We start from the raw sequence: 72,089 nt of genomic DNA on the forward strand, positions 1-72,089 counted from the left end.
ATAAAGAACAAAATGAAGGTGAAAGGTCAAATATTTGCATCAGAAAGAAATTGAAGGAAAAATTGAAGGAAAATGAATAAATTATAGGCCTCAATGATAAAAAGGCTTCTAATGACCTGTGCATGTCTTTTGTTAGTGTTATATTTTGTCGGTTATATGGTGGATCTCTCTCATTCTATTCTATATTTCTCATACTCTTGCACACTTATAGTTTTCTTGCTTGGAGGATTTTGGCATACTTTGGATTTGGAGAAAGAAGGCAAAGGAAAAGTAGGAAAGGGAAAGAAGACAATGAGATAATCAGCTATAACAGGTTTTCTTTGCATGAATCAAGTCACATGTATGATTTCCTTACTATTTTTGGCATGCATGGTACATGCATGTGGTTTCATGGTTATGAGTTGTCATTGGCATGGAGGAATTCCTTGATTGACAATGGTTTTTCCTAGCCTTTCCATTTCCTAGATGGTCATGGTGTTGTGGGTTTTCCCATTTGTTTTTCTCATTGGTTCTCATGTTCCTTATGGATGTGAGTAGACTTATTAGTTCCGGTAGCCTTGGTTGGATAAACACTTTGGAAGCCCTGGAACAACTTGGGTTGAGTTACTAATTCTGGAAGCCTTGGTTGGAAAAGCACTCTAGAGCCCTTGGTGGGTTGAGTTACTAGTTTTGGAGCCTTGGTTGGACAAATTCTCTGGATCCTTGTGGTAGCTATGGGTTGAGTTACTATTTTTGGAGTCGGGTTGGAACGAAAACTTTGGAGCCCTAGACAGATTGGGTAGAGATCGATCTAGTGATGGTTAGTGATGTTTGACCATGAGGCGAAATCACTAGTTGAGGTTTGAGGCGTTTTGGCCTCTAGAAGCCCCGTTTTTTTTTGTTTGTTTTGGTTATTCCATGAGATCCTACATTCATGCTTGGAATATGGCACAGGGGTTAGTGGCAGAAAGAAAGATTTGGTTCAACCCAACCTATGGTCAAGTGGTACATGGAAGTCCCTGACTTGGTTGGCATTTTCATATGTTAATAAGAGGTATTTTCTATTGAGATCTATGAGAATATGTATTGATTACGATGGTGATATTATGGCTGAGTTTTCATGGTTTATATGTTGATTATCATTGGTTTATATGTTGGTTATTGCTGGTTTATATGTTGGTTATATGTCGATTATATGATGTATATTATCTATGGCTCTTGACATGTTTGATGAATATATGAATGGTTGATGAATGCATGGACTAACAAATGTTATTACACCTATTATGAGATGGCATTAGACCTTCTTGGTAAACCTCAAATAAGTTTCAGATCTCTATGATCAGATATGCATTCATGACTTGTAGATCTCATGTTCACAATGTGTTTGACTAAATGATTTTAATGGTTAAGCTTGGTTAGGTCAAGTCCTTATCTAATTTTTGTGTGAAAGGCTTTGTCCATGTGTCATTTTTTGTTTTGGAGAGTTTCATTAAGTTCTGGGCAGTGGTCTAGAGACTAACCCTGAAAAAGTGCCTCAGATCTTACGGTCATGGGCATAGAACTAGGTGAAAAACACTGCAGTCACCCCCTTGTAGGCTTATGCATGTGATTGGAAGGTTACAATCAAATTTTTTCAATATTGTTCCAGCGTTTGGAAGTCCATGACATTGAAAAAGAGGCTTAACTCAAGTTTTGGGAACCTAGAAGGGTGGTTTAGCCCTTGGGGGTCTTGTAGCTCCTGAGGGAAGTCAGTAAGGTTTCGGTTTTGTTGATTCCACTTTCTTAAGGTGATCTAGGAGTTTGATTCATGTCACAGTATCTTTTCCTCTCATGTTTATCCTGGCATGACGATGAACTTGGGTAGATATGGGAGGGGAAGTTACAATAACGTTTGCATACGAACTCTATTTGAGGTTGTTCTTGTGCCATTGGAAAGGTGTTTGAGTGTATAATAGTGTCAAAGGGCCATGTAAGTGAGATTTGTTTTACCCCAAAGACTTCATTATGGTCCTCAAAATTCCTCCAAAATGTTTTAAACTCCAATTCACCAAACTAGTACCCGCTAGTAAAAATGGTCCTCTAAGAAGATTCCTCCCATTTTTCCACTCTAAAATCATTGATATGATTGAAAAATAATATAATGATCCAATTTGGATCACTCAACAACCAATTTTTACTTTTGATTTTATGTTTTTTAATTTCTAGAATAGTATTTTTTTTCTTTGGAATAGTTATCATGCCTAGAACATAATGTTGCTGATTAAATACAATTATGCCTTATCTCCTATAGATTAATTACAGTTTTGTGAGGTTTCCTAGGTTTTTTTCTTGTTATCAGAATCTCATCCCATCATTATTTATAATTATTTTCTTGTCATACATCATGTTTTATTAGTTTTAGGAAGGATAGCAAACTATGTAAAAAAATATTAGTAACTTTCGTATAGTATTGTAGGTTTTCTTGTATGACCATTATATTTCCTATAGATTAAAACAAATTCATAGTTTTAATGCATTTTCACTCAACATTGATGCCATTAAGGTGTCATAATTATGGTATTAGATTTTGGTACTTCATAAGAGGATAGAATCTTAGTTAGGATCCTTATTTCATTTCGTTAGTTAGCTTAGATTTCAATTCATTAAGTACTTTATTTTTCATACAAAAGCTCAATTACTCTATTATATTTATGTAATAGTCTAAATATCATATGCTTTTTCCTTCATCCCTTTTAATTAGTTTGATTTCTTGTAATCAATTGGTGTACATCATCTAATATGTAGTTCAATTCTCATCCTTTTTAGCTTGCATTCTTAACATTTGATATTTAGTTTAATCTTTATCCATTTTATTTTCAATCATATATTGCTTCCATTACTTAATGATTTCCCCCTAATTAAAGAATTCAACGCTTTTGAGGTGTAGTACTCATTTCAAGTAATCAAATTTGACCAGAGTTTAGCCAATTGATGTTATCATAGGACAGAAGATCTAGGAATGGACCTCAACAAGTCTAGTTGAGAATAAACAATTAGCAACAAAGATCAATGGTCAAGTTAGAAGAGAAATTACCTCAATCAAAGTTGACGGGAAATTGAGCAATTGAAGGAAGTTGATAATCAACTTTAGCATTCGAAGGGACTGAAATTAGGCATATGTGCATATTCAACTAGATTAATGGTTGAAAGGGAATTAACTATAGTTGGAACCAGCCAACAAACTATTATGAATCTCGAGATTCTTAGGATATTAGCTAATGATATTCAACCACATGTATTGATTCAAGATGCTTCAAATTATGTTTTCCTATGACTATAAATAGGGCATGATGTAAGGATGATAAAATACAATGAGATGATGTATAATGAATGCATTAGTCTTAGGTGTGGACCAAGGTTGACATTCATGGTAGACTAGTCGTAATATTCAGTTGAGAATGTAACAACGATGGACCTCAAAATTAGTTGGTTTTCTTAGTTAAGGGTTTCTATGGTACAAGATTTGTGTGTGGTGTATTTTTTTATGTTGTGTCATTGTTTATTTTCTAATATTTAGGCTCTCTCATGATATTTAATTATTTATATTAATTAAGCTTCTATTATGGGTTAGATGTTTAGTGGATTTTTATTTGGACTTTATATAGCTATATTGTAAATTAGGTTCCTTAATCCCAAAAAAAAATAATACTTAGGATATCACAAGCCCCAAGTAGTAGATAGGTTCATAAAGCATTAGAGAGGTGTATGAGAAAGTAGATAGGTTTTCTCTACATATATAGTGCATAGAACCTTAAAACTTTGTACAAAACCTAGATTGGTAATTAAAGCAGAAATTTGAGGGAGGGTAGCATTCCTATTACTATTCCAAAGCCCATCACCCGCCATAGAGCATATAGCACTATAATTTCACGTAAAGTTGGTGGAAAATATAATTTTTTAGAAGAAGTCATTTACTAATAAACAAGGGTATTATGAGCTCTAGTGATTTGGGTTGCAAAGACAACTTCTAGTCAAGGAAGAATGGTATTGTAAGGAGAAGGTAGAGGAAACATATCCTCAAGTTGTTGGGGACCAAAATCCTCCATAAATGGGGAAAAATTTGGAGGAATTTGCTTACAATTCCAATATTAGTGGGAGGTCCTAATTTGGAAATTTGGGGTTCGGAACCTTCTAGGGCCATTTTCAAGCATCAAACTACATTTTTTTGGTTCAAAAATTTGTGACCATAATTTCCAACTCTAGCATTATTCTACACACAAATACCTTTTCAACAAGGTAAAAGTCACTTCAATTTAAGCTCATATGTGAAATTTATGCCCCCTATAAATTGACCTACCTTGTTAACCACCATGGTATGAGTGGATTCCACCTCATCCCCAATGAATCACACATGTGGGGCTAGCAATGTGTGTAGTTTCAAGAAGATTATAGAAGGTCAAAATTTTATCACTAAATGAGGGTTGATGATGCAAAAAGCCAATCCTAGATGGCTAGTGGGTTATGTTAAATACGAGGATACTAGGAAGAGAAGGGGTTCCAACTTTTAGTATTACACTTGTTGACACCTAATCATAGGGATTGGGCGAACAACTGTAATTAATGTAAATAAATAATAGAGAAGATAAAGAGTCATTGGGAGATGAACTAAACAGTCACTCCCTCTTGTATATAATAATGAACAACCTGAATGAATAATATAGAGTTCTGATTTGAGGAGTTACCTCCTGGTCTGACATGGTATCAGAGCAGGCACCATTTTTTTGCTTCCCTTTTAATTTGTAACTCCTATTCTATTTTTCCTTTGTTTTGCATCTTTTGTAGGCTGACATCTCTGTCAAAACCCTGCGAAATCTCATTCATTGTTGTTGCATCGAATGGTGCATTGAAGCCGAAGGTGTTGTAGTGACTTGGATTTCCTCCCTTGGGCCGGATCTCAAATGCTATAAACCCGCATATATAAATATTGTTGGGTCTGCTTTTAATCACATATCGCAAGTCTCCTTGCCCCGATCAATACCGCTGCATGTTTGCGATGCGATCATACCCTTCATTAAACTTTTCACATCAGGACTTTTTCACCATATATCTTTTTCATATTCACATGGTGATGTCGTAACCCGCTCGGACACAGTTCCCGAGGTTTAACTTTATCAGGTTCGCTCTCCACCATTGATTTCCATCCCAGGATCCGATGGCTGACATTGATTTCGGGTGGCCTACATGCACGAGAGTTACCCGCCCGAAATGAGCAGTTTTTCTCTCTCCTCTAGTTTCTATGTGTCATCCATTCAATGGAATCGGGTGCTCTCCTCTAAATACCACTTACCATTTTTCATCCGCCCGAAATCTCGCTTATCGCTTTAAAACTACCCTTAGTCTTGGTTAATGCCCCGACTTGATTCGCTTCCGATGACCGTTGATCTTCTACCATCGATGGCTCCACGACTCGGCTTCCGATGACCATTGATTCCTTTCTGCTTGAACGAAAGCTCATCTCCGCCGTTCATCTCTTAACACCATTCATCTCTCCACCATTCATCTCTTAAACATCAAACTCTAGTATACGGGTGAAAGAAGGTGATACCAGGTTGAACGTTGTTGGTATAATGATATGCATTCAATCATATCTATTGTGGGAATAGTTCTCACTGGCAAGGAGAACTATCCTGAGTGGTCCCGGAAGATAAAACACACTCTCATTTTTAATGAGCTATGGAAAGGAGTGTGTGTTGGAGAAGGAGATGAAGTGCCAGAACAACCTACCTCAGACAAGGAGTTCACAATTTAGGAAAATAATAATAGCAAGGCCTATGCATTGATTGCAGCGTCCATAAGCAAAGAGGTGAGTCAACATATTTTGGCATTTTCAAATGATTTCGAAGCCTTACAAAAGCTAAAGGAACTCTATGACTCACACTCTGCACTTGAAGTTGTTCAACTCATGATTAAACTCTTCACCCTTGAATTACAAAATAATGATCCTCTTGCTCTTGCATCCGAAGTAAAATCTATAATGCATGATATCAAAGTCACTAAGGCTGAATTGGATATTCCTCTGATCGTTTTTCTCAAGGCACTTTATCCTACTTACTCCCATTATCTTGAGTCATAGCAAACAAATGGAAATCTCAAAGATATTACCTTTGACTCCCTTGTGAAAAAAATTACTGAAAGAGAGAAAGATTTTTGGAAGAAGACAACCCTTTAATCTTCTGAAGAGGCTATGTGCCTTGCTCATAAAGAAAAGAATCTTGCCCAAGATTCATCCAGAGGAAGAGGTGGTCGAAGAGGAAGAGGAAGATATTTCAGAGGCAGGGGGGCAGACACTCTCAAGGAGAAAAGTCAGATTTGCACTACATACGCTGCAAAAGAGATGGATCACATGATGCTTACAAATGCAAGTTACCTTGGGACAAAATTGAGCAGCAAAGAAACCAACCAAAAGGTAAAATTAATGACAAAGACAAAGGTAAAGCACCTAAATCTGCTCACTATGTTGTGGCACAATGTAATATTGGAGTAAATGAAGACTTATTTAATGCTTCACTTGCTTCTTTGAAAAATGATTGGTTGTTTGATTCAGGAGCAACTTGCCACATGAATTTTAGAAGAGATCTTTTTGAAGAATTTACTGACAATGTTGATGGAGCAGTATACTTTGCAGACCAATAAAAACTCAAGCCATCAGGGCTTGGCACAATTCGGCTTAAATTGCCTGGTCTTCCATAGTTGAGAAGATCATGTAGGAGTGCAATTTAGAGAATAATAGAGGAGGAAGTATATTTTGTAGCAACCATTCAAGCCACAATGTCATAGACAACTCCATAATGAGTTCCCCTTTCTTTGTATTAGCATTTTCAAAACCAAAGAAAAGAGAGTAGAGCATAGACCTCACATTCTAATTAGTTTTTCTCCCATATTGAGTTTCATAGGATACATCTATTATTTTGTGTGGATAAAATGTTCATTTGCTTGTTCTATCATTTTGATTGCCATTATTTCAGAAAATTCAAGAACTTAGCTAGTAATAACTACTCTACGATCTAAGGAAAATAATTTTACATTATCTAATATTTTTAAATATTATAAGATCTGTTGTGACAAAATGTTCAAGTGGAATATCCATAGTATTTTATAGATCAGGTCTGCATACTCATAATATTTAGAATCTGTTATCTCCATCAACTAAGTATAATCATCGAGATTGATCATCATGAGAACTAGAAAAATTAAGCTTAAATTCACATAAAGAACATGGAAGTATGGAAGGAATTGACATATATGTTGATATTTTTAAACAAATTGAGTAGTTATGGATAATTATGAGAATATTGTGGCATAATATAAATTTGATAAAAGGTATCTCTCAAGAATTTTTTCCCATTGAAAACACTTAATCACGAAAATAACTTCTATGTGGAAAATCAACCCTTATTTAATAACATCATTTAATTATTGAATGGACCATATGGAAACAAAGGTAAAGTTGGCTTAAGATGACATGTGGGAGATGATGTGGATGAAAAGTGATTTTCCTCATGACCCATTTCAATGAGGAACTTAGGCTATGTTTCTTTGACACCTCATAGAGAGGCATCATCCCCTTTTACCTTCACTCTTCCTTATAAATAAGCCAAAGGAATATGACCGATACAATCATACCTTACTACACATCAATTCAATTATTAATCACCCTTACCTATAAGTTTTATTAATTACACTCCTTATAAATCACAAAGTTAAATCTCTCCTACCTTACAACTTATCAATCCAATTATTAATCATTAATCATCGTTCCAATCCAATTATTAATCACCTTTTATTATAAACCAACTTACAAATTCCTTATAAATCAACCAAGCCTTCACAAAGTCGTGTAATAACCTAGAGCCTTCTACCTTAATTCACATCAATCTAACTTTTAATTTCCCTTCCCTATGATTCAGAGAATGTAAGTATCATATTACATGTGGGATAGGTGTGGCTAGCAATAAGAAGTTTACTACATAAGGTCTTTTATGATCTTCATTAAGTTCCACCAAATCACAAAATTAATGTCCACCTTATAAATTAAAAAATGTATCCCCAAAAAAAATTCACTCTATATGAAGGTTTTAACCTTGTATGGAAATTACCTGCAAATGAATTCTTAAAAAACATAAAATATACAATGGAAATAACATAAAATATACACAGGGATTTTTTTCTTGGAACCCAAAACTAGGAAAACATGATTGGTTTTTCATTATATTCCTTTCAACATTACAATAAATTATATGCATGTCGAAGCATTCATAAACCCCAATCCATTAACCCTGGATTAGAACATAATTGTAGTTCCCTTAACTAGATCTACAAAATACCATGGGAAAAACTATCATGCCCAAAACCATGCATAAAAACCATGGCTAGGTCCACCCACCATTCTTGGGCCTACCCCCCATCCTTGAGTCCACCCCATGATCCTTGGGTTTGCAAAAAAGAAAATCAGGGTGCTACCCCAAACCTTGTGCAGGGGAGCTACTACCCCCTTGAAAAACCCCAGCAAGGGAGGCTATTGCCTCCATTGTGCCCGAAGAAACATAACAACATATGGTGCCAGTCATACAAAAAATATGACACATACCCAACATTATAAAATAAATATAAATCTCTTATATACACATGGAACACGTGAATAAAAACATACCTTAATACCCATCAATCTAATTATTAATTACTTTTCTTATAAGTCCCAAAAAGTGTTATAAAATTATTATCCATTTTATAAATTGGAACATATATGAATGGAAACATACCTTAGCTTAATATTCATTAATCTAATTATCAATTATCTTCCTTATAACATCCAAAAAAATATCACCACTTTATAAATTGGAACATATGTAAATGAAACATACTTACCTTAATAGTTATCAATCTAATTATTAATTATCTTCCTTATAAAATTCAAAAAGTATCACAAAATTATTGTCCACTTTATAAATTGGAAGATATGTAAATGGAAACATACCTTACATTAAAACTCATCAATATAGTTACTACTTACCATTATTATCAATATAATTACTACTTACCATTACTGGTAAATCCTAAAATATAAATCTCATATTACTTGTAGGATACTACTACACACCATTCCTTGTAAATCATAAAATGTAAATCTCATTTTACAAGTGGGATAGGTGTGACTAGTAACGAGAAGTTTGTTCTGCAAATCCTTTATGGTCCACATTAATGTTTAATAAATCACAAAAATATCATTCACCTTATAAATCACAAAAATTATCAGTAAAGTAATGCCCACCTTACAAATCACAAAAGGTATCACTAAAGTAATGCCCATATTACAAATCACCAAAAAAAAATGATCATCCACCTTATAAATCACAAAAGGTATCACTAAAGTAATGCCCAAGGTAAGTCGCTTATACATGTGGGACACATGTGAATGGAAACATACCTTAACACTCATAATCTAATTATGAATCACAATTCCTTCCAATTCATAAAATGTAAGTTTTGTATTACATGTGCATTACATGTAGGATAAATGTGACTAGCAATAAAATGTTCGTTATACGGTAACATTGATAATCTAATTATTAATCACAATTCCTTCCAATTCACAAAATGTAAGTTTTGTATTACATGTAGGATAAGTGTGACTAGCAATAAAAAGTATGTTGTACAAAGTCTCTAAGGCCTATATTATTATTGTCCACCAAATCACAAAAGTAATGTCCACCTGTACATATGAAAGATACATAATAGTAATTTCCACTTTATCAATCATGGAAGGTAAGTATCCTATTCATGTGGGTGATATGTAAATGGCAATAGGAAGAGGGATAAAGTAATGTTTACCTTGGAAATTACAAAGTATTACAAAATATATTTTTCCTATTTTATTATAATTTATGAAAATTTTCATAAAATTATTTATGAATAAATTTTAAAATAATGTTAAATGGAAAAAAATATATTTAGAAATCAAGTAATTATTGATTGTAAGTATATTTAATGTATTTTTTATTAATAAAGAATTTACTTTGAAAAAGTTTAAACATTATATAATGGTATTAAATTTTAACCATCACTATTTAAATTAAATGATTTATTATAATTAAACATTAAATATTATACGGTATCTCAAATTTGAATAAATTGATACATCTCAATTTTTTAATTAATTTTTTTAATTTTAATTAATTTGTTAATCATTATTAATATTAATCATTAACATTTTATAAATCAATTAACATCAACATGATATGAAAAGACATTTTATATATTGAAGATAATTTTAAAATCAATATAGAGTTTAAATATACATCATAAATATGTCAAGTATAGCATCTCAAATTTAAATGAGTGGCACAACTCAAATTTAACTTAAAAATAGAGAAATCATTAAAATGTAAAATATATTTTATAAATTGAACAACATTAACATCATATAAAACGACATAATCTATATGAACAAAAATATCAAAATCAATACACACATACATCTCAACTCAAATATAAAGGTAAAATATAAATTGCAGTAATCAAATTTATGCATGTCAACCACTCTAGCTAAGTCAACCATCAGAGTTGAAGGCATCAATATCTTTACCACTAAAGTCAAATGCATTAATTCCTCTATCAAATAATAAACCAACATCAACATGATATGAAAAGACATAATATGCTTGAATGAAATTTCAAAAACAATACACATACCCACACATCTCAAATATTTCAAATATGGTATATCAAACTTAAATAAGTGACACATATCAAAGTTAATTTCGAAAGACAAAAATCATTAATAATATAAATCATTAATATAATACATTTTATAATTAAAAAAAAAAAACCATTAACATCCGTAAGATATGAAAAAGCATAATATATATGAATGATAGTATAAAAATTAATATGTAGGTCAAATATACATATCAACTCAAATATAAATGTCAAATATACATTACAACAATAAAAAATATGCATGTCAATTATTGCTAGCTAAGTTGACCATGAGAACTAGAGGCATCAATACCTTTACCACTCCACTAAAGCCAGAGGTGTCAATACCTTTGCTAGATAATAATGCAAAATCTAGCATTTGATATATCTCTCCACCAGAAATTGTATCACCCAATTTAAACATAGCAACTACAACATAAATAATGAGTACAATAGGTGTAACAATTGGTGGTCATTCTTACATAGGAGGAGATCGTGGTTGATCCATTGGGTGACGACAAATGTTCAGTTTGTTGGAGGATGAGATAGTGATTGGTCATTTCAAGGAGGAGATAATAGTTGATTTTCTATAAGTGCTGATGGTTAATCTATTGGATGAGGAGATGGTAGAGGTAGAGGAGGAGCACCATCTTGTAAACACCTCACTTGCCTCAGTGAAGTGTCCATTAAATTAACTAATTTCCCTTGTACGATTATAGAAATGAGATTATTTTTTATTTTATTTTTGTCAAGTTTCCTCTAATTGGACTTACACAAAATCTTGTATGGTCCTCCATTCAGAGTCGTGGGGTACAAATCTGTTCATCTCTATCTATTTTAATTATAGCTTCTAATAAGGAACCATTTCTGTCATCGACACTGCACGTATGGATTATACACACAGGACCATTCATAGTCGTGGGTTACAGATTTATCTATGTTTATCTATTTTAATTATAACTACTAATAAGGAAATATTTCTGTCATCAACACTGCTCGTGTATATTATATTATATATATATATATAGATATAGATATATAGATATAGATATATAGATATATATTTATATTTATATTTATATTTATCTTGTAATGCTAACGGGTTGGTCATATACATATATAGGGGCATATGTGTCTTCCACAATATTTATATATATTTATGTTTGTCATATCTCGCCTATTCGTAAAGTCCCGCTCCCCTTGCTCCACTCATTGATGTCCTTCAACACGAGTCGCTTTTCTCTTTTAATTTCGACTGTGATTGTGATGAGTGTGTATATATATTAACTACATGCCAATGAAACATGGAACCTCGGTCGACTGGGCCATCACGCCAACAAGACATAGGGCCTTGGTTGACTGGCCATGCAGGTTTGCTACAACTCTTAGCCTTGTGAGTAGTTAGGCTTCCATACACCTAGCAAACTATATATATATATATATATATTTAACTAGCTATAAAATTCAATCACCATGGTGTTAGCTGTAATGACTGCCCCTTGTGGATTAAGTCAACCATGTAGGCATTTTTCAACAAGGCATATATACATAAACGATAGAGGTGTGAACACCTGTTGAAACCCATTTTACAAGGAATACCTCGTTCCACGAATGGCCTTGTACTAACAATCGTGATGTCGTCGTATGCTCATAGTTGTAACAGCATGTGACAGATGTCGATAAATATATGCGTGTATACAATTTGGTGGTTAGTTACCATGGCATTTTGACCTCCGGTTTTCACCATTCCCACAAATCATATTTAACAACTACAATTGAAAGAGGGAGGTTGATGATTCACGGGAGCTTAATTCCTCCCTCCGTAAATTGGTACGTCGACTCCTGGTGGTCGATGTCTGGATGAAGGTAGCCTCCACCCCACATTGTTCCAACTTCCCACTATAGCTTCCTTGCGTATAATTTTATATTTTTTTTTGTGCTTTACCAACTACCAATTTCATTACCTTATACCTGAATTGTTGGACTCACACTTGGGTTCAACATTCTTTGTCGGTCCCATGCCAGTTGTCATTCAAACAAGGCCCTTGGGTGATTAGTTCTACACTATGTGCCACATTGGGTATGTAAGTGTATATTTCATACACCATATGTTACGCCCCTACACCTGCGGTAGTCTTCCAACTGCTTATAGCGAGGTGCGGCACCACCGAACGCTTTCTTTTCACCAATACTCATCTTCATGGACTACGCCTAATTCACTTGTCCTTACTTAGTTTTTTTTTCGCAACCAAGTAAAATGCAATTATCCTTTATACTTAATGAAGCCCATACTCATTCATTATCATCATGCAATTAACCAAGAACAACAACAATTTCAAACAAGTATAAAGGGGAGGGGCAACTCCCGAACAAGTCTGCCCAACAATATATTATAACCAGTATTTCTTCAATAATACAATCATCAAGTATACTTGGAAAAACTCCAAGTCTATACTTAGAATATCTTACAACCAACGCATAGAACAGCCTTTACAATACTTGTGCCAACCTTACACGGTAGGAGAGTGCTCACCCGAGACACCTAGAACTCCACCTTAAGTTCTGCACAAAACCGCATACTCATCGACCAACACACGACACACTCTTCCAACCATCAACCAAGACTTACACCTGCGCAATCTCCAAGTCAATGCGCATGAGTTATGCGCATGTCTCAACCCAACTGCGCACTTTTCTCTTGCGTAGATGCTAAGAGCGAATGCCAAGTCGAATGGATGATGAACGAATGAGCTTGAAGCTCCTCTTACTTATACCCTTCCATGCGTTGATTTACAAGGGGTGTGCAGCCCCTTGGCCGACCCCCAAAAGTCTTCAACGTACGCCCACAAGCTCTCTTATCAAGTCGGCTTGCACACATTCTAATCGTCACATATATATATGCTCACGCTCACACTTAGTCGCATTAAGTGTTGTCGCATATATCGTCGCATTGTCCACGCTTCGTCGCACTTTTGTCACATTTCCACCGTAGCTCCGTCGCATCGCGCACCCGCGCGCCTGCTTGCCTACCCGCGTGCCCTCGTGCACGACCTCACTCGGCGCCCGTCGCACCCGCAACTCGAAGGCCTTACATCCTCCTCCACCTGAAATCTGTTAGGGTCCCACCCTAACCCCCTTATTTATGTCATGGGATCACGTCATAATCAAGAGTCAATAAAGCCCATCTTAATATTTGTAAGTGGTTAACCCGCAATTAATGACGGGACCACAATTAGTTGCAAATGGGCCGTAGTATTAGATAGATGGTATTAATAAAACCCACGGTATTGGCCCGTGGTATTGCATGTATGAGTCATATATAAAGGATAGAGACTCCCTGCGAGGAGCATCATGTCTTATTTTGTAGTCGAGCTCTGCTCTATTGGAGGTTGCCCCCTCGAAGAGGCAAGTGAACATTACTCTCTGAATAATAAAATCATTGCTATTCTGTGTTCTGGGTATCTTTTCTTCGCATATTCTGTATTTAGTATCATTTTGCAGGTTAAGAGCATAACAAGTGGTATCAGAGCACTTTCCAGGGCCGGTGGGATCTCCAATTCTTAGCAAAAAAAATTTCGGCTAGAGACGTGTTTCGGCGTCTTTAAACCACGGGATCTGTCGTTGAGCGCATAAACCTGCGGATTTGGGGAGGCATTCACGCAGGAAATATAAGAGGTGGTCACGTCTGTTGGACTCCCTTGTAACCCCTGTGGGTACCCCTTCGAGTAGTAGCGCATTAGACAGAACCGCGCACGGACTGTCTTCCACGTACCCTCTAGGTATATCGGAAGCCCCCTAGGCTCCCTTGAAACCTCGCCATAGATAAACCGTCGGCCGTCTTATGGCTACAGTACACCGAGAACAGCACTTTGAGAGATTACTCGCTCGTACGATAAGGTAGTCAGGTTGTACGGATAAGGGTACGGTAGATCCTCCTTAGCTAGAGCCCTGAAACATTGGGCCGAGTACTACTGCCAGACCTTATGTATATTGCGATCTGTAGCACCTGACACTCCTCAAGACCATAGTTCCCTTTTCTATCGGGGGATCGCACATCATCTATATCAGATCCGCTTGTGCAAAGGAGTGCAGTAGCAGCAACAGACATCAGTCCCGCAGTCTCGAGTTCGCAAATCAGTCATTCCGATCTATTAGATCCAGCCGATCCGCAGCAGCAGTCTGTTCCGCTGCCCAGAGCTATCCGATCCGCCATTCAGATCTCTCAGATCCACCAGATCAGAGTTGTTGTGAAGGGTTCCTATACCGGGGTATAATTTTCGCAGGACTTTTGGCTACATTGACATTTTGAGGATTTGGCGACTGCAGTATTGATCAAGAAGGAGTAAAACTCCATTAGGAGTTTTCAGAAAAAAAAAAAAAAGAATCAGGACGATGAGCTGAGCACGGTGGTACCATTCAATTATTAGTGAAAATTTTTAGGCGGTCCCAATTGTTCATCAAGTTGGTGTATGGTAGAAACTAGAGCCCAAGCGATGGCCAATGAAAGGATGGACAAACTTGAAGAATCCATGCAATCCCTCACCAATCAGCTTAACGGACTATGTCTCCAGGTCCAGCAATTAATCCCGAAGGGCAAGGAGCAAGCCCACAAGGAGGCGTATAATGGCAATGAATACAATGAGGGTGAGTCTAGCCACTCTCCTCACATCTGGCACACCCACCAACAACCTAGCCAGCGACCTCCCAAGTTGGATATGCATAAATTTGATGGTTCTCACCCATCGGCATGGATAGCACAAATGGAGCAGTGTTTCAAACTGAATCGCATCTTAGATAATGCGACTCAGCTTATGTTGGGGAGCATGTACTTGGACAATGAAAGGTGGCAATGGTGGGAATGGCATCAACGTTGCAATGGACCTTTTAGGAAAGGTGGCAATGGTGGGAATGGCATCAACGTTGCAATGGACCTTTTAGGACTTGGACCCAATTTACAAAAGCCCTTTAAGACCGCTTTGAACAGGAAACCTCTTTTTTGGGTCGTCTTACTAAGCTCCGACAGACGGGTACAGTGGATGAATATATTACAGCTTTTGAAGCCTTAGCCTTCCGCACTTGGGGTCTCTCAGATGTGTTCTACACGGAATGTTTTATCAGCGGTCTTAAAGAAGCCATCAAAGCTCAAGTCTTACTGCACCACCCTCCCACATGGACAGAGGCTTGCAAGGTAGCCCGTAATGTGGAACGTGCATTAGCAACCCAATACAGTTGCCCAAATTTCTCCACTAAAGGTCGCCCCCACAAGCTCACAACACGACTCAAACACTTAAGGTCCAAAAGGTGTCACCTGCGGAAATGGCCGAAAGAAGAAAGCAAGGACTATGTTACTACTGTGATGAAAAATACTCCCCAGGTCATAAATGCAAGGAGCCCAAATTTTTTCAAATAGATGCCACTGACTATAGCTCAACAGAGGAAGATCCACCACTTGAGGAACATGAGGCACTAGAAGAAGACAACCAACAGGACAATGTCTCTGACGAACTAGTTATTTCATTGCATGCATTGGCAAGGATTTCTTCCCCTCAAACTCTCAAAATCAGAGGTTTTCTTAAACATCGCCCAGTAGTAGTCTTGATTGATAGTGGAAGTACACATAATTTCATCCATCAAAAAGTCGCAGAAGCAGTGCATTATTTTGTACAAGCAGTTTCTAACTTCCAAGTCCAAATTGCGGATGGGGGCACAATGAAATGTGAAAGCCGCTGTGAAAATGTCAAACTTCAAATGGGGGATTATCAGTTGAAAACCCACATGTTTGCCATACACATGGGGGGTTGCGATATTGTCCTCGGTGCTGAATGGCTCCGCACTCTTGGGCCAATCACAATGGATTTCCAGGAGTTATATATGAGTTTTAAGCAGAACAACTCCACACATACCCTCCGTGGACTCCAGGCAGGAGCCCCCTCTATCATCAGCTCGCATAGGATGGAAAAATTGTTAAAAAAGGGCCATCATGGAGTGGTAGCTCAATTTAATGCCATCCAGGTAGTCGAAACCAAGTCTCTGCCAATTCATCACGAGATGCAAAAGATTTTAAATAACCATCTGCCGGTCTTTGACAAGCCTCATGAGCTTCCACCCTCGCGAGGGGAACATGATCATAGCATCACCTTGGTTCCAGGGGCCCAACCCCCAAATGTGCGGCCATACAGATATCCGTTCACCCAAAAGAATGAAATAGAAAAAATAATCAAGGAACTTTTGGAAGCAGGTGTCATTCGTCCCAGCATTAGTCCTTATTCATCCCCAGTGGTCATGGTGCTCAAGAAAGATGGGGAGTGGCAGATGTGTCGCGACTTCAGGGCCCTCAATAAGTTGACAGTCAAAGATAAATTTCCCATCCCGGTGGTTGACGATTTGCTGGACGAACTCAATGGGGCTCAATTCTTCACTAAGTTGGATCTTCGCTCAGGCTACCACCAAATTCGCATGAAGGAAGTCGACATTCCCAAGACTGCTTTTAGAACTCATGAAGGCCATTATGAGTTCCTGGTCATGCCATTTGGTCTTTGTAATGCCCCCTCTACTTTTCAGAGCCTTATGAATCACATTCTCAAACCATATCTCAGGAAATTTGTCCTTGTCTTCTTCGATGACATCCTAATCTATAGTGGCACTTGGGCTGCACATCTTCAGCATGTAGATCTACTCTTGCAACTGCTCCGCAAGCATAAATTATTTGTCAAGATGTCCAAGTGTTCGTTTGGCATGGAAGAAGTTGAGTATTTGGGCCACATTGTGGGGCATGAAGGTGTCAAGGTGGACCCCAAAAAGATCTAGGCAATGCAAGAATGGCCTCAACCTAAGACCTTGAAGAGCTTGAGAGGATTTTTGGGTCTCACAGGCTATTATCGTAAATTTTTCCGCAACTATGGCCGCATAGCGAAGCCCCTCACTCAACTCCTAAAGAAAAATTCCTTCTTCTAGAACCAGGAAGCACAACAGGCATTTACCGCTCTCAAAAACGCCATGTGTTCCACTCTAGTCTTAGCACTACCTGACTTCACCAAATCCTTTTTCATTGAATGTGATGCTTCGGGGACAGGTATTGGGGCGGTCTTAATGCAGGAAGGGCGACCTTTGGCCTTCACAAGCCAACAACTAAGTGGGAGGAATCTGAGCCAATCTACCTATGAAAAAGAAATGATGGCCATCTTACATGCAGTCGAGACCTGGCGACCTTACTTATTGGGGCGACGTTTTCAAATCCGCACAGATCATCACAGTCTTAAATATTTTTTGGAGCAACGCCTATCCTCCCCACAACAAAATAAATGGCTCGCCAAAATGCTGGGATATGATTATGAGATCATTTACAAGAAAGGGAAAGACAATAGTGTAGTAGATGCATTATCTCGCCAATTTGAGGAAGAAAGTACTCTGCTAGCAATTTCCTTCTCCATTCCAGAGTGGATTGAAGAGGCTCGCAAGGAATGGTTTTCACACCCCGGGCTATCCCAACTCATTTCTCAATTGCAGGTAGATCCAAATTCCACCAAGGGCTACTCGTGGCAGGATGATATTCTTCGCTACAGGGACAGAGTCGTAATAGCACCAACATTTACCCTCAAAAGTCGCATTTTGGCAGAATTGCACTCATCTCCCATTGCAGGACATTCGGGCTTTCAGAAGACGTATGCTCGCACCAGAAGATCATTTTTTTGGACAGGCATGAAAAAGGACATCCTTACTTTCGTAGCAGAATGCAATGTCTGTCAACACCACAAAGGGGAAACCGTCAACACACCAGGCACATTACAACCATTGCCCATTCCGACATCAATTTGGACGGAGGTTTCTATGGATTTCATTACAGGTCTTCCAAAGTCCGGGAACAAGTCAGTCATCATGGTGGTTGTGGACCGACTGTCGAAGTATGCTCATTTCTGCGCCCTACCCCATTCGTTGACACCAACTTTGGTCGCTCAATCTTTCATGGATCAAATTTTCAAATTGCATGGCATGCCCACTTCTATTGTGTCCGATCGTGACCCGATCTTCACCAGTAATTTTTGGCAGGAACTTTTCAGGATACAAGGCACTCAACTAAAACTCGGTACTTCCTATCATTCGCAAACTGATGGTCAAACTGAAGCCGTCAACAAATGTCTAGAAACCTACCTTAGGTGTTTCACTTCAGAAAAGCAACACCTTTGGGTACAGTGGTTACCTCTGGCTAAATGGTGGTATAACACCAACTATCATGCCACCACCAAAATGACTCCCTATGAAGCAGTATATGGTCAACTTCCACCTTCCCCTACTTCTTATCTCAAGGGGTGCTCCAAAGTACAAGCAGTGGATCAACTCCTACAACACCGCACAACCATGCTCGCCCATCTTAGAGAGAATCTTCATCAAGCTCAGAACCGCATGAAGCAACAGGTCGACCAACATCGCTCAGAGCGCCAATTTCAAGAAGGGGATCAGGTCTTTTTGAGGCTGCAACCATATAAGCAAACATCACTCAAAGACAAGGGTTGTCAAAAGCTCTCTCCAAAATTCTACGGACCATACCAAGTACTTCAGCGCATTGGAGAAGTGGCTTACAAGTTGGCTTTGCCACCTACTGCAAAAATCCATCCAGTTTTCCATGTATCGTGCCTCAAGAAAGTGATTGGGAACAATTGCCGAGTTCAAACCAGTCTACCTGAATTGGACGAAGAAGGGTCAATCTGGCTTCAACCCGAACAGGTTCTAGACACACGAGACAAGCACCTGCGCGACCGCATGATTAAGGAAGTCCTCGTCAAATGGAAAGGCACCTCTCCGGAAGATGCAACTTGGGAACCAGCCACTATTCTTCAGTAGTTTCCGCAGCTTCAGCCTTGAGGACAAGGCTAGTCTTAAGGGGGAGGGCATGTTAGGGTCCCACCCTAACCCCCTTATTTATGTCATGGGATCACGTCATAGTCAAGAGTCAATAAAGCCCATATTAATATTTGTAAGTGGTTAACCCACAATTAATGACGGGACCACAGTTAGTTGCAAATGGGCCATAGTATTAGATAGATGGTATTAATAAAACCCACGGTATTGGCCCGTGGTATTGCATGTATGAGTCATATATAAAGGATAGAGACTCCCTGCGAGGAGCATCGTGTCTTATTTTGTAGTCGAGCTCTGCTCTATTGGAGGTTGCCCCTCGAAGAGGCAAGTGAACATTACTCTCTGAATAATAAAATCATTGCTATTCTGTGTTCTGGGTATCTTTTCTTTGCATATTCTGTATTTGGGTATCATAGGTTAAGAGCATAACAAAATCGTTGTCGTCCTCGACAACATACCATCTCGGTAGCCATCCACAAAGATCATCATCATCCATGATGTCGACTCCTCCACATAAGGAAAACATCCCTGCAACATGTGTAGAACTCCATCTCCATCATGTCTCACCTTAGTGACTAACTGCCACCAAGATACCCATACCAAGGTATGCACCTCTACGATATGTTCCCCATCAGATATCATCTCGATCCATGATCATCAACTCCTCTGCCACAATCTCCACTGCAACATCTCGTGTCGACCCCATCATGTGTCACCATGTGAACCTCTATCATGATACTCCAACAAAATGCTAACACATCTCTGCACACTTCGCGACCCCATGTCTGAACTAGTTGGGTAGCTAATCCAACCATCACACTCAATCCATGAGAGTGAACATCCTCATGCTATCATCAGTTGTTCCTCAAACATCTGCCACATCCTCGACTCATCAAGAATCTACCACCATAATCCATGCTCAGGTCCATGGAAACTCCATCCATCTGCAACATGTCATGATGCTTGATGCCAAGCCATCCCTGCACCATCAATCATACCTGGTCAAACATGTTTAAGGACTCACTGCCATGAGTAGCCAACAATGAGCCCCATCTTCTTCATCCATCTAAGAAGATGTAGAGGGAGTAGAGCCTGAAGGCTCTCCCTCACTAATCAACTCAATCCATCTATCAGGATCCTCAACCTCCATCCTTTGTAGATAAGCATCCCGGTCTTCCTTCTGGACATCCGGCCTCTCATATACCTCATCATCATCATCATCCTCTACCAACTCTAGCCTTCTTGTCAAATCCAAGATGCTATCTGAAAGTGATCTAATGACCAATGACTGCTCCACAAGCTTTGTCTCAATAGTGGACAACCGCTTGTTCACCTTCTCCTTATCCTCCATTTGCATCACTCCTAATTTACAATCAGGTCTTGTCACACCAATGGTTGGAACACCAATGGGTACATCTTCCCTTCCATCATAAATGTAGAGCTTCCTCAAATGTGGAACAACCATAGCCTCAAATTGTTTCGTAAACTCCATCCCCAATACAGCCTCATAGTCATCAATCCGCACTATAGTGAAGTCCACCTTCCCGGTCCATTCACCAACTGTAGTGTCCACCCTCTCAGCTATACCAAGAATCTCAATAGGAGGAGAATTCACTATCTTCATTTGTGCCTTTTCCGGTACAAACTTTAGCCCAATTCTTCTCGCAGCATCTTCGCTCATGAAGTTGTGAGAAGCCCCACTATCCACCATAGTGAGTATATCAGCACCTCCAACCTTCATTTGAACATACTCCAATCTGTTCCTCTCAGGATCCCTCCTAGAGACCACCTCCGTAGTAGCAGAAGCACCAAGTATCTGCATCATCCCCACAGAAGCACCTTCATTCTTCGCATCAGATTGTGCAACAGCAGCCACCTTTGGTTTAGAAGGACAATTCTTCACCGTATGTGGTCCAGCACATATCCAACACTTCAAGGCTTTCTTCATCTTCGAACTATTATCTGATTTCGAAGCATCTTCCTTCTTCTTATCTTTCGGTTTATCGGACTTCTTCTTCCTATCATCAGAAGTCTCATCATAATGCTCCACCAACCTATCAACAGCAGCAAAATCTTCTTCAAGTGTCCTAATCTTCTGCCTCTTCACTTCATTGCGTGCCTAAGGCTTCAACCCAATAATGAAGTTGAACACCTTGTCCCTCTCCGCCATGTCAGGAAGTTCCAGAGTTGCACTTGCAAACTCCCGCTGATATGCTTGTAGGCTCCCGGTCTGCTTTATGTACTTAATCTTCGTCCTTGCTTCCCATGTTTCATCCTAAGGACTGAAATGAGTCTGCAAAGCCTTCTTCATGTCATCCCACGAAGTAATGTCATCAGCACTACCATTGGCAATCTGATCCAACCTCCTTTGCCACCACATCTTAGCATCCTTTGTTAAGAAATGAGCAGCTACCTTGACCTTTGTCTCATCATCAGATAGACCCAACCGTTCCAAGTATTGCTCCATGTCCCATAGAAAGTTGCCAAGAGTCTTTGCATTCCTTGTGCCATCATAAGATTCTGGTTCCTTGACCTTCACATGAGGCACTCCTCCACCTGAGTTATGCCTCACAGCCTTCTTCAACACTGCTATCTCGTTCTTGGCTTCGTCAAGAGTTTTCTTCAATTTCACGATCTCTACAAGACCCTAATCCCTTGCTTCTTCAACCTCCTTGACCCTTACTTCAAGTTGTGTACACATAAGATCAGTGTACTCATACTGTGTTCGGAGTTCATCATGTTGTGTTCGGAGTTCATCGAGCTCTTCCCTTGTCTTCAAGTTGGCCTCTTGTTCTTTAGCAAACAAGTCCATCTTCTTATCCCAAGAAGTCTCCATATCCTCCATCTTTTCCAACACCTTTTCAATGAACCCAATAGTAGTATCCTTCATAACGTGACTAGACCCAGCCTGAGATTCGACTGCCATCTTTAACAACTTCTTTCTCCTTCGCAATCTAGTTTCGACCATTCAACAGCTTCACCATGTCACCTGCAATTAGAACCAACCCTTGTTCCACTTGTGTGAAATGGTTTCCTTCACCTGCAAGCACCTGTCACGAGCAACCCTGCTCAACAACTTCAAACTGAAGTCTTGTTCTCACCTGTCAAGTGTATACCGGCTTTAATGCTTCAACACCTGAACTTGTTCACAAGCTTCAACCTGTCACGAGAAAACCTTGCTCACCAGCTCTAGACCGAGCTCTGATACCACCTGTCATGCCCCTACACCTGCAGTAGTCTTCCAACCACTTATAGCGAGGTGCGGCACCACCGAACGCTTTCTTTTCACCAATACTCATCTTCGTGGACTACGCCTAATTCACTTGTCCTTACTTAGTTTGTTTTTCGCAACCAAGTAAAATGCAATTATCCTTTATACTTAATGAAGCCCATACTCATTCATTATCATCATGCAATTAACCAAGAACAACAACAATTGCAAACAAGTATAAAGGGGAGGGGCAACTCCCGAACAAGTCTGCCCAACAATATATTATAACCAGTATTTCTTCAATAATACAATCATCAAGTATACTTGGCAAAACTCCAAGTCTATACTTAGAATATTTTACAACCAAGGCATAGAACAACCTTTACAATACTTGTGCCAACCTTACACGGTAGGAGGGTGCTCACCCGAGACACCTAGAACTCCACCTTAAGTTCTGCACAAAACCGCATACTCATCGACCAACACACGACACACTCTTCCAACCATCAACCAAGACTTACACCTGCGCAATCTCCAAGTCAATGCGCATGAGTTATGCGCATGTCTCAACCCAACTGCGCACTTTTCTCTTGCGTAGATGCTAAGAGAGAATACTAAGTCGAATGGATGATGAACGAATGAGCTTGAAGCTCCTCTTACTTATACCCTTCCATGCGTTGATTTACAAGGGGTGTGCAGCCCCTTGGCCGACCCCCAAAAGTCTTCAACGCACGCCCACAAGCTCTCTTATCAAGTCGGCTTGCACACATTCTAATCATCGCATATATATATGCTCACGCTCACACTTAGTCGCATAAGTGTTGTCGCATATATCGTCGCATTGTCCATGCTTCGTCGCACTTTTGTCACATTTCCACCGTAGCTCCGTCGCATCGCGCGCCCGTGCACCCGCCCGCGCACCCGCGTGCCTACCCGCGCGCCCTCATGCACGACCTCACCCTGCGCCCGTCGCACCTGCAACTCGAAGGCCTTACACCATATGCCATACAAGTTCATGTATTATCTTCCCAGTGCATACATAAGACTTAATTACTCAGTGTGTCGATAGACCAACTGATACATTATATATGTATATGCATAACACCGTATGCCTGCCAAACCTCATATTGTATTATAATGCTCACGTCTGACAGATTCACTCTCCCTTCCTCTCTTGTCTGATGACATTCACGCCCTTTTGTCCGTTAGCTTTCATTCCCAACAAATCCACCATCCACTCCCTTCTAGTCTGACAGAGTTAATGACTGAATAACTTGTTGTCCATACCCTTGAATTATCCTTAATCGTTGTTCATAGTTACGTGAGACATATGACTCTCGAGCGAAACAACTCCACATCACCGGTGGCATGGGGATGTATTCTATCGGCAAGGGTATTGATATAGGATACAGTGCATCATATGTTGCAAAGTAATATTTCCACCTACAACCCATGTAGTGTAAATGACACCGCAAAACCTATAGAATAAGACATCCAGACACACAACTGACATGTTCCACCCACCATGATAATCTCTTGTTCTGATGGGCCACTAACATGGTTATTGTAGACCAATTGCCACTAGCCTTCCCTGTGCTTGTATTGTTAATAGAGGCTGAAGTTATACTCCATTAGCATGAGAATTATCCTTGTCCCATTACAACCAAACCTCATGATAATTATGTCATTTATATTAAGTAGTCCCTAGTTGGTCCAACTGGTAGGTTAAAATGATCGATGTTGAGTCTAACGATGAGTATGAAATGAGCATCCATGGGTTTTATAAATCATTCATTACCATGCCATCATGCTTGCATCCAACATTGGTCATGGAGACTATCATCGTTCCATGCAATCTCACCTGTCAAATATAGCAATGCTCGACCTTGGCACCTTAAGGGAACACATGCCGCAATAGTTAATGCTGCCTATTTGACTATGAAAGACCTCATAAAAAGTATGAATAATATTGTGATAACTTCTTATTTTGTTTTTTGGGTCTACAAAGTCACCCACAAATCTGTAAGCTACACATTTGCGCCATCGACATATTTTCCTATGCATCCACAATGGATTGAGCTTAACAATTTATATAAACATCTTCAATGTGCCACCCAACATAATGTAACTAATGGCAAGAGATTATAGTTCGTTGGTCCAACATTATCAAGAATAAGGGCCGCCTTCAAGGCACATTCAATTCCATAAGATTATGCCTATAGTGCCAGGGTAAAAATAGGATTTCATATGAGGAAGGCATATTAAAACACATTAAGTTAGCTTCATACATTCACCTCCAGAGAACTCATAAACATTTTCAAGCTCTATTATGATAGAGGTAGACACCAACGCACATTACAGTGTGCTACTGTTCCAAATTCAAGAGTACTACAACTTAACACCATTTAACGAACATGTAAACTCTTTAAGTTGAACTCACGAGAACCCCAAAATTATGGGTAACACCATTACAGATTAGAAATAATTGTTTATATGATTTATACATATAGCCAAGGAAAAAAGGGGAATAACTTCTATTGGTGCCACTATAAAATACAAGTAATTGTTAGGAAATAACTTTCCACATATAAATTCCAATTACTAGTGCAATAAAATTTTCCATGTAGTTGGAACATAACCAAGCTAACACATGCTATGTTCCGGCATATTTGTGACAACAACCTCATCATACCGGTCACACATGTAAGAAACAAAATACAAGTATTTCTTGATCATTATTATTCAAACCAGAAATGTATAATTGACTAACTATTAGTGGAATAAATGAAGAAAACACTTATCTGTGAATTCTTGGGCAACTGAGTCAGGGACTATGAGTCTCCACCTAACCGTAGATAGTCACAGCCAAGTCTCACTTGCATCTTTCACCCCCAAGCCAGATTCCAGAGTCTGAGGGTTTTATCACTCAGGGATTTAAACACTACCTCAAGTTGGTCCAAAAACTCGAGATTCTACCATATCCTCCCTCCAATTATGTTGCAATCACCCAGTCCACAGAGACATTGTGGTTTCACCTTCATTTAGGGACTCCATAACCAAAACCAAAACTTTCCATAGCAAGGAGCCTTCATAATTCTTCTACGACATTTTCAGGATTATTTCCTCCACCACATCCCTCAGAAATTTCTGAGAAATACCATCTCCACGTTCTGGGTCATGGGCATTTGAGAGGCAAACTCTCCACACCTAGAATGTTTTCTTCCTGACTCCTACTAACCAAAAAATGGTTTCTACCCACTAGCTTGCTGATATGCACAGACTCCTCTCACTTGTTCCCTGAGTTGTTCCCCTCTGCCTATTTTTCACCAATTCAAACTCCCCCCCTTGCATTGTCTCTTCCTCCTCTTTGCCTTCTTTGATGATAGTGACCTCTACCTGCCATAATCTTGCTAGAAAATGAGAAGGGTCCACCTTTCCAACAGATTTCAGATTTTTCTATTGGTTGACTTGCTATAGTGGATGGTCAGCACACCAACTAGTTGGCAGTCTATCCTATTTCTTCTTTTATTTATTGTCCTTTTTCCTTATAAAATTTTCCCAAAGCAAGGATGGACTTGCATACTTCTCTTGTAGCCATACATTCTGAAATACAAAGCCATTGAAAATACTTTAGTAAACCATTTAATGGCTTTCATAAGTAGTCTAGATTTCCTTTAGCAAGCAACTCAACCCATCCCAGACAAGAAACTTCCCCCCCAGCCTATGGAATCTGTGTCCCTTGACTCAACACCAATTTTTCAAATATGTACATAAAATATTTACAGTGTGTTTTATAGGTGGAAACATGATCAAGGTTGTCACAAGCCCCTCCCCCTTGGGGGAACGTCGTCCTCAGTATTCAATGACACATATATAAAAAAACACACTTGAAAATAGACATATTGTTTCATGCAGCTTTATATACCCAACTCCTTACAGTATTTACAATATTTTTTTTGCATTTCCTTCAACCAGTAAGAGAGATCTTATAAACATAAAATTAGAATTCAAACATATTTCAATGGTCCTCCTCGTTGTATTTTAATGCTTTAAATGTGTCCAATCCAACTTGTATTTGTCATTTTTTCCTTTGAGTGCTACCTGCCTCCAATGTCCAGTGCTACCATCCTTGCACTCACTGTTCCCTTAGTGAATAGTTACTGGATCATTGTATCCGGGAACACTCCCAATTTTCTTTTGATCCCAATCAACAATGTTAATTACCAAAAGATATTTACTCTCTGGTGTTTCCTTATCTACTTCCCAGACCCTCAAGTAATCCGTTCAACCCCCCCTTCTGTGCAATCACTCACCTTCCAAGTTCAGGAATCCCTTTCTCTTCTCCCCAATCCCTCGGGCGGTCCATTCCTTGGCAAGGTTTCCTCGCATCAAAAGGTCTCAAAACCAAGGCTTCCCCTTGCCTCGAAACATCATATTGGTCATAGCATGCTTATGGAATCAATTGCCATTGTTGGGTACCAAAGTCCCATAATGGCCTTGTTCCTAAAGTATTTTACTAGCATGTTGTTGCATGCTCCAATTGTTCTTTACTATTGCTTCTAATTGTCTTGCAACCAACTCCAACCACCCAAACTAGGCAATTTTTTTTTATCTTTTCCATGTTTTCTACATCCAAGAACATAAATTTCCATTAGATACAACATAATAAATTATAATAATTATTCATACCTCAATGGTAACTCAACAATGAGATAACATTTATAATTCTAGATAACATTTTCAAATCAGTGCATAGATTAAATGATCATGTATACAATTATCACATCTGGTTAGCTCAAAACTCAATCATCATAAATCAGATTATGTTCGTAATTTTGAAATTCAACATTGAATAAAATATTGATGCTTATCTTTAAATTTTTATTTGCTTATGTCTTCATACACAATAGATCGATTTCCAACCAGTAAGCATTATGTGGCCTTTGCTTTTTTGTACACACATTGGATCAGTTGCCAAAACTAGCAAGCACCCACTACCTTCTCTTCTCTTTGAAAGACCGGTTTCCCAAAGCAACAAGGGAATCTAGAGGCGCACCTACACCCTCAACCATCAAGGAAATCCAAACACTACCTCCACCCCATGATGAACATAGATATACATATATACATATGGGCCCATTTTCTATCCTGCAACTATGGGAACTATCAAACCACGTAGTCACTACCAAACCGAGTAGTCTTTTGTTAATAGGAATATTATCATCGATAATCCAGAGTCTCGCCCGCCTCCACTCAACACATCACATAGCACAAGGTCCCAAACAGTCCCATACCTGACTGCCTCAAACATGTTTCACCACATAACGTAACATAACACAGAACATGTACACATGGCCCAATATAAAAATATATATCCCAATACCACATACACATAACATACGCACATATACACATGACTCAACACATTGTAACATAAAACCTAGTGACCACATAGTCTCTATTTATGTGAACCAGGCCATACTACCTTTAGTGTCTTTCCCACGCTTCACCGTGTGCATCCACAATCCAAATCCAAGATTTTGGTGTTCTAATTATCCATGCTTGTCCCAGCATGTCGCAAATCACATTTCTTCCATTTTGTTGACATATCCTTCAACATTCCCTATCCATAATATAAACATGGCACATTATCATAATCATATTCATATGATAATTAAAATCATAAATTAGTCGAGCTAGTTTTTCCCACTTGATTCCTCACAAAACCAAGAACCGTTTTATGTCATTCACATATGCATTAAGAAAATCAAAATAGTTATTCTTCCATTTATCCCTATGGACCCAACCAACCCAACTAGTTGTCATATTTTTCTTCCTACCTCCAACTTCCCTTTATTCATGTGATGGCTTCATGTGGATCTTATGTTTCCTGTTGGATTCTACTCATATCTCCCTGAGCTCCATTAGTTTTCCTTTCCCACAACAAATTTCCAATACCCTCAAAATATAGAAGATGGAACAAGAAGAAAAATAAAGGAAACAATGAAGTCCAAACAGTAATACAAAACCATAAACAAGTGGCATGGCCACGCACCAATCACAATCAAAATCGTAAATCAAGCATAGACAAATCATGAAACACCAAATGCACAAAATTTTCAACATGCGCCATAATTTAATCCCCATGATTTCTTGGTGTTTCCAAGGATTCGTAAATAAAATATCAACTTGAGCCTTCTTCAAGGTTTTATGGAAATATCTTTTGCCTTGTAGTTCCCTGCAACACACTACCATACACACACGATTGTTAGTGCATTAATAAATAAAAATAATATACCAATTTCCTTGCCCTGTTGTATCAAGCATGTTGCCCTGCAACTAAACACATATCTCAATCTACGTATTAGTCACATGTCTCAAAACCCATGACATAAATATGCAAACTTTATATCTCAACATAAATTTTCAGAAACTAGAATTGTTATATCCACATGCACATATTTGTTTTCAAAAGATTTAATTTTTCTTGACAAGTTCAATTGTGATTATGACCAACTATTATTCTCAAACTAGCATCATTAATTTAAAAAATGTTTTGGAATAACTTGTTTAGAGTTTTTTATTAAACCTAACGTTTCAGACTTGTATGTGAGTCCATCTTCAAGGGAACACCCAGATTCTTGAGAAGATTGGTATGGATTAGGGCAAAGAAAATGCAAGGTTATATATAATGACAGATGAGGGGAGTGTTCTGGAGTCGGCTGGTACAAATTTAATTTTAACATTTAATATACTTTATTAGGGTTATTTAAGAGAAAAATTTAATTAGTTAGGTGATAATTATTATTATGTTAATTTGATATATCAATAATATTTCTTTTTATAAGTTGATTATTTATTAATACTATGTATCTTTATTCTCATAATATTTATATATAATTAATTATGATATGGGTAGTAGTCAAATTATAGTTACTATGTTTTAACATACCTTTATTCAAAAACTATTTTATAATAATATTTTTATTTAATTTTATTAATAATGTAAAAACCATTATGAGTTGAAACAATTAATCTAAGTTCATATGATTAGAAATTACAAATAAATTAATGTTAAATTTATTAGATTTGTTGTAATGAGGGTCGTTTAAGAGTTAAATTTAATTAATTAGGACATAATTATTTTATGTTAGTTTGAAATGTGAAATAGTAATTCTTTTAAATTGATTCTTATTAATTCTAAGACTCCTTATTATGATAACATAACTACTAAGTTTTATCATAGCTTTACTTATGAGACCTATTTTATAATAACTTCTTTTTTTATTAATCTTTATTAATCAAGTAAAGTCGTTCCGCAGGCTCTTGTATCCAAACCACACAACAATTTAAATTTATCCCTTATACCAATGTTAGTCAATGTATTTGTGATCTTAAGAGAATTAATTAGAACCAATTTATCATACCAACATTAGCTCATGCATAATCATGCCTTTACAAGATTAGAATTCATCCTTTTTCCAAAATCATCGGTCTTAATTATTACTAGTCTCTTTTTCGAGGCCGTCACATGTCGCAGTATCATTATCCATGCCACATTCTTCAATTTTTTTCTACTAAGAGAGTACCCCATACGAGCGAATTAGATATTTATTGAGAGGATGAGGAAAGAGGTTTTCTAATAATTCAAGATAAACTCTAATATTGTAATCTTGAGAGTCATTTACTGGTCATCAATGTACAACATCTGTCATTTTATAACTCATTACTTTTCATATGTATGAATGTTCCATGCATATGCTGACAATCTCACCGTTAATACATGTATAAAATCATTCAATCATAGTGCTAGACCTGGCACTTACTTGCGTAGGCAGGAAATAAACCTACCACTCACCTTCACATTGATACAATTAGTATGAGTGAGCAACCACAGAGTTATGAGTCCTCTATCTACAAGGTATACGCAAAACATTTGCCTATAAACCCATCCAATTCTTATATAAAACATGATTTCCCTATCTATCAGTGAGGTAATGACCTTTACAGGCCTCGACCAGCCATTTCACATTCTACTCCCCATACATTAACAAAGAAGTGTTGAAGCCTTGACAATCGTTGCTTACAACATGGGGGAAAACCACCCGGTCCAGACCTTGGTTGGCAGCTCCTTTTTCGTTTGATGTGGTGGCTCCCACTGGAGATAATGGGACTAGTTTCACAATAGAAATTATGATACTACTTATGGGGTGATATATGGTAGCTCGGAGGAATGTTTAAGAAAAGTAATATATTCTAAACTAATAATCACATGCATATATCCTAGTTTTAAACACTATCTAACTATGATTATACCCAGGAATAAAAGTAAAGTATGTGATCTACAATAATGTCCTAGAACTATAGGTAATAAAAATCATTCAACTGCAGTAAGAAGTGAAATCGTTTTAACAATGATCATTTTGGATAAATCGTTAGCCAAAACAATTGTGAAAGATATATTGCATAAGAAATTGTTCAGGTATTCAGCACAAAGTTAGGCCATCACCATAAAAAAGTGCAATAATGATAACCAAGATTCAAACTTTCATACATAAGAAATTTGAAGAAAAGTTATTGCTTCATACATAAATAAAACAAAATCACAAGATAAAAGTACCATTTGTAATAAGTTTTGCTCATGTGCTTCAACAATATCGACCTACTTCCAATCAATCTAACACCATCTAAGAGTACAAAAGTGCAACTTCAGTAGAACATGTCAGACAAAATGAAAAAAAATCATGTTCCATTCATTTCACCAGAACCTCCTCAAAGGTACAAAAGTGCATGTTTTGAAGATCATCTCTGATAAAATTTCTGGACCCCTCTCTAAATGCATGAGAGGGGTTTAAATACTAAACTATAGGTCCTAAAAATAGATTATTATAAAAAATAGCTGAGGAGGTTTAAATGACCTTCCTCAAATTATGCTAAATGAAACTCAAAATAGAAATAAAATATGGTGACTAACTCCTTTGCGTTTGATCCTTAAGATTGCAGATATCCGTCATTGGTTTGAGCTGTGTCGATTGGCCGATCACAGACTTCAACTACCCAGTGAATACGTCATTGGTCAATGTTGGCACCATTTTTTGCGTGGAAGTGGTTAGGCATCGTAGGGTCATCTAGTCGCTGTAAGGTTTGACTAGATACTACTAGTATGCTTCCCAGTTTAGCCTGGTCATCTGCCTAATTGCTTCCTCCCTTTCCTTTGCTGCATGTCTCCATTGTTTCTCGAGTTGTTTGACATTTGGAAGAAAACCTAGTACAGTTTCTGTGACCAAGATGGTGTTATGTAAATTCTCATTGATATTTTCAAAAACGCTATTTTTTACTGCTGATGCCACTGTTTTTGCCCTTTCTGCCTGTTTGAGCCGAGAATCCCAATCTGCAAATAGAATTTCTTTATGTGTTTCTTCTAGTTTTGGCAAATCAAATCAGCCTTAATCTCGTCCTCTGAGTCCTACTAGGTGATGAAGTCAGAAATCCTTTTCAATATTTCATCATATTTAAGCCTCATGTCAACGACTTGGCTTGTCAACTTGTCACTAATCTCACAATAACGACTTAACTGCGAAATTCTCTAGCAGAGAAGTTCTTTTTGGTGCATTAGCTAGGAGTTAAGGCTGAGTGCTTCTATTATGGACTGATCAATTTGTGGATTCTCCTTATACTTATCTGTTATGGCTTGTATCCGTGCATCCTTTTCAGCTAGGCTGGCTTGATGTTTTATTTGCATCTTCTCGAATTCTTGCTAGAGCTTGGCTATTTGCAACTCTGCTTGTTGGTTAGATTTTTCTTGCTCTAACTGTTGTTCCAACAACAGAATTTTATTTTCTTTTTCTCTAAGTAGTGTTTGGACCTCTGTTTCTTTGTCAATAGTTGTTGTGGCATAGGCTCCAGCAAATTGCGACAGTCTAGTAAGGTTCTCAGATGGGTCAATGGGTGAATCTTTCCATACAATATCCATTGGTTCATTGTCGGGAGTGGTAACAACTGCAACATCCAACTTTCTTTTCTTCCTTTTACTTTTGACGACATCTTTTTGGGTCAGGTTGTAGAACACAACTAAGGGAGGAATTTCCTCAATTCTCAAAACAATTTCAGAGGTGGGAGTGGCAGGAATAAGCTCTACTTCTTGAGTACTTACAGTTTTCTCTACTATAACTTCTTGAGTTGTTCTATGCTATCGAGTCTGTACCTCAGGTGTTTTTTCTTGTGTATGGAGCTTTTTATTAAAATGCTCCCATTCTTTCTCTAAATCAATAACCAGGGATTTTGTTCACTAGGTGGAGGTAGAGTAAATTTCAGCTTATTTCTTAGTTGAGGTTTGCTCGGTTTCTTTCTCTATAGACCCAACTGTGTCCTTTTCTGACTCCTTACTTTTATTGCCCCCATTTTGGGGCTGTTGTTCTGAGTGCTCTGACTCATGAGTAGACTTCGCCTTAGACTCTACTTCGGAGTCCTCTTTAGAATTTTCTCTGGAGCTATATTCTAAGCTTACACTGGGAGTTGGCTCCCTTATTACTTCAATCTGTAATTGGTCCAATGGGACCTTTAATAATCTTCTCTCTTTGTATTCATGAAAGGCTTCAAGATCACCTGGGGCAAAAATTAGTGAGGCCATATGCTTCACGTATGAGAATGTCACTTTCTGTAGGAATATGTCATCGAATGCATCTTCCTCATGGGTGAAGACCTTCACTTTCACCATGGTAGTGAAATCTTTGGCAGTGTCATGTGGGTCATACTGTCTTCTTGGGAATGTAGGTAGTTTTAGAGATTTCATAATCTCTGGTTCTTTGCAAGCGTGTCCAAAATCATGCAGTACAAATGCACCACACTGCAATGGAAATGTAGGCTAAATGGCCTTTTTCTATTCCTTTAATCCTTTGCTAAGCCCACCTTCACTTGCCATTTGGTAGGCTATCTCCCTAGCCATTAACTTGTTGGGGACATAGTATGGGAGGACATGTGGTGAAGCAATGCTCCCAAATACTATGATATATGTTAATGTTTCCTCCCCAAACCATCTGGCCATAGGAAGGATATCTACTTCGACTTCTTTAAAAAACCTAGGGGCATTTTGGTTGAAAATTGGTTTATGGATAGGCAACATGACTCCATGACAAATTTTGAAAAAATAGGGGTGAAACTGAGACTCCCACATATTCTTCTGATATATATGAATGGGAAGTGGTTCCTTTACAGTCCATTTCCATCCCATGATAAGAAATTTGGAGCCAAAACAGATTGCATCCATTACATAGGCACTCTTAAAAAATGGAGGGTAAACCCTTGAATAGATACTCCTCTTCCTCCTATACTGCATTATAGCCTTTGCTAAATTATCAGATAAAATTTGGGCCCAATTCATTATGGTTGCATTTACGGCTGCATCTATTAATGACAACCATTCTAGGGAAAATTTAGTACTATCGGGCTTGCCGAACATCCTACATAACATGGCTGCTGCAAAACTATGAGGGAGAGTTATAGATGCTGTAGAATACATACCCGTTTTAAACTTTTTGATCTTACCTTCATTTTGCGTCTAGGTTTGTGTGACATCCGTTGGGTCTTCATTTTCCTTAGCAAATTTTTCGAGGAACTATTTGTTGTAGAACATTTGTGGCTCTGGCAGGTTGTACATAAGCTGCAGGTTGTCTGGCGAAAAATATCCCATAACCTCTTGCCTATTATTCTTCAATTCTCTATCTGAGATGTCCACCTGATCAATTATCCACTTGACCATATCTGGATATGGTATTATCTTTGGTCTCGCGGCTATGTGGTGTAGAAATGAGCATGTCGTCTCGAAGATGGAGGCGTCTGAGGAGGCATGACCATCGGTTGTGGCCTTTGTTTCGAGAGGTCTTGGTTGCTCTTCTTCTAATAAATCATACATGGTTTCCCACGTAGAGGTTCCTCCCTCTCTGTTGCATGTAGTATCAGAGAATAAAGGAGTCATTTCTGATTTCTCAGACACGACTGCCTTACCCTTCTTTGCCATTGTTCCCAAAGACTCTTTCTATGGATTTTTCCTGAAAATGGAGAAAAACAACAACTATCAGATATACAGAGATAAGAATGAATGCAAGAAGGAATAATACAAATAACTCATGAAAATGTGACAAGAAAGGAGTTTTATTGAATGCAGGTGAGAAGATATCATATCACGTTGAACTGCTTTTCACACATAAATGCCATTAACCCTTACTAAATGCCCACTAATGGTTCCTTATCCCTAGCTTTATTGCCCATTAATGTTCGCATCGTAAGTCAGGAAGAAACGTTTTAGGGTGGAGAGCCTTTAAACTGCGGGAATGTTGATTTTACGATTGCGATGCAATATCACAAATCACATTACCACATTGAGTTTGTGCAATTTCATTAATGTTTCTTTAGTTTTTTCACGATGCGAAATGTGGGCCGCTTATTGTCATTTCCAAAGCGTAGCTTAGTTTTCAGGTTTTTCTATGTAAAGCCTTTTTTATTAAGCAGCGGACTTGAGTACTTGTTTATAACGTATCTCGGGATTAGGTGCAAGTCTCAATCACATTTTGCAATCTCACATAATGGTAAGTTTTTGGGCTTCTCTTAAGTGTTCGCAATGTGATGTGATAAGGGAGATATTATTATCACAATTTCACATTTCGCATGGTTTAGGATAACTTGTTAAGGTGTGCCCCTTATAGGTGGTGATATGCGATGTAGGTCTTAGTTTTAATAAGAAATGCCTTAGGACTTAGCTTATATGAGAAACGTAATAGTTTCAAGGTTTTAGCACGGTATTGTCTTTTGATTGCTTTTTCAAAAAGTGTTTGTTTGATATCTTGCTTTATTCCAAAAATTAACAAGGAAAATGCCTAATGCTAAACTTATTTTTGGAAGGATTTTTTAAGGGTCCCCATTTATTAAAGTAATATTGACTACTACTTTTAATAAATGGGGGGTTGTTGAATAGCACAAAAATTGGCGATTCACTTGGAAGAACCAGTTATCTCTGAGAGTTTTTTGAAATTTCTAAAAACTTCCAACATAAAGATGGTTTAGAAAATAAAAATTTCATGAAATATAAGATAAGTAATATTGATCTAAATAATAAAACAACATCCACCTAACCATCATCCTTTTGATTATCCTTTTCAAATAAGAAAGTTGCTTCGTCTACATCAGCCATTACTTGGTTTTAAAGATAAAAACAGGGGAACTCTTAACAGAGCAATTTTTTGGTATACTCAGTTGTCATAGGTAGAGCCTCTGCTGCCAACAAGTGTTCATAGCCTCAACAAGGTTACCTTTTAACCATAAATGATTCAATATCCCATCTCGATAAGAATGCAATTCTTAAAGGTAAATTCAGATTTATATACTTATTGTCTTTTTCCAATTTTTCAAAACAATTATTTTTTCTTTAAAATGTACATTTTTTATTGCTTAAAGGACAATGTCTTGGTTTGGTGACCAAAATTGACAATGTCATTCACCTGGTTGTAACTTAACTGAACAAGTTGGCTCTTGATGAGACCCTTTGTCTTTTGATTAATATAATCTTAAGCCATTACCCTGTTTTGATATGCAGTATTGGTAATGTCAGCTAGTTATGTCCTTATGATCATGGTAAGTCGGCTCTTAATGAGACCTATTATCCTTTAAATTAAGCATATTTTAGAATTACACTCTAAAAAATGAAATATTACTAGATGGGGGAATCATTGGCTCCTTAAGAGTTTCTGGATGACAATTGTAGAGTTTTAAAGATGCTTTTCTGTAGAGAGACTTTGCTTTGTTATATATACTTTTCTTGACTGATGTAGAGAAAAGGTTTCTTTCTAAAGTTAATTTTTATCAAAGGTTAAATAATTTTGGCAGAAAATATGACATCTTAGAGCAATAGAACTTGTCCTATGTTTCGAATGCAAAAATCATTTCCTTAACAATCTTTACTTATACAAGTGAAAAGTCAAAATATAAAAGAGACTATTAAAGCCAAAAGTAAATGTTCTTCAACTTGTATTATTCTTTCTAAAAAATAAAGGCAATAATATACAAGGAATAGAAGATGTTATCTTCTATGAAAAATATTTATTTAAGATCTACCCATTTACAGGTAGAGATTCTATCTTGCCTGATAAATCCTATAATAAAAAGGTTGATGGGCCTATTTGTTCCACAATCTGAAACGGCCAAGCCACATTTGTTGGAACTTGGTATTCTTACCTTTTTCCTTGTGTGCTTTATCCCATTTCAATACCAGGTCTCCAAGTTGAAAAGATTTTTAAGTTACTAAACTTGCATCAAAGGAAGCTTTGACTAACTGTTGATGATGTGCATGTGTGATTATGGCCTTTTCCCTTTCTTCTTCGAGCTTAAAGATTTGTAATTGTCTAACCTGCATAGAAGAGGAAGGAGTTTCTTCAATGAAATGAGCTAGGGCTAGAGAGGGAATAGTTATATTTGTAGGTAGGACAACTTCTTTCCCATAGACCAAATTAAAAGGAGAAGTACCTATGGAGGCCTTCTGAGTTATTCGATCTGCCCATAGAGCAAATATTAGAGATTTATGCCAACTCTTATGATTTTGGTCAATAGTTCGTTTAATAATTATTATGGTATTTTTGTTTGTAGATTCAGCTAAGCCATTTCCCTGTGGATAATAGTTAGCAGAATATTTAAGCTTAAAACCTCTTTTAAGAGCAAATTCTGTCATAGTATTGCCTGAAAAATAGGATGCATTATTGAACATTAGGGTAGATGGCAGACCAAATCTGGTAATAATAAACTGATCGATGAATTCAATGATATTTTCAGAATTGGCTACCTTGAGTGGAATGGCTTCCACCCATTTTTTGAAGTAATCAGTTGTTGTAAGGATATATCTATGCTGCTTAGAAGAATGAGGAACGATCTCACCTATTATGTCCAATCCCCATTGCTCAAATGGTTGTTCAATATTGACTGGCTGTAATGGTAATGTGGGTTTTCTTGGTCTCCCAACAACTGTTTGACAAACTTTACACTTCCTTACATAACTGTGTGTATATTTGAATAACGTTGGCCAACATGCAAGTTTTTATGTGCGGTGGTATCTCCTCCAAAATGTCCACTAGCTGGTCCATCATGGAGTTCATGCAACACCTTTTCTGCCTCAGATTTTTCAAGACATATAAGTAAAATAGAATCATAATTTATTCTAAACAACACATCATTAATGATTTGATATTGCCTAGCTTTTAGCCTCAAAGCCCTTCTCTTCTTATAATTTAATTGTGTTGGGGCATACCCGTTTCTTAAATAGAAGATGATATCAACGTATCTTGACTCAGTTTCGTTAAGGCTTACCTCATAGGCTTGTACATCATCACCTGAGTCTTGTTGTGTTGATAAATTGGATGCTTCTGCTAACATCCTGCAAAAACCTTGACCTTTTACAATTTTTGCTGGTCTGATTTCAATGTCATATTCTTGTGGTGTTGTCACACAATTTTCCCTCTTCTCACCTACATCCCTTTGCATTAAGAGATTTCTCACTGCTGAGAATGGGACTATTACCTTGGTGTGGGTTTTGAGGAGAAAAGTTCTGAAGTGTTTTACTGATTTGAAGACAGCAAAAGATTGTTTTTCAACATCTAAATAGTTCAATTCAGCCCCTTGTAAATTGAAGCTAAAGAAAGAGATTTGTGCTTCGAATTTTTCATCATTGACCTGTGTCAATGTAGCGGCATATGATTTCTCGGAAGCAAAAGTATACCAATGAAATGATTGGAAAAATTTGGAGTTACTAAAGAGGGAACATTTATGATTGCTTATTTAATCAGATTAAAAGATTCATGTTCTGTGTGTCCCCATTTAAAATGAGATTTTTTCTTAATCATATATTGAAGAGGTAAAAAGATTCGTGAAAAGTCAAGGACAAATATTTTAACAAAATTTATCTATCCTAGGAAAGATTGCATAGATTTTTTTTATGAGGTAAAGGAATCTCAGAGATTTCTCTTATTCTATCAGGGTCAATGTGAATCCCTACTTTGGATACAATGAATCCAAGGAGTTTTCATTCACTTAACGTGAAGAAAGATTTCTTGGGATTAAGAGAAATTCCATACCTCTAACAACGCTCAAAGATTTTTTTAAAATCTTTCAAATGATTACTGTGCTTTTTGGAATATACAATTATATCATCTAAGTAGATTACAAATAGTTTGTTTACTAAACCCTTGAAAGTTATGTCCATGGCTCTTTGAAAAGTTGCACCAGCATTGATTAGTCCAAATGGCATCTTTTGATAAGCATAAGTGCCCCATTTTGTTCTAAATGTAGTTTTTAGCTGGTCATCTGGATGTACTAAAATTTGATTATAAACTGAAAATATCCAGGAAAGATATAAGTTCTGAGCCTACAACAAATTGCAATATCTGTTCCATTGGAGGCAGTGGAAAGTTTTCCTTCTAACATGCTTTGTTGAGATTGCGAAAGTCTATACATATTCGAATATCACCATTCTTTTTTCTGACTGGGACAAGGTTTGAGACCCACTTGGAATTTCTGACAGGGAAAATAATATTGGCTTTCAATAGTTTATTCAATTCATATTTAATCTAATTTTCTAAATTGGGATGTATCTTTCTCAATTTCTGCTATACATGCTTTTCATTAGATGTCATGGGGATGGTATTTCGAATTATAGAAGTGTCATATGTTTTAAGATCTTCATAGTTCCATGCAAAGACATTTTTATATTTCTTCAACAAACGTATAAAGGCTGATTTTTCATCTGACGCAAGACCAAGGCCTAGATTAATATTTTGAGGTTTAAGGTCAGTCCCAAGGTTGATCAATTCAAACCTCAGAATTTAACTCTGAAGTTTTGAATTGGTGGGTCTTTTGAATCTATCTTTAAGGTTATATAAATCTTCTAACTTTACTACAAACTTGGGTATAACATTCTTTCTTGTTCCTTGCTTAAGATGGTTGTCGTGTTGATCTTCATCAATTATCTAGTCATCATAAGAGCCTTCTGATGTCAAAAAGCTTATGATATCCAGATCGTTATTAAAGACTCTCCAATTGGTGATATTGTCAGGAATAGAAAGCCTAAAAATCAATTCAATAGAAAAGTGATCGGGACTATAATATTCTGGTGGAATGAGCTTGGAAGCCACATTAGCTAAAAGATCGGCGCTTGCGTTTTGGAGTCTCGGGATGGGGAATATTAAACGCGGTAAAGTGGGGAGTAAGGTCTTGGACTAAAGATTGATAATGTTTCAAATGTCCAGACAAACAATGTATAGTATTTCTTACTCGTTTAATCACAACTTTTGAATCTCCAAACACTTGAAGGTGTTTGATATTAAGGCCAATGGGTTTATACAAACCTTGAACTAATGCTTCATATTCAGAAGTGTTGTTTGTGCAATAAAATTCAATCCTGCATGCTAACATGGTCTTTTCACCTTTTGGGCTAACTAATATGCATCCTTCTCCTGTTCCATCATTGGATTTAGATCGATCAAAAAATAATTTCCAAAATAAATACCTAACTACAGGTTTATTTACAAAATTAACACACTTAGAAGTATCTGTTTGAGAAAAGTTTTCAACTTGGGATACAACAGAGTTTTCCATGAAAGGTGAAGTATAAGCATTAAAATTTCCTAGAAATGACTCTACTGCGTAGTTTCTAATGATATTGTTGTTATACGCAATCGGTTCATTTTCTCCTTCTAGCTCTGTGACAATGTACTTATGATGTTTTTTGCGATCAACCCTTATTTGATTTGGCTTGTTGTTATAGGGAAGCCACATGTGAGACCAGTCAGTTTCAAAGTAACCATGGATCTTTTCTGACCAGTCTCGACTAACGACTAAGCCATAGAACTCGAGAATATCAGCTACAAGAATGTCAATGACTTGACAAATTTTAGGGTTTGACGAGAGTATGATAGTAACTTGATTAAGTTCCCCAAGAAATTTGAATTTGAATCGATCTAACTGTACGATGCGTACAATGGATTTTTGAGGCTGAACATTCAACTTTGCACAAACTATTCTAGGTAAAATGTTAGATGAAGATCTAAACTCAACTAAATAGTTGTGTAAGTTTCTATTAAAAATTTCAAAATTCAACAGAAATGGAGGAGTATGGGATTTAGATCTTCCTCCTATTAGAGCAATATCAGTAGGATCGATTTTGTCTAAAGGGGTGCTAGGGGGTCTTCCCATTTCTTGGGCAGCTTGCAAGATCACAGTGACAGGAAGAGGTGAAGTAGGTACTACTTTGAGTTCCTTAAGGAGTAGCTTCTGCTAATGTTTCAATTTTCTAAGCTCATGAAAGGTAATGTTTTCCCTAGTCTTTTTCATATCATCAAAAATATTATATTCCATTTCATCAGATACTATCAGGGTTTTAGCTGGAGGTGAAGAATTCAGTTGAGAAGGAGTAGTTTGAGTGGATTTAGGTGAAGATTTCTTACTTGTTTTTTTGTCCTTAAGAGGTGGTGTTGAAGCCTTCTGCTTTGGATTTGTTTGTGGCAAATCAACGGGGTTTTTACTTCTGGTGGCAACAGGCAATGCTTCTTGTGTTTCTTCGTTGGGAAGAATAAAATCCCACATTCCTTGTAACTCTGCCACTTCTTCTTCATCTGTTTGTTCTTCATTTGTTGAGACTTCATCTTCTTCCCCATCTAATTCAGCATTTGATATAGCGTTTGGGGGTTTAGGATCAGTAGGGGAATTCTTTTTATATGGTCTGAAAGATTTCTTTGAGGAAGTCTCTGCTACTTGTTTTTAATATCAACCATTTCATTAGACTTGGTTTTGAGGACTTTTTATAAACCTTCAAGATCAAAAGGATATTTTGGTGGTTTTTTCTTGGATTCATCCCTAAAAGTAACTTTCTTGGATTTTCGTTATTCCAACGTGCTTTTTCTTATCTAAGGCAAGAATTCGTTTTTCTACAGCTGTTGCTTCTTTCATATTTTCTGCCAAGGTTGGTTTGGCAGCTCTATCGACGAAAATAGTTGTGTTTGAAGGGAGAGCAGAAATATACCACTCATTTTGGACTTCATCGCTGGGCTTGGACGTCGCTGGTATTTTATTCAATAATTTATTAAAGTGAGAGTTGAAGTCTTTAATTGGTTCTTTAGGCTTGGCTTTCAAATTGGAGAGATCATTGATTAGGGTAGTTGTGGATCTATCATCTCCAAATTTGGTTAGGAATTTCTCTTGAAAGGCATCCCAACTATTAATAAAACCTGATGGTAATGAGAAGTACCATGATCCTACTGCTCCTTGTAAAGTATATGGGAATAATCTTACAACTGCATCTTCTTCTACTACTTCATTTAAGTTAATGGACAACATAAAATTGTTTATGTGTTCCTCAACTAGTAGGTCGTTATCAGGATTGAACTTTGGTAGCCATTTTTCTGGATGTGTTGGCAATGGATGTAAAGGTGCCACCATCCTTACAGCTCCTGGATTTGTCCATGGCCTTTGAGGATTTTGAGCCATTGTTGGTATCTGCATAGAGGAAGATGATCCAGTGGTTGAAGGTGATTGGGTAGAGGAGGATGGAGTTCTAGTACCTGTGTAAATCATGATCTGGTGTTGTGAGGTGGGTGATTGGTCTTGTGATGATATGGATGGGATGAATGAGGATGATTGAGGTGATGATGAAAGAACCTCGCTATGAGATTCAGATGGTGTCTTCTTAGCTTTCTTACGGCTTGGTAGAGGGAACTCGAATGGTGGAATCCAAAACTTTTCACTCTGTGCTCTAGTTAACCGTTGAGATGGTGTAAACTGAGAGGTAACACTAGCTTGGGATGACTCAGATTCTTCTTGAGATATCAAAATCCCCTGTAATTTATGAATCAAATATTGGACTTCAGGGGCTTCAATAGAAGAAGAATGATCTGGCTTCTTTGGGATTTCAATAGTGGGCTCTGTGGGTTTCTTTACAACTTCTCATTTAGGATTAGGAGATTTGGAATGCGATCGAGAAGTTGGAGGTGATGGTGAGGGAGTTTTACTCTTAGAATGGCCTATTAATTTGGATTTACTTGCCATTCATAGTCAGGCCCTCCTTCTAGCACCAAAATGTTGAAGCCTCAAAAATTGTTGCTTACAACATGGGGGAAAACCACCCGGTCCGGACCTTGGTTGGCAGCTCCTTTTCTGTTTGATGTAGTGGCTCTGACTGGGGATAATGGGACTAGTTTCCCAATAGAAATTATGATAGTGCTGATGGGGTGATATATGGTAGTTTGGAGGAATGTTTAAGCAAAGTAATCTATTCTAAACTAATAATCACATGCATATATCCTAGTTTTAAACACTATCTAACTATGACTATACCCGGGAATAAAAGTAAAGTATGCGATCTACAATAATGTCCTAGAGAAATTGGTAATAAAGATCATTCAACTGCAGTAAGAAGTGAAATCATTTTAACAATGATCATTTTGGATAAATAGTTAGCCAAAACAATTGTGAAAGATATATCGCATAAGAAATTGTTCACGTATTCAGCACAAAGTTAGGCCATCACCATACAAAAGTGCAATAATTATAACCAAGATTCAAAATTTCATACATAAGAAATTTGAAGAAAAGTTATCGTAATAAAACAAAATCACAAGATAAAAGTACCATTTGTAATAAGTTATGCTCATGTGTTTCACCAATATCGACCTACTTCTAATCAATCCAACACCATCTAAGAGTACAAAAGTGCAACTTTAGTAGAACATGCCAGACAAAATGAAAAAAAATCATGTTCCATTCATTTCACCAGAACCTCCTCAAAGTTACAAAAGTGCATGTTTTGAAGATTGTTTCTGATAAAAATTTTGGACCCCTCTCTAAATGCATGAGAGGGATTTAAATACTAAACTATAGGTCCTAAAAATAGATTATTACAAAAAATAGCTAAGGAGGTTTAAATGACCTTCCTCAGATTATGCTAAATGAAACTCAAAATAGAAATAAAATATGGTGACTAACTCCTTTGCATTTGATCCTTAAGATCACAGATATTACTCATTGGTTTGAGCTGTGTCAGTTGGTCACTCGCAGACTTCAACTGCCCGATGAATACGACATCGACCAGTGCTGGCACCATTTTCTGTGTGGAGGTGGTTAGGCATCGCACGGTCATCCACTCGCTGTAACGTTTGACTAGATATTGCTAGTATGCTTCCCAGTTTAGCCTGGTCATTTGCCTAATTGCTTCCTCCCTTTCATTTTCCGCCTGTCTCCATTGGTGATCAAGATGTTTGACATTTGGAAGAAAACCTAGTATAGTTTCTACGACCAAGTTGGTGCTATGTAAATTCTCATTGATATTTTCAATAATGCTATTTGTTGTTGTTGCTGCTACTATTGTTGCCCTTTCTTCTTATTTGAGCCAAGAATTCCATTCTGCAAATATAATTTCTTTATGTGATTCTTCTAGTTTCGGCAAATCAGCCTTCCTCCCATCCTCTGAGTCCTGCCAGGTGATGAAGTTGGAAATCCTTTTCAAGATTTCATCATATTCAAGCCTCATGTCAATGACTTGGCTTGTCATCTTGTCACTAATATCACAATAAGAACTTAACTGAGAGATTCTCTGGCAGAGAAGTTCTTTTTGGTGCATTAGCTGGGAGTTAAGGCTGAGTGCTTCTATTATGAACTGATCAATTTGCAGATTGTCCTTATACTTATCTGTTATGGCTTGTATCCATGCATCCTTTTCAGCTAGGTTGGCCTGATGTTTTATTTGCATCTGCTCGAATTCTTGCTGGAGCTTGGCTATTTGCAACTCTGCTTGTTGGTTAGATTTTTCCTGCTCTAACTGTTGTTCCAACAGAAAAATTTTATTTTCTTTTTCTCTAAGCAGCATCTAGACCTCTATTGCTTTGTCAATAGTTGTTGTGGCATAGGCTCCAGCAAATTGCGATAGTCTAGTAAGGTTCTCAGATGGGTCAATGGGTGAATCTTTCCAGACAATATCCATTGGTTCATTGTCGGGAGTGGTAACAACTGCAGCATCCAAATTTCTTTTCTTCCTTTTCCTTTTGATGATAGCTTTGTGGTTCGAGTTGTAGAACACATCTAAGGGAGGAATTTCCTCAATTCTCAAAACAATTTCAGAGGTGGGAGTGGCAGGAATGAGCTCTACTTCTTGAGTACTTACACTTTTCTCCATTGTAACTTATTGAGTTTTTTTGTGTTGAGTCGTACCTCAAGTATTTGTTCTTCTGTATGGATGTTTTTATTAAAATTCTCCCATTATTTCTCTAAATCAATAACCAGGGATTTTGTTGACTGGGTGGAGGTAGAGTAAATTTCAGCTTGTTTCTTAGTTGATGTTTGTTCGGTTTCTTTCTCTATAGACCCGGCTGTGTCCTTTTCTGACTCTTTACTTTTACTGCCCCCATTCTGGGACTATTGTTCTGAGTGCTCTGACTCATGAGTAGAATTCGCCTGAGACTCTGCTTTGGAGTCCTCTTTAGAATTTTCTCTGGAGCTTTGTTCTAAGCTTACACTGGGAGTTGGCTCCCTTATTGGTTCAATTTGTAATTGGTCCAATGGGACCTTTAATAATCTTCGCTCTCTATATTCATGAAAGGCTTCAAGATCACATGCGGCAAAAAGTAGTAAGGCCATATGCTTACGTATGAGAATGTCTCTTTCTATAGGAAGATGTCATCCAATGCATCTTTCTCATGGGTGAAGACCTTCACTTTCACCATGGTAGTGAAATCTTTGACAATGTCATGTGGGTCATATTGTCTTCCTGGGAATGTAGGTAGTTTTAGAGATTTCATAATCTGTGCTTCTTTGCATGCATTTCCAAAATCGTGCAGTGAAAATGCACCATACTACAATGAAAATGTAGGTCAAATGGCCTTTTTTTGTTCCCTTAATCATTTTCTAAGTCCACCTTCACTTGCCATTTGGTAGGCTATCTCCCTAGCCATTAACTTGTCTGGGACATAGTATGGGAGGACATGTGGTGAAGCAATGCTCCCAAATACTCTAATATATGTGAATGTTTCCTGCCCAAACCATCTGGCCACAAGAAGGATATCTACTTCAGCTTTCTCTAGAAAACCAAGGGCATTTTGGTTGAAAATTTGTTTATGGATAGGCAACATGACTCCATGACAAATTTTGTAAAAATAGGGGTGAAACTGAGACTCCCACATATTCTTATGATATATATGAATGGGAAGTGGGTCCTTGACAGTCCATTTCCATCCCATGATAGGAAATTTGGAGCCAAAACAGATTGCATCCATTATATAGGAACTCATAAAAAATGGAGGGTAAACCCTCGAAGAGATACTCCGCTTCCTCCTATACTCCATTATATCCTTTGATAAATTATCAAACAAAATTTGGGCCCAATTCATTATGGTTGCATTTACGATTGCATCTGTTAATGGTAGCCATTTTGGGAAAAATTTAGTACTATTGGGCTTGCCAAACATCCTACATAACATGGCTGCTATAAAACTATGAGGGGGGGCTATAGACGTTGTAGAATACATACCCATTTTGTCCTTTTTGATCTTAGCTTCGTTTTGCATCTAGGTTCGCATGACGTCTGCTGGGTCTTCGTTGCCCATAGCAAATTTTTCGAGGAATTGTTTGTTGTAGAACATTTGTGGCTTTGGTAGGTTGTACATAAGCTGCAGGTTGTCTGGCGAAAAAGATCCCATAACCTCTTGCCTGTTATTCTTAAATTCTCTGTCTGAGATGTCCACGTGATCAATTATCCACTTGACCATATCTCTATACAGGATTATCTTTGGTCTCGCGGCTATGCATGGAGAAATGAGCATGTCGTCTTGAGGATGGAGGCGTTTGAGGAGGCATGACTATCGATTGTGGCATTTTTTCGAGAGGTCTTGGTTTCTCTTCTTCTAATAAATCATACATGGTTTCCCACGTAGAGGTTCCTCCATCTTTGCTGCATGTAGTATCAAAGAATAAAGGAGTCATTTCTGATTTCTCAGACACGACTGCCTTACCCTTCTTTGCAATTGTTTCCAAAGACTCTTTCTGTGTATTTTTCCTGAAAATGGAGAGAAACAACAGCTATCAGATATACAGAGATAATATTGAACGCAAGAAGGAATAATATAGATAACTCATGAAAAGGTGACAAGAAAGGAGTTTTATTGAACACAAGTGAGAAGATATCGTATCACGTTGAACAACTTTTCACACATAAATGCCATTAACCCTTACTAAATTCCCACTAATGGTTTCTTATCCCTAGCTTTATTTCCCATTAATGTTCGCATCATAAGTCAGGAAGAAACTTTTTAGGGTGGAGAGCCTTTAAACTGCGAGAATTCCAATTTTGTGATTGCGATGCAATATGGCAAATCACATTATCGCATTGTTTTTGTGTGCTTTCATTAACGTTACTTTAGTTCTGCAGGATGCGAAATGCAGGCTACTTATTATCATTTCCAAATGTAGCTTATTTTTCTGGTTTTTCTATGTAAAGCCTTTTTTATTAAGAAACGGACTAAAGTACTTGTTTATAACGTATCTTGAGATTAGGTCCAAGTCTCAATTGCATTTCACAATCTCGCAGAATGATAAGTTTTCGGTCTTCTCTTAAGTGTTAGCAATGTGATGTGATAAGGGAGATATTATTATCGCAATCTTGCATTTCGCATGGTTTAGGATAACTTGTTTAGGTGTGCCCCCTATTGGTGGCAATATTCGATGTGGGTCTTAGTTTTAATAAGAAATGCCTTAGGACTTAGCTTATATGAGAATCGTAATAGTTTCGAGGTTTTAGTGCGGTATTGTCTTTTGATTGTGTTGGCTGGATAAATTGATCTTGCGGACAAGACCGATCTCCCTAGTATCACAAGATAATCTAGTAACAAACAGACAAACAAATCTATCTTTCTCTAGAAATATGCAATTTACAAATAAAGACTATAGAGGTGTTACGATCCTACCTTAGATCCAATGCTTGTTCGTTGTAGTTATCCCTCAATTGTCCAAAAGAGTTATCTTTAAAGACCTACAATCACAAAAAACAAACATCAAATAGCATATGCATAGCAAATATCATAAATCATGTCTATTATGGTTATCAAGGAATCCATAAAATAAAGCATAAATGAGTAGTTTATTGAGAAAAACAAACTTATTTGTATTAACTTTGAAGTAGAAGAACCTTACAACCTTTTCAGCCTTGATGTTGAAAAAGCTCTTCCTGGGGTCCAAAACAGGAATTTCCTTTACTTTGACAAGCCTTGCACTCTTCCAAATGAGATCTTAGAGGTATGTAATCTCTCCTCATAAAAGCTCAACTAAAGAAGACTAAGTTCCAACAGCATTTCACCTCAAAAATATTCAGCTTCCAACCCCCTCAGTAACCAACCCAATGCTTCATTTTATAGTGCAGAGGAAGAGGTTATAGGTCCATCTATGAAGGGATAGAATCCTCCTTCAAAGGGATAAGCTCCTCACATCAAGGGGTTAGCTCCTTAAGGTATGGGATGCATGAACCTTAAGAGAGCGAACTTGCCACCTCAAGATTCCTTCCAGAAGCTTCTAAAAATGACTGAAAGTGAGTTTTTAGAATGTACTTGTGCCTCTTTAACTTTTACAGGGGTCCACACCCATAACACAAGGACAGAGCGATTAGGTGCGTAGGGGACATGACCATTAGGTGCAAGACCGCAGGTAATGCAAAGAGAAAGTGCGGAACCAGAGTTTTAGAGACTTTTAGGGCTTTTCTCTTAGTTTCAAGGCTTGATATGAAGAACTGAGGCTTTAGAATTACAAAGGAGGAAAGTATGAGTGATAATGGACTCACACAGATTGCAGAATGTGAAGGTGACAATTTTTAGTGCAACAGATTGCCCCCTCAAGTGCGAAGTCTGTAATAGATGAAGATAGAGTCTTTCATGTATGAAGAGTGAAGTACTTTATCATTTCAAGGATCATCCTGTGGACACCCCAGTCGGAACCTATAAAAACATTCAATGCAAAATATATATGTAGACATATCATCGCTGAAGTAGGCATTCCCATACTTAGATCAAAACTAACTAGAAAACTGACTACACAGTTCTGATACAGGAATGATTTTGTAATACATCAAGAGTATAGACATGTGTAGACACAGTATGGATGCAGCCATCTGTTTATGAATAGTCCACTACATAATGAATAACAAAATTGCTCGCAACCTGGATGGTAGAAACTAGATCCAGGGTCTTGATTTCCGCTTCCCGAACTAGTATGATTCTATCCATGTGAATGAATGTGTCGAAGTCAAACATGGTAGAAACCACTTGATTACCAGTCAATGATGTGAGATGTTAACAAGTGTGAGAGAAACCACCAGTAATGTCAATGGCTCTCAAAGTACCCAGTACAATCCATGAAATGTGAATGAATGAGTCGAAGTCGAACATGTCATAGAATCATTCGATCGAAAGGTAAATGATGCAACCTATTATCGAAGGCGAGAAAACTGCCATTAGGGCATGCAGCTTTCAAGGTACTGACGATTTCTAGATCAACTTCCTAGATAATGAGGTGTTCAATCAATAGAAAGTGATCCGTCGTAGGCAAGCCCACAACATGAAATCATAGATCAAGTTTTGAAGAAATATATTAGCAAGGACTTACTTAGGGATGGTCAAAATGGATGACAGATATTTTGTAGATGAATGGTTTGTTTGAATTGATCTCTTGAACACATAACGACACTACAGATGGTTTGGTGACAATTGACCCAAAGCTAATATCTATAAACCGGCCAAAGACTTTCAATATGATTTGATTAACTGTTAGGCAAAGGATTTTCCCAACCCAGGTGAACAAAAAGTGTCGTGTTCAAGAGTGGTTAACAAGTTTTTATAAACCAAGTGTAACAAATAGGTTCATTTTCCTCTCTTTTCCCCCACCATTTCTGGCAAGTACCTCTTTATTTTTAACAAGCTTGAGGAGGATAACATTTGCTTGTTCATAAGCTCATCCTTCAGATGAATCCAACTTAGTTTAAAATTCGAACCCTAAGAAGGAGTGGTTCGTTCCTGTTTGAAATAGAACAGGTCCTTTACTGTTAAATTTTAACGAGTCCAGTATAGGAAAAACTCGGTGTTTTTCAATTTTAGGGAGTCAGAAGAAAAACTTAAGAAAACTCCATGGGGTAATTTTTCGTAAAATAATCCCTTAGGCCCGAAAAAGGATAAAATAATACAAAAGGGATGAATTTTCAATACTTTAACGAGCTGAAAAAGACAAGCGCTCGACAATCTTTTCATATTTAACGAGTCCAAAAAGGGTTTAAAGAGGACTCTATTGACTGTATTTAGTCAACGCGTACCTTTTTCGTAAATACTCCATTTCAGTCTATAAAAGGGGTAAACTTATACTGAAGGGATGATTGTTCATTTATTTTAACGAGTTCGAACAATCAAGTGCTCGGCAATCTTTTCAATTTTCGAGAGTCTGAAAAGAGCTTAAAGAGGACTCTAATGTTTCACTTTCTCGTAAATTTTTGAAAGACTCCGAAAAAGTGATAAAAGTATGCTCTTTGTTGAAAAATGATCAATTTTCCCCAAAAAATCCAATATTCTGCACAAAAAATCAAAACATTACACATACCTGTTTAAGATAAATAAAGTTGATTTAAAAATTTCCTTTTTAAAGTGAAAAATAAATAAATTAAAAATTCATTTATTCAAAAAAACTTATAAAAAGGGGTTTTCCAACTTCATTTTTACCATTTGAGTTCAGAGTGAAAAGTGAGAGCTTTTGGGTAAGAAAGTCCTTGTGAAGATTCTGTAAAATTTGCCTGTCGGAATCGAAAACCGTCAGCTCCAGGTAATTCACGACCTCCTTATCTTGCATTCTATCTGTTTACATTTTGATTTTAGGCCTTAGATTTAATTTTTAAGGGAAAAATTGGTTTAAAAATTTTCTCGCAGAGGTCCGCAGGCACAACATGCGGCCCCTATGGACCCTGACTTTTTTCTACAAAGAAAAAAGTCGTGGGTCTACACCTGTTGTTCACAGCCCGTGCGGACCTACGCAGTGTCTGTAACTGGCGGGTGCAGACCCCGTGAAAATGAATTTTAAAATCAATTTTTCTCCATTTTTGCCCAAAATTTTTTGAACTAGTTGGTTCTAATATGTCTTTTATGCATTGTAGGACATTCAAAATGCTTATTTGGCGAGAACGCGAGCATGAGGATGTGGATTTTTCCACATTAAATCATATGCCCACAATGCAGGCATTGAGAGCATGCAGATTGCTAAATTTCTGGGGCATACAGGGTATGAGGGCCCAAGTACACCTCTTGCAATGGCTGGTAGACAGATGGAACATGCAGGACCAATGTTTCATCATTGGTGGCCACCGACTCGAAATCGAGCTGGAGGACATATATTTTTTGACAGGTTTGTCGAAGAGGGGTGAACAATTATCTCTTTTCAGGACTAGATCAAGTGGCTAGTCTGTTGCTAGTCTCAGATTAGAGTTTTGTGATGATCAAACCAAGGACAAATGGATTGATATTAAAACTATCAGCCATCCTGAACTTAAGGTCATTGCGTTCACTATTACCAGGCTGTGCGGGAGTGTAGCATTGCATGTGGCTATAGGATCCCAAATGCAGATGGAAGTAGACTGTTTTCAAGGAAGAAATGTTCTGTGTATTACGACAAGCACCATCAGCAAAACCATTGTATGTTTGAAGAGACGTCGACATCTGCAATATCAAGAGTAAAATAAAGATAAGCAGGAATAATGATAAGAGCACTCTCTAAACTAGGCACACTTTTAATCTAAAACACACAAGCAGTAAAGAAACTAATCTAACAAAAAATCTCCACACCGAATTTAAGCATAATATTTCTTCAGATAAAGTCCATTTCTGGATTTACCCAAACAGACACCGTCAAAATCTATTAATTCATAATCCCCTTTGCCAGCTTTCACTTAACAAATTAAGAACCATGCTACATAGGTACAAATTTTCCAGCCCCTAGCTTATCATTTGCTTGATCATATAGTAAGACTAGGTCTCCTTCCGAAAAATTGCGAGGTGTAACATTTCTATCGTACTGAGCTTTTACTCGTTTCACATGAGTCTCGTTTGCTATTGCAGCAACGCGTCGATTATCATCTAGTTGAGCCAAGTACAAGAAATGTTTCTCTTCTTCAGAAGTAGTTGGGAGTAATTCTATGGCTAAATGTAATGACAGAATTTCACATTCAATAGGTAACACTGCTTCCAAAGAATAGACCAGTTGAAAAGGAGTGAAACTAGTTGATGTTTTTACTGAGGTTCGATATGCCCAAAGTGCTGAACATAGCATGGTATGCCAATTTGACTTATGAATGCCAATGATTTGTCTGATCATAGTGACTAAAACTTTATTGATAGCTTCAACTAGACCATTAGCCTGCGGGTAATACGGAGTAGAATTATCGTGGCACAGGCCAAGTTGATCTGTTAGTTCAGTCATCATGATGTTTCGAAAGTGACTTCCATGATCAGTAATAATAGCTTGAGGAACACCAAATCTAGCAATTATATGATTGAATATGAAAGTTGCAGCAGTCTTGCCGTCTACTGAAAATGTAGGCATCGCCTCGGCCCACTTAGTAAAATAATCTACCGCTAGGATAATATACGCATGCCCCCGGTCGAGTGAGGGTTACATGTAATAAAGTCAATACCCCACTTTGAGAAAGGACCAAAAAAAATTATAGGGTGAAGAGGAGCAGGTGGAGCATGCATCTTACGATAAAAAATTTGACAATTGTGGCATTTCCGGACTGCATAGATACAATCTTTGAATAAGGATGTCTAGAAATAACCAGTGTGCAATATCTTTTGGGCTGTGGCATTCCTAGACATATGACCACCACATGCTCCAAAGTGACAGTCATTTAGAACCTTTTCAGCTTCTTCATGAGTTAAACAACGTCGGACAACAGAATCCGTTGCATGACGGTAAAGTGTATCACCAATAATATTGTATTGTTGGGATTGGAAACATATTTTCTGTCACTGAGATCATGAGATTTCAGGCCGAAAAGATTGGGTTTAGAGATAAACAATAATATCCCCATACCATGGATCAAGAGCACTGATAAGAAACAAGGATACATCCGCAATGGGCTCTTCCACCACAGTTTCAGTATCAGTATGTGGGAAATCACACATCAGTTCGGCAAAAACCAAAGATTTCTTTGCCTTGGATTTTTCAAATTCCAAGTCAAATTCCTGCAGGATAACTATCCATTTGAAATACTTGCCCCTTAGCAATTGTCTAGTCAAGATATACATCATAGGGTTACAATCATAAATTACAGTGGTTTTGCATAATAAGATGTAGTGACAAAATCTTTGGACAACTTGAATAGCTGCCAAGGCCAATTTCTCCACATGTGAATATTTAATCTCAGTCAGATACAAAGTTTGACTAAGATACTAAATCGCATGTTCACTGTTGAATTCATATTCCTGAACTAAAATCATCCCAATGGTGGAATGAGAAGCGGTGAGGTACAAAAAATAATCCTGGTTGTAATTGGGAGGATGCAGTAATGGTGCATGGGTCAAAGCGTGTTTGAGTGCATCAAAATATCGATCAGCGATCTCATCCCAAAAGAATGGAATATTATGTTTTAACAACCTGGTGAAACCTTTCGTTATCTCGACGTAGTTAGGAATGAAATGATGTAAAAATTTTGCTTTCCCTTGCAAACTTTGGACTTGGCAAAGAGTCGAAGGAGGAGGTAGATTGACAATAGCTTCCACCTTCGAGGGGTCAACACGAATGCCTGCCTTTGATACGATAAATCCCAGTAAGCGACCCATTTCTACACAAAAAACACATTTGTGTGGATTCAGCTGAATTCGATAATTCTTACATCTCATCAAGATAGCTCGTAAATGAATGAGATGATCAGCTCTACGTAATGAATGGCCAGGTAAATCATCGATATAAGGCTGCACAATGTGCTTGATGTCATGAAATGCGTAAGACATAGCCCTTTGAAAAGCTGCTCCAGTGTTCTTCAATCCAAAAGGTAATTTGCAATAAGCAAATGTCCCCCATGGACAAATGAAAGATGTTTTAGCTTGATCAATAGGGAGTATGTTGATTTGATTGTAACCAGAAAAACCATCCATAAAGGAAAACATTTCACTGCCAACACAATCATTAATAATTTGATCGATATAGGGTGTTGGATAATTGTCTTTAGGACAAGCTCGATTGATATCCCTATAGTCGATACATACTCTTATCGTTCCTTGTTTTTGTTGACAGGAACAATATTTGATACCCAATCAGTTAAAGGAATTGGATAAATGAAACCTACATGAAGTAATTTCTCAATTTCGGCTTTGATAGCAGCATCTTTTCGCGAATGTATCTGACATAAGCATTGTAGGATAGGTTTAGCATCTAGATATGTTTTAATTTCATGGACAACAATTGACGGGTCAATTCCCAACATTTCTTCATATGACCAGACAAACACTTCATGGAATTCTTGAAATAGGGCTTTGTAAGTTTGGATTTCATCGTCCATACAACAAGCACCTATATGAATATTTGCAATAATTCTAGGCTTAACTGAAATGTCAATAGGAACCATTCGAGAAATATTTTCCAAATTTAACTCAAAATCAGAATGTTGCAATGGATTCTGCGGTTCTTTGACATTGTTAGTCATAAAAATAGAAGAGAAATCATTTTCAAAATGATCAAGCTCAGGTAAAAACGAAGATCGGTGATGTAGATCTTCCCATGGTAAATCATCAATAGACAATAGTTCACGAATCTACTCATCAGAATGAACAGGATCAGAAAGTATTGATGAAGCTGAGTTTGATATTGAAAGTGAGTCTCCATGGATCACATTCATTGGATCAGTTTCGGTTGAATAGGCATCAGAAAACGACTGTACGACCTAATACGCAATTTCAAGGGACTCAGAGGCATTGCATCACCAAATGAATCCACCTCATAATCAGAAGGTACAATCCAAGGATCATCAAAAGTAAGAGTATTTGATGGAATCATATGAATAGTTGCAATAGAAGGCGATACGTTAGGAGGAGGGAAGGAAAAAGTTCCTAGTAAACAAGAATCTTTAATCAAACCTACACCAACATCCTTATAAGGGATAGTCATTTTACCGATGTGCTGAATACTATCTGTAGAGGCTGGGTCGGATGAGAAATAAGTCAGCTAGTCTATCGTAATGATCTTTCCATTATGAGGAAACTTGATAAGCCGAAAGACCGATGAAACCACAGTAGTCATAGCATAAGACCAACTGCGACCCAGGAGAAGGTTGTAATCTAGAGGGGCATCAACCACTTCCACATCTAGATTCACGATTTTTCCCTCGACCCCTATAGGTAAATCCTGCAAAATGCCAAAAGGGTGGAACCCGTAGCCATCAAAAGCCCTTAGAATTGTCGAAGACTGATTGAGTGTGGGAGAACCAAGCGATTTCCAACACTGGATCAACATAATACACATAGAAGCCCCTTCATCAATCACAGTCCTAAAGCAAGGTCTATTTTTGACTAACAATGGAATCTAGAAAGCCATTTGATGAAGGAGGCGGGGTGTACTATTCTCTAAATCAAAGATTATTAGGTTAGAATCCTGAATTTCAACAACTCTTATAGCAGACAATAGTAATTTGCGCTGTGTCGGGCAAGATTACAACACTTCCAAAGCCAACATTACTGAAGGGGAAACAACTAAGTCTTCAACAATGTTATAATTCTGAGCAGCTCTCGCATGTGGATTGAAAGCCGATTTCCGAAGTATACCTTTAGCAGTCGGTTTGATTACTAAGTCAGGGTTGAGTTTCTCGATCTGTAGTGGATCAAAACCAGGAGGAGGTGTAGTTGATGTGTTTGAATTAGAAGATTCTGCTTCTTTACCACCAACAAGATTTTTACTACCATAATCTTGCGATCGCATCGCAATCTTGACATGAGACATCATCATAATGGGTTCTTCTAAGGCATTCGAGGAAGAACTAATCATCTTACTATCTTGAGTAGGAAAAGGATCCTTCAATATAGCAGGTGTTTGAGAACCTTTAACGATTTTCAAAACCTCTGCTCGATGTGGGTAGTCTTTGGTAAAATGATCCTTGTTGCAAATGAAACAAGGATAATGAGGTTTTCGTTTTTCGTTAGTAGATTCATTTTTATCTGTTTTATCTTTTGAATTTGGTTTATTTTTCTTCTTCCCCTTCTTTTTACTACTGGATTTTCATTTGGACGTAGATGATTCTACGACATGGATGTTGGTAGAAATTTCAACAGAAGATTCTCCAGTCGGGGAATCAGGTAAAGTTATTATAGGAGAAGAATTCTTTGAAGATTTCTTCTTACTTTTAGTGCTAACTGTACCAATCATACCATCAATGGTATCAGAACCTGAAGGAGCTGTAGTTATTTGACCATGTTTTGGAAGATTGAGGATTCTTTCATGTAAGGTACCTGACTATGTATAAACGAGGTCAAGGTACTGAGCTTGAGCAATGACTTTCTCTTCAGTAACAACTCCTCCCTTAGCTGCATCTTCAGTGATTTTAGGTAACAATGATTTAATGAACCATTCTGCTAAAATTTGATCTGGAATGAAAAATTTCACTAAACGCCTTCTACGTCGCCATTTGTGAATATGATCACAAATATATGTGGACGTTGATTGTTTTAGTGAAGTTAACAGTTCTATGCCATTGTCAGATCTGATAGGCAACTGAAAATGAGTTAAGAAAGTAGTGGCTAACTGATTGAAATTATGAAAAGAGGCTCGTGGTAACTCAATGTACCATTTGGCGGCAAGACCAATAAGAGTTCGTTGAAAAGACGCAATCAAATTGAATCATCAATGATGGAATTAGATGCACACCAGAGGTGATAAGTCATAACATGATTGCTCCTGACTTACCCTCGAATTTCGGGATATCACTAGTCAACTTATTAGGCATTGGCGGCCAATACAGAAGATAGTAAATTGGATCGTTCGTAAGGCACGACAAATCAGGTAAATCCAAAGTTGCAATAAATGGTAACTGACGGTTAGGGTCGCGAAAACCTTGAGTAGCGAGACCAGTTCTAGGAGGAGGATATCCAGGATAACCTGGAATTGGATTTGCATTAGGAATGTTATAACCTCCTGGGAAACTAGGATTAACCAAACCAAACTGGGGTTGTTGAGGTTGTTGATAAGTATAGCGAGGATATGGTTGATACTGATAAACTGGGTTTTGCACAGTAGGACCGAATTGATACTGCCCTGGTACAGTTGATACGTAAATTGTGGTTGACTTGTAGGAATGGTAGCAATCGTACTAGCTTGTCCCACAGGCATCTGGACCGAAGTCTGAACCGTAGGTCCTGACTGAGGCACAGAGACTTGAGGAATTTGCACTGATGCAGGGGTAGTAGAAACCGAAGCTGCTGATACTCCAGAAATAGGTGTTGTAGGTTAAATAGAGGTTGCAGTAGTTGCAGCAGTTTGAGGCGGAGTACGAGGTGAACTAGGCCCAGGTTGCTGAACTGTACCAGATGCAGGGGTTTGAATAGTAGGTTGGATAGGTTGCTGGGTTGGACTAGAAACCAAAGGTTGTACAGGTTGATTAACTAACTACACATTAGGTTGCAAAGTCTGTTGAGTTTGAGACGGATCCCACACCATAGTCATTCTGGAGTATGGACCCACAAAAGGTTGTGCATATGGAGGACCATAACCTGGTTGAATGTAGGGTTGATAATTAGGCGGTATATTTCCAGCTCCTTGAAAAAATGGTTGACCAGAAGGTGGTTGGAAACCTTGAGTTGGGTACTGACCTTGGGGTTGATAACCCTGAGGCACGTACTGAAACTGGGGTTGACCTTGGGGTATGTACTAAAACTAGGGTTGACCTTGGGGTATGTACTGAGTCTGAGGTTGACCATGGGGTATGTACTGTCCTGAAGGTTGATAAACTTGAGGAAGCTCTTCAGGCGGTCACTGACTACCTTAGGGTTGCCCCCCAGATGGTAACTGACTACCTTGGGGTTGCCCCCCAGGCGGTAACTGACTACCTTGAGGTTGAGGATTTGTAATACTACCAGACATCATAAGGATCTATTCTGCGTTCAACAATTGAGTTCCATTATTCCCAAATGATAACACTTGTTCAATCAATCAAGGAGACGCTCCTTAAAAAATATCAGAAAGTGACTGGTAGCCAGAAGGAACAGAAGGACTGCTAGGTAAAAAGGTTTCTGGTGTTTGGGAAAACATGGATGACTGTCTTGACATAATGGATGATGGATAATAACCTCTTTGCGTAGGATGAAAAGGAATTCGAGGTGGAGAAAAACTAAGACCCGGGTTTTCTAAAAAATTTGTCAATGAAACATACCAAGCATCACTCCTAAAAGGACTATAGAATATTGATTCACGCTCCTTAAGATTTAAAATCTATTGGTTTTCGGGAAGAGTTACGTCTTCTTCTAGATTAACAACTTTTGCAATAGAAATGAGGCCAGAAGGAAGATTTTGAGTAATGATATTGCTTACCCTGGGTGAACCAAGATTACTAGAAGCTGGAGAAGCAAATCCTGAAGTTGGAGTAACAACAGGTTCAGTGTCAGGCTCAGAAATTTCAGGTTCTTCAGCTAATTCACTGGAAGGAGAAATACTACTAGTAACTTCGGAAAATGAAATTGGCTCTTGAATAGACTCTGTTGTTTGTATTTGATAATCAAGATGAACAATTAAAGATGACTCCCCGGCTTCTGGTGATCCAAATCTACTGTCACTAGGTGATACAAGAGCTCGTAGCCCTTCAAGATAGCTTAGTTAATATTCAGGAGGTTTCCCCTGAAGTCTACGAGATTGTCTCGGTAATTCAGCCACGATTAAATATTAATTATTCACACACAAACAAATAAAATTTCAATAAAACCACCTAAAGTCTCTAAAGAAACAAACAATTGAATCACATGCCTAAAAAATCTAAGAGTTCAAACCACACACAAACAGTAACTTCCCGTACTAAAAACACTAGTTGGTGATGAAATCCAACGTAGTAGAAATTTAATACAGAAAGGGTGGTTAGAACAGTTACCCTGACAACCTACTTAATGAAACAGACTGGCACAAGTTTCTTCACAAAACCATCTCGAGTGAAGAGAACCCCCCAAAGAGTCCAAGTGAGTCTAGTCGACGTCTGCTCCAGGTACAGTGAGACCCGTCCTTCACTGTCGACTTAGGAAATAATCTTAAGTTTATGGACACTAAGGTTTCCAACAACAACAAATACAACTGGGGGAACAGTCTATGATCCAATCTACGTGCAAGAGCAGAGTAACAAAGCTCAATCCCCTTGAAGGCTCCTCGACATGATCAATCCAAAGTTTATCAACAAGTGACCCCAGGCTCCTCGACAATGGTTAATTCGAGGTTTACCGTTTATAATACGCGCAAATCTTCTATCTTTCCCAATGAAACAAACTTGATTGTCTCAAAGGTTCGGACATGATCTCGTGATTGACTCCTTTAAGAGAAGCTTCCCAGAATGTATCAATTACAATTGGATTTATTTCCTACCACAAGATATATCTACTTGTTTGTTTTAACTATCTTGGAGAGTTAATTACTCCCTACTAAAAGATACTAGCCTAAGCTATATTGGTGATAAGAGCCCTAGAAATGAAAAAGATTACTAAATCAATTTTAATTAAGCGTTGCTTTTATGGGTTGTTCCTTAAGTCAACAAGTATGGAAATGAAACTTTGATGGTGTGAAGACTCGACTCCAAACGCTAAAAGATGCACCGAAAATGATAAGCAATTCGTTTTTCTTTCAATGAAATTCTAGCTAAAAGAAAGAGTTCGAGAATGCAATTCTTTAAGAAACAAATCTTTCTTTCAACATGGGAATGAAAAGAAAATATTTTGTCATTTTCAATAAGATTTCATAACAAGACTAGTAATGAATGCTCACAATAAATCCCTTTCCTTTTTCAAAACTTGAAACTACAAGAAAAACAATTTTCCTTTCAAAAGTGATCTACAAGTTCTAGAAAAGCACTCAAAACTACAAAAACTATTTTTGAGATCTAAAAAATTTTAAAAATATAATTAAATGAAAGCTTCAATTCTTTTTGACGACATTTTACTTAGTTGTTCAACAAACTAAGGATTCATTTGTTCAGAATAACAAATCAACTAAAAAACATCTAGATATGTTCTCTTTTGTAAAAATGAAATTCAAAACTTATAACAAAGTTTGTTTAAAGATTTGCAACGAGAAAACTGAATCTATTTCTCACAAAGGATAGATTTCACAACCAAGTCAGACTCATCAAGAAGACAAAAAGACACCAGGGTGATCTAAGGTTTCTTAAGCTTCTGATCTTTGAGTCACTACAGAGACCAAGTGAAAATCACTCCAAGCATGCAAACTTCTAGAAAATCATCTAAAACAAAAATACTATCGGAACTCACTCACAAGAGGTTTTTGACAGGAAAAACACAGATCTGGGTAGACCCTAAAGCTTCTAAATCAAACCTAAACCTAACTGGAAAAAGGTATTTTAGGTTTTTCAAAAAAATTTACAGGGTCCGCAGCCTCCAGAAGTAACAGGTGTGGTCCCGCTCTATTTACTAAAGGAAAAGTGTAGAGATGCCCACACTTTCTATGAAAAGAAAGTGCGGTCCCCTAAAAAATTCGAAAAAAAACAAAAAATACTCCCAGATTTAAAAACTACCCAAGCCAGTATACATCAATCAAAAACCAGAAGTGAAAGCACTTTTCTCAAGTCAAAACAAAGGAAAACCAAAACCAACTCTTTCCCCAGTGGAGTCGCCAATTTGTTGGCTGGATAAATCGATCTTGCAGACAAGACCGATCTCCCTAGTATCACAAGATAATCTAGCAACAAACAGACAAACAAATTTATCTTTCTCTAGACATATGCAATTTATGAATAAAGACTATAGAGGTGTTACGATCCTACCTTATATCCAACGCTTGTTCGTTGTAGTTATCCCTCAATCGTCTGGAAGAGTTATCTTTAAAACCTGCAATCACAAACAAGCAAACATCAAATAGCACCTGCATAGCAAATATCATCAATCATGTCTATTATGGTGATCAAGGAATCCATAAAATAAAGCATAAATGAGTAGTTTATTGAGAAAAACAAACTTATTTGTATTAACTTTGAAGTAGAAGAACCTTACAACCTTTTTAGCCTTGATATTGAACAAGCTCTTCCTGGGGTCTGAAACAAGAATTTCTTTTACTTTGACAAGCCTTGCACTCTTCCAAATGAGATCTTAGAGGTATGTAATCTCTCCTCATAAAAGCTCAACTAAAGAATACTAAGTTCCAGCAGCATTTCACCTCAAAAATATTCAGCTTCCAACCCCCTCAGTAACCAGCCCAATGCTTGATTTTATAGTGTAGAGGAAGAGGTTACAGGTCTATCTATGAAGGGATAGAATCCTCCTTCAAAGAGATAAGCTCCTCACATCAAGGGGTTAGCTCCTTAAGGTGTGGGATGCATGAACCTTAAGAGAGCAAACTTGCCACCTCAAGATTCCTTCCAGAAGCTTCTAGAAATGACTGAAAGTGAGTTTTTTAGAATGTACTCACGCCTCTTTAACTTTTACAGGGGTTCGCACCCATAACACAAGGACATAGTGGTCAGGTGCGCAGGGGACATGAACATTAGATGCGGGACCGTAGGTAATGCAAAGAGAAAGTGCGGAACTAGAGTTTTAGAGACTTTTAGGACTTTTCTCTTACTTTCAAGGCTTGATATGAAGAAGTGTGGCTTTAGACTTGTAAAGGAGGAAAGTATGAGTGATAATGGACTCACAAAGATTGCAGAATGTCAAGGTGACAATTTTTAGTGCAACAGATTGCTTTTTCAAAAAGTGTTTGTTTGATATCTTGCTTTATTCCAAAAATTAACAAGGAAAATGCCTAATGCTAAACTTATTTTTGGAAGTATTTTTTAAGGGTCCCCATTTATTAAAGTAATAATGACTACTACTTTTAATAAATGGGGGGTTGTTGAATAGCACAACAGGAAGGCATTAACCAAGTAGAACAAGCATCTTTAAGGTAAAGATAACATCAACATATTGAAAAAATCAACCTCTATTGAGGTTTTGAACCTCTTACAGCCTACAGGCCATGGAATTTCCACATCCCAACTAGCATATAATACATATTATTATCAGTCATTGAATCAAGCAGTGTATGTTGAATTCACGTCACCTAGGAATTTTTGCCCCAAATACCCTATATCACATGGGTATTCTTGTGCATAATTTTTCCAAGTGTGTAAGATCAATTCACCCAACCAATGGTGATGATACACTACAAGTAAGCATACTCACCTCCCTACAAGTATCTCTAGAAAATTAAGGAGAAATGAACTTCCAAAGTCATAACCACTGACTATCTAGACCTTCAAGATATCAGATGGAAATTAGATGTATTGCTAAGGTATTTATAAGAATAACATACCAACATCATTTCAGTTAATAAAGAATCCAACCCAATGTTATGAGTAGGACACCCTCATACTCACACTTAGATATTATGCTTAGAGTTGATCTCCATCCCTAAACTAGGGATCCATGCATTATTACCATGCTACACACTTAAATCGCCATGTAAACATTTCTACTATGCAAGCTATAGATCAATTATAACTAGCTTTTAACACCTAAACCTTAGTTTAGTTAATTTTATAGAAATCATTATGAAACCCCCTTACACAGGAACTTTGTTGTTAATTTCCCCTGATAGAGCCTGTCTAATCCAAGTGTTGAACATAGATGTTCTAATACAACCTGTAAATACCTCACTTGCCTCAGTGTAGTGTCCACTAAATTAAACAATTTCCCTTATACGGTTAGAGAAATGGGAAATTTTTTATTTTTTTTGTCGAGTTTCTGCCAATTGGACTTAAACAGAATCTTGTACGGTCGTCCATTCATATCAGTGGGTTACATATCTATCTATTTTATTTACATCTACTAATAAGGAATTCTTTCTATCGTCGGCACTAAACATATGGATTATATATATATATCTATATATATATATATATATAAATATAATAGGGACGTATGTGTGTTTCACAATATATACATATATTTATGTTATACATATCTCGTCTATTCGTAAGGTCCCGCTCGCCTAGCTCGACTTGTCGATGTTCTTCAATACGAGTCGCTTTTCTCTTTTAATTTCGACTACAATTGCGATGAGTGCATATATATATATATATATATATATATATATATATATATATATATATATATATATATATATATATATATATATATATATATATATATATATATATCTATATATATATATTAACTAAATGTCGATGAAACATTAAGCCTCGGTCGACTAGGCCATCACACCAACAAGACATAGGGCCTCGATTGACTAGCCATGGTTTACGACAACTCTTAGCATTGAGAGTAGTTAGGTTTCCATACACTTGCAAATTATACCTTTAAATATATGTATAAATTACTCCAAAATTAAATCATTGAGGTGTTAGCTTTAATGGCTGCCCCTTGTGGATTAACTCTAGCATGCAAGCATTCTGTAACAAAATATATATAGAGAGAGAGAGAAAGAGAGAGAGAAAAATACATTGGAGGTGTAAGCTTATGTTGACACCCATTTTATTCCACAAATGGTCTTGTGTTAATTACCGTGATGTGGTCCAGTCCTATTCTCATAGATGTATGTAAGTGCATGTGACAAACATCAATAAATGTATGTGTGTATACCATTTGGTGGTTAGTTACACATTTTTCACCATTACCACGCCTCATATCTAATAGCTGCAATTGAAAGAGGCAGGTCAACGATATATAGGAGCTCAAGTCCTCCCTCCATAAACTGGTACTTCGACTCCTGGTGGTCGATGTGTGGATGAAGGTTTTCTCCACCCTATGTCGTTCCCCATTATAGTTTTCTTGCGTAGAATTTTATATTATATATTTATTTATTTATTAGGCTTTATCAACTACCATTTCCATTACCTTATACATGAATATCACTTGGGTTCACCATTCTTCGATGGTCCCATGCCAATTGTCATTCAAACGAGGCTCATGGGGGATTACTTCTACACCATGTGACACCTTGGGTATGCAGGTGTACATGTCATACATCGTATGCCATATAGAGTTGTGTTGTATCTTCTCTAACACATACATCAGACGTTGTTATTTGATGTGTCGATAGACCAGTCGATACATTATATATGTATATGCATAACACTGTATGCCCGCCAAGCCTCGTATCGTATTATTTTAATTGCCACAATGCTCATGTCATATCGATTCACTGTCCATTCCTCTCTCGTCTGATGGCATTCACGCCCAACGAACCCGTTATCCACACCCCTTCTGTCCATCGACATTCATTCTTGACGGATCCACCATCCACTCTCTTATATTCCAATGAAGTTAATGACCGATGGACCTGTTGTCCATACCCTTGACTTATCCTTAGTCATTGTTCACAGTTGCGTGAGACATATGACTCAAGAGAAATAATTCCATATCACCGATGGCATAGGGATGTATTCTATCGACAAGGGTATTTATACAGGATACAACACGTCATATGTCACATATTAATACTTCCACCTACAACCCATGTTGCGTCGATGACATCATCACACTTGTAGAACAAGACATCTGTACACACGACCGACGCGTTCCACCCACCACGATAATCTCTTGTTATGAGGGTTTACTAACATGGTTATTGTATACCAATTTCCACAGACATTCCCCATACTCATATTCTCAAAGGATGTTAAATTTATACTCTGTTAGCAAAAGAATGATCCTCATCCCATTACAACCAACTCTCATGATAACTATGCCGACTTTATATTAAGTAGTCCCGAGTTGGGCCTGGTAGGTTAAAACAACTGATGTTGAGTTTGGCGATGAGTATGGAATGATCACCCATGGGTTTTATCAATCATACATTACCACGCCATCATGCTAGCATATTTCATTGATCATAAAGAGTGCCACTGTTATATGCAATCTCACCCGTCAACTACAACAATGCTCGACCTTGGCACCTCAAGGGAACACATGCCACAATAGCTAATGCTTCCTATTCGACTACGAAAGAGCTCATAGTGAGTATGAATAATATTGTGATAACATGTGCTTAATCTATATTTGGGTAGATATAGTCGCCCACAAAATTTGCTACACGTGTGTCATCAACGCATTTTCCAATGTATCCACAATGGATTGAGCTCAGTGATTTATACAAGCATATTCAATGTATCACTCGACCTAATGTGAATAATTGAAATATATTATACTCCGTTGGTCCAACATTATAAGGAACCTTCAATTCCATAAGAGTATGCCTATAGTGCCATGGTATAAATAGGATTTCATATGAGGAAGCCAAACTAAACGCATTAAGGTAGTTTCATACATTTCCTCAATAGAACTCATAAACATTTTCAAGCTCTATAATGATGGAGATAAACACTAATGCAATGAAAAATGTGCTAACCTTCCAAATTCTAGAGCACTATAACTTAACAATGTTTAACGAGCCTATAAGCCCTTTATGTCGAACTCACGAGAAGCCCAAAATTTTGGGTAACACCATTACAGATTAGAAATAATTATTTATATGATTTAGACATCCATCCAAGGCCAAAAGGGGAATAAATTCTATTGGTGCCACTATAAAATACAAGTTATCATTAGGAAATAACTTTCCACATATAAATTCCAATTACTGCTACAATGAAATCTTCCACATATGGAACTTAACTAAGCTAACAATGTTATGTACCAACATCTTTGTGACAACAACCTCATCATATTGGTCATGCATGTAAATTACAGAATACAAGTATTTCTTGAGAATTATCAACAAAGTTTAAACCATAAATGCATCATTGAATCATTGTTAGTGGAATACATGAAGAAAACACTTATCTGTGAATTCCTAGACAACTGAGTCAGGGACTATGAATCTCCACCCAAACGTAGATAGTTACAGTCAAGTCTCACTTGGAGCTTCACCCTTGAGCCATATTCCAAAGTCTAAGGGGTATATCGCTCATATATTTAAACACAGCCTATAGTTTTTCCAGAAACCCAAGATTCTACCATCTCCTCCACCCAACTGCACTACAATTGCATAGTGCACAAAGACACTGTGGTTCCACCCCCAATTTAGGGACTCCATAACCAAAACCAAAACATCACATAGCAAGGAGCCTTCAGAATTCTTATAGGAATTTTCCAAGATTATTTCCTCCACCCCAACCCTCATGAATTTTCGAGAAATATCGTCTCCACCTTCTAGGTCATGGGGATTTGAAAGGCAAACTCTCCGCACCTAGAATGTTTTATTCCCGACCCTTGCTAACCAGAAAATGGTTTCTATGTACTAGCTTGTTCATATGCGCAGAATCCTCTCACATGTTTGTCGAGTAGTTCCCCTTTGTTTGTTTTTCACAAATTTGAATTCCCCCTTTGTGTTGTCTCTTCCTCCTCTTTTCCTTCTTCACTGAAAATAGCCTGTACTTGTCATAATATTGCCAGCAAATGAGAAGGGTCCACTTGTCCAACAGTTTTCATATTTTTTTGTCAGTTGGCTTGCTACAGTGGGTGGTTGGCACACCAACCAAATAGTATCCTATATTGTTTCTTCTTTTATTTCTTTTCCTTTTTCCTTGTAAAATTTTCCCAAAGCAATGATGGACCTTCATACTTTCTTGCAGCCATAAATTTTTGAAATACCAATCCATTGAAAATACTTCAGCCATCCTTTAATGGTTGTCATAAGTAGTCTAGATTTCCTTCAGCAAGAAACTCAACCCGTCCTAGAAAAGAAGCCTCCCCCCCAACCTCTGGAATCTATGTCCCTTGACTTAGTTCCAATTTTTCAAATATGTACATAAAATATTTACAGTGTTTTATAGATGGAAACATAACCAGGGTTGTCACGCATCCTGCAAATATGAATCTGATGAATTATTACTAGTCATCAACCTCTCAGGTAGATTTGAATATGTTGGTAATGTGACACATAAGAAATGTCATATCATGGGGAAGGATCACTGATATTGATAAAATATCAAGGCGTACATCATTTCCCAAGGTCATACAAGCACCACTCTATGGAAAGTGATCATGCATATATCTGATTGATCACCTCTTGATGAGATATACAATATAACCTGCATGACATGCTAGATATATGTACCTAAGGAAACTCATCAACTTCAACTAGCCCCTCATCATGTTGGGGAGGGGAATTCCTAATATATGTGTCAACATCCATATTGAGCCATCAAATTTACCATTATTTCACATCCGTTTACCAACATTTTCCTTCACTTTTAATCATCCTCCATATCCATAACTTTATAATAAGATCATTTTCATGTTTATATCTAGGATTAGGATCCATATTTTCTGATGCATTTCTATTAGTATTTTAAGTGAGTTTGTGATTAAATTTTATAAAAATAGCATGTTTTCATTTATCCTTGAAAGTTGGGTGGGTTTTTTTTATGATTACAAGTATATTTGGAGATTCCAACAATGCAAATTTATATCACCTAGCTCTAAATTCGAATATCCTCTTCAACCATTGAAAAACTACCATGGATTTAGGATCATTAATTAATTATCTTGGTTGTGCAAAGAATCTTAGAGATTTGTTACCAAATATCCTAGAGATATTCATGAGAAGATATTTAGAGATATTTACTTGCTAATTATTATCAAATGGTTGTAACCACATGAAAGATATGTGGATATGAATTTGTTATTGATTATCTTAGTTTTTGTATAAATAATAGTGCCTTTTCCATTCCAAAGGAAAGGAATCTTGGAGAATATGTCTAGGTTATGATAGAAAAAATAAACCTTTTTATATTTCTCTTCATGTAGTTTAGCATTCTTTAGTTCTATCAATAGAATTTTTTTGTTTCATTTTATGATGTTATATTTTAAGTTTGATACCATGGATTCTTAGGAGGAAAAGCTCACTCCATGAGAACATAGTGGCCTTTCCTTCATGTATTTTGATTGCATAGTTAGTCTTTCGTTGATGCAAGTGTGGTGTGTTTCCTTTCCCACATTGTTATTGAGTCTTTATCCTAAATTATCAATAATTGAACGAATGATTTTTGGAAGGAAGGAAATTATTCTAAAATCATGCAAAAAGATAACTTGGTGATAGTGGGATCCCTGTAGCATGATAAGTGTATAAGTACATGGTCATAACCAAGAGTGATTGAATTAGTTTTTTATTTCATGCAAGAGTGTTTCCTTTATGCAAATGCATTGAATATAACTTTTCTTTTCTTAAACTTAGTTTTATATATTATTGCAATAAATGTTCAAATACTACAAATTATCTACTTTCACACATATAGTGTTTGCAATTCACAAGTTTACAAAATCTCGGATTGATAATTAAATGTAACAATATTTATAAATATAAATTGGCTGACATTTTTGGTGTCGTTTCCGGATAAATTCTAAATTAATTAGAAAGTTTGTAATATGTCATTTTACCAAAATGGTTTTTGAATTGGCATTAAATAGATTGTCGACTATTTCCTTTGAACCAATTTTTAAACTAAGTTTTTTCATGTAGTTTCTTGCATAATTTTTTCCATAGTTTAGAATTCACTTTGAATATAAGGGATTAGAGCATTGATAGTTTTTTTTTTTTGGTTTAGATTTTAAATTTATCTTTTTCTTGTATATGATTCTTTTGATGCTAACATTTTAGATATAGTGGCTTAGAGATTGTAAGGCAAGAGGTAGGAAGATGTGATTCCACTATATTGGGTACTCTATTCCACTAAATCCAAAGTATGTTAGTGTTGTATGAATAGAATTAGACCAAATTTATTGGTAAATTATTTCAATCAATTTTCACTTGTGGTGCAATAGGAACCACTCCATCTACTAAACCATTGGTAGGAATATTTTTAGGAGTGGTAATGCATATGAAGGAGGAAAAAAAACAGAAGGTTTTAGGACCTAAAAGAGAAAAACAAACATTCACTAAAGGACAATCAAACTCTTCACAGTGAGCTATGCAAATTAGAAGTTTGAACTCCAATAATGAAGTAGCAATGCAAATTGCTATACATTCATTTAGTCACCACAAGTGTTCTAAATGCCATATTTTAGATAGAAATAATAGGTATTAAATATTTTTGGGGATAGACTCATTATCCTTATAAATACTCCTCCACAATATCACATCCTTAAAACACATTTTTTGAAAAAATTGGTCATTTTTATCTTTTCGCTGCAAATTGACTTCAAAAATTTCTTTAAAATAGAGTTAAGATAGTAAATATTTGAGGCACAAAATTTAGAAAATTTTAAAACCTATTTATAGGTAAGATATCCTTCATAATCTAGTTTCCAATCCAACTTAATTCACCTGATCTTGATGTTGGATGAAAAATTTATGCTTAAATTAGTAACTACTTGTCATGAAATCTGTGTTATGATAATCCTATAACTTGATTGTTTAATAACATATTCCACGTGTCAATAATTTCATATTAAAAACATTTTTATAAGTAAAATATGAATTCAAGTCTTGTTTAAGTGACAACTTGAATCATTCCATTTGGAGATCGGGTGAAATAATTATGGTCAATTTAGTCATTGTATGTTTTATTTCCTAGGTCTATTCATCAGCAATTTTGAGATATTGAATCAATAATATTAAAAATATATTTCTATTGGAGATGCATAATTAAATATTCTTTCATATACAATTTTAAATAGATTGATCCTTACATTAACGAAAAATTTATGTTCAAATTAGTGATTGTTGGTCTAGGTAGAAATTAACAAATAGCCCCATCAAGCAAGTTGTTCCTCAACATGTTAGCACATCATTTAAAGTTACTTTGAAAACTTGTTTATATTAGAAGTATCCCTATGAATCCACTTAAATTTTTCTCTTAAATCGCGCAAATCTAACCTTTAGCGAAAAATTTATCAATAAAATATTGTTAGGTAGCCTCACTAGCTAAGACACCTCAACAAGTAACAAAATGAATTTTGTTTTATTATTTTTCCTAGGGTTTGTTTTTTAAGCACTATTTGTGATAGTTTTTCATATCTCTTGGAATGAAAAATAATGCACACCTCTCTTCTTCCAAGATCTCATGTATTATTATAGATAAGTACTATGTTTTTGCAAATCCCAAGAAGATGGAAAAGGTCATAATACAAACACGCGATTTTCAAGATCAAATTTCGAAGAACCATCAACGAGGGTGTGACATATAGACATACAAAATAACAAAGTGTGGCAGCATGTGATCTTCCATAAATCATGTTTGAATCATAAGTTCCATGGAGCTTGCCTTGCTAATAGATCAAGATAAAAGAAAACAAAAAATGCTATGAAGACCAATATCAAATAGAAGTCAAGATCATTTTCGACATTTGTCATACCATTGATGCATATGATTCATTCCAAATAGATACTCCTCTTATTACCACTATGGTATGCAATTCAATTTTCTGCCTCCTAATTCAAAATGCATAATAAATACAATAAAATTTCCTTCATTTATGTGCTTAATCTTAAATATAAATATTTTACCACTATTTCCACATCATACCTTCAGTCTACTCTCCTTCATAGTCTTTCATACTTTCCTTCTCCACTGTTGGATTTGTGGGGCCTGACCCAGGTTCAGCGTTAGTTAGCCAAACAAATCCCTACACTACTGGCCCTTTTGGCATCAGCCTGTGGAACGCGGACCGAAGTCTCACCTGAAGCAGTATGGGGGATGCTGGAACCAAGTTTCTGCACCCTAAGATGGCCGTGATGTCATTTTTTACCCTCAGCCCCTACTTTCTCGCAGGTTGCTAAGCCTTAGGGATCTATCAATCTACTCCTTTGTTCCATCCTCCAATACCTCCACGAAGGTGTACGATTGACCTTCGTGTAGCCTTAAACCGTGATCCAGGTACTTCCGTGCAGCTATGATATCATACTGTATAGGTTCCCACGTTATCTTAAGTGTTCTACTTATCTTACTAATCAATCGTAGTTAGCACCGCGTAAATTGATATTCTTACTTGCATTCAATTAACCAATATAATCACATATATTCACGCATCACATAAAAATTGTAAATTAAACCCAAAACGCAATATAAGCAGATGCATTAACAATAACTAAATACACAACAATTGCGGAATACTTCTCTTTATTGATATCTTTAAGTTAATACAGACTCTATCTGCTTTGCACACTCAACTGTAGGGGTCCGCGTACTCAGCTGCGGACTTCCACCTTAGGCCTCTGTGCACTCATCTACAGAGCCTCTACCTATGTTAAGACCCGAGAACACTTAGACTCCAATGCTTAACTCCTTACTTCATCCTTCCCTCTCTTCTTTGAACTACTTAGAGCTTACTTACTTAGCTCCTTTTTATACAATCCCATGGTCCGTGAACCATGGGTGGATCTTTACAGCCAACTTTACACTTTACAAAATAAGGGCGGACAACCCTTTATGACTCTTGACACCATCGTGCTCCGTGATGACAAAATGCAGAGACTCTACAACTTTATTACAAAATTGTCCCAAAACACGGGCTTTTAGCCCCAAAACTGTCCTTGGGGGAACCCGTTCCCAATAGGCTGCAAAAAAAAACATGGTGACTCGCCCTCAAGTCACTCTATGGGCGTGGAGCTCTTGGCGCGAAGACCTCCCAGTTCAACCTATATGATGGCAAACTCGGCAGTGCACTGTGCGGCCACCTACTTCTCTTCTTCAACCAACTGCTCTGTCGTTGATCCTGAATTGTCAGCCTGAAGCTTATGCTGAGTTGCTTTTAGATTAGCAAGATTTCCTTCAATATAGGTTGTGACTGACTAAGCCTCATCCAACCAGGGCTTCAAGCACACCTTCAGCATGGCCTCTTTGTGTTGTGCTACATCTACCTATTCTTTCAGTGCTTTGGCCTCCTACAGCTTTGCTAGTCTCTGCATGAGAGCGATGGTGCACGCTGTACCTTTTACTTCGTCATAGCGCTGCTGCAATTCTCACACCTCTGTCTCTAGCCATTGTACATTAGGGTCCTCCTGCGGGCTTGTCAGGACCTCGAAAAACTATTCAAACAACCTTGTGCAGTCTGCTATTGCACTGTCTACTGCCGCTATCACC

Source organism: Pinus tabuliformis, chromosome 7 (assembly GCF_031772625.1).
Source record: "Pinus tabuliformis cultivar Carrire ecotype Pingquan chromosome 7, CPIR1, whole genome shotgun sequence".
NCBI classification, from domain to species: Eukaryota; Viridiplantae; Streptophyta; class Pinopsida; order Pinales; family Pinaceae; genus Pinus; species Pinus tabuliformis.